General features: G+C 36.5%; 1 pseudogene; it reads left to right on the top strand.

Annotated features, from left to right (window-relative positions):
* The first annotated feature begins 26,301 nt into the window (after positions 1-26,301).
* LOC102190387 lies at positions 26,302-67,545 on the top strand (annotated as a pseudogene).
* The last annotated feature ends 4,544 nt before the right edge of the window (positions 67,546-72,089 follow it).

Here is a 72,089-nt window from a genome sequence, read left to right as displayed (position 1 = left end):
AGATTTACATCTATATTTTAGGTTTTTTTCCTCTTCTTTACAGTTTTTAAAAATTTTAATTATATTTCTGTTTTCCTCCTTTTAATTTGAAAATGGTACTACTTCTATTGTTTAATAGTTACCCTAGGACTATCAGTAATATTTTATTATTTTATTACTTTTATTTTTATTTTATTTATTTATTTTAATTGGAGTCTAATTACTTTACAATATTGTATTGGTTTTGCCATACATCAACATGAATCGGAATTGGTGAACACGTATTCCCCATCCTGAAACTCCCCCCACTTCCCTCACCATATCATCCCTCTGCGTCATCCCAGTGCACCAGCTCTGAGCACCCTGTGTCATGCAGTGAACCTACACTGACGATTCATTCACATATGATATTATACACGTTTCAATGCCATTCTCCCAAATCACCCAACCTAGCCCTCTCCCACAGAGTCCAAAAAACTGTTTTATACATCTGTGTCTCTTTTGCTGTCTCACATACAGGGTTATTTTTACCATCTTTCTAAATTCCATATATATGCTTTGGCATACTCTACTGGTGTTTTTCTTTCTGGCTTGCTTCACTCTGTATAATAGGGTCCAGTTTCATCCACCTCATTAGAACTGATGCAAATGTATTCTTTTTTATGGCTGAGTAATACTCCATTATGTATATGTACCAAAGCTTTCTTGTCCATTCATCTGCTGTTGGACATCTAGGTTGCTTCGATGCCCTGGCTATTATAAACAGTGCTGAGATGAACATTGGGGTACATGTGTCTGTTCCAACTCAGATTTCCTCTGTGTGTATGCCCAGCAGTGGGATTGCTGGGTCATATGGCAGCTCTATTTCTAGTTTTTTAAGGACTCTCCACACTGTTCTCCATAGTGGCTGTACTAGTTTGCATTCCCATCAACAGTATAAGAAGGTTCTCTTTTCTCCACACCGTCTGCAGCATTTATTGCTTGTAGACTTTTGGATAGCAGCCATTCTGACTGGTGTGAAGTGGTACCTCATTGTGGTTTTGATTTGCATTTCCCTGTTAATGGGTGATGTTGAACAACTTTTCATGTGTTTGTTAGCCATCTGTATGTATTCTTTGAAGAAATGTCTGTTTAGGTCTTTGGCCTATTTTTTTATTGGGTCGTTTATTTTTCTGGAATTGAGCTGCAGGAGCTGCTTGTATTTTTTTAGATTAATTCTTTGTCAGTTGCTTCATTTGTTGTTGTTTTCTCCAATTCTGAAGGCTGTCTTTTCACCTTGTTTATAGTTTCCTTTGTTGTGCAGAAGCTTTTAATTTTAATGAGGTTCCATTTGTTTATTTTTGCTTTTATTTCCAATATTCTGGGAGGTGGGTCATAGAGAATCCTGCTGTGATTTATGTAGGAAACTGTTTTGTTAATGTTTTTCTCTAGGAGTTTTATAGTTTCTGGTCTTACGTTTAGATCTTTAATCCATTTTGAGTTTATTTTTGTGTATGGTGTTAGAAAGTGTTCTAGTTTCATTCTTTTACAAGTGGTTGACCAGTTTTCCCAGCACCACTTGTTAAAGAGATTGTCTTTTGTCCAATGTATGTTCTTGCCTCCTTTGTCAAAGATAAGGTGTCCATAGGTGCGTGGATTTATCTCTGGGCTTTCTATTTTATTGCATTGATCTATATTTCTGTCTTTGTGCCAGTATCATACTGTCTTGATGATTGTGGCTTTGTAGTAGAGCCTGAAGTCAGGCAGGTGGATTCCGCCAGTTCCATTCTTCTTTCTCAAGATTGCTTTAGCTATTCGAGGTTTTTTGTATTTCCATACAAATTGTGAAATTATTTGTTCTAGCTCTCTGAAAAATACTGTTGGTAGCTTGATAGGGATGGCATTGAATCTATAGATTGCTTTGGGTAGTATGCTCATTTTCACTATATCGATTCTTCCAATCCATGAACATGGTATATTTCTCCATCTATTAGTGTCCTCTTTGATTTCTTTCACCAGTGTTTTATAGTTTTCTATATATATATAGGTCTTTTGTTTCTTAGGTAGATATATTCCTAAGAATGTTATTCTTTTCGTTGCAATGGTGAATGGAATTGTTTCCTTAATTTCTCTTTCTGTTTTCTCATTATTAGTGTATAAGAATGCAAGAGATTTCTGTGTGTTGATTTTATATCCTGCAACTTCACTGTATTCATTGATTAGCTCTAGCAATTTTCTGGTGGAGTTTTTAGGTTTTCTATGAAGAGGATGATGTCATCTGCAAACAGTGAGAGTTTTACTACTTCTTTTCCAATTTGGATTGTTTTATTTATTTTTATGCTCTGATTGCTATGGCCAAAATTTCCAAAACTATGTTGAATAGTAGTGGTAAGAGTGGGCACCCTTGTCTTGTTCCTGACTTTAGGGGAAATGCTTTAAATTTTTCACCATTGAGGATAATGTGGGTTTGTCATATATAGCTTTTATTATGTTGAGGTATGTTCCTTCTATTCCTGCTTTCTGGAGGGTTTTTATCACAAATGCATGTTGAATTTTGTCAAAGGCTTTCTCTGCATCTACTGAAGTAATCATGTGGTTTTTATCTTTCAGTTGGTTAATGTAGTGTATCACATTAACTGATTTGAAAATGTTGAAGAATACTTACATCCCTGGTATAAAGCCCACTTGGTCATGATGTTTCATCTTTTTAATATATTGTTGGATTTTGTTTACTAGAATTTTGTTAAGGATTTTTGCATCTATGTTCATCAGTGATATTGGCCTGTGGTTTTCTTTTTCTGTGGCATCTCTGTTTGGTTTTCGTATTAGGGTGATGGCAGCCTAGTAGAATGAATTTGAAACTTTACCTTCCTGTGTAATTTTCTGGAAGAGTTTGAGTAGGATAGGTGTTAGCTCTTCTCTAAATTTTTGGTAGAATTCAGCTGTGCAGCCATCTAGTTCTTGGCTTTTGTTTGTTAGAAGAATTCTGATTATGGTTTCGGTTTCTGTGCTTGTGATGGGTCTGTTAAGATTTTCTATTTCTTCCTGGTTCAGTTTTTGAAAGTTATATTTTTCTAAACATTTGTCCATTTATTCCAAGTTGTCCATTTTATTGGAATATAGTTGCTGATAGTAGTCTCTTATGATCCTTTGTATTCATTCCTGTGTTGTTTCTTGTGATTTCTCCATTTTCATTTCTAATTTTGTTCATATGATTCTTCTTTCTTTGTTTATTGATGAGTCTGGCTAATGATTTGTCTATTTTAGGTATCTTCTTGAGGAACCAGCTTTCAGCTTTGTTGATTTTTGCTATGGTCTCTTTTGTTTCTTTTTCATTTATTTCTGCCCTAAATTTTGTGATTTATTTCTTTCTACTCACCCTGGAGTTATTTATTTATTCCTTTTTTATTTGCCATAGGTGTAGAGTTAGGTTATTTATTTGATTTATCTCCTGTTTCTTGAGCTAGGCTTGTATTGTTATGACTTTTCCCCTTAGCACTACTTTTACTGAATCCCATATAATTTGGGTTATTTTGTTTTCATTTTCATTTGTTTCTATGCATATTTTGATTTCTTTTTTTCTTTTTTCTGTGATTTTTTAGCTATTCAGAAGTAAGTTGTTTAACCTCCATATGCTTTTATTTTAATAGTTTTATTTTTTCCTGTAGTTTATTTCTAATCTTACCTCAATGTGATCAGAAAAGATGCTCTAGATGATTTCATTTTTTTTTTTAATTTACCAAGGCTAGATTTATGGCACAGGGTGTGACCTATCCTGGAGAAGTTTCCATGTGCACTTGCAAAAGAGTTAAAATTCATTTCTTTGGGGTGATATGTCCATAGATATCAATTAGGTCTAACTGGTCCATTGTATCATTTAAAGTTTGTGTTTCCTTGCTAATTTTCTGTTTAGTTGATCTATCCATAGGTGAGAGTGGGGTATTAAAGTTTCCCACTATTATTGTGTTACTGTTAATTTCCCCTTTCATATTTGTAAGCATTTTCCTTACATATCACAGTGCTCCTATGATGGTTGCATATATATATTTATAATTGTTATATTTTCTTCACGGATTGATCCTTTGATCATTATGTAGTGTCCTTTGTCTCTTTTCATGGCCTTTATTTCAAAGTCTATTTTACCTTCCATAAGTATTACCCCTCCTGCTTTCTTTTGGTCTCCATTTGCATGAAATAGCTTTTTCTAGCCCTTCACTTTCAGGCTGTATGTGTCCCTAATTTTGAGGTGGGTCTCTTGTAGACAACATATATAGGGGTCTTGTCTTTGTATTCATTCAGCCAATCTTTGTCTTTTGGTTGGGGCATTCAACCTATTTACATTTAAGGTAATTATTGATAAGTATGATCCTGTTGTCATTTACTTTGTTGTTTTGGGTTCGAGTTAATAAACCATTTCTGTGTTTCCTGTCTAGAGAAGATCCTTTATCATTTGTTGAAGAGCTGGTTTGGTGGTGCTGAATTCTCTCAGCTTTTGCTTGTCTGTATAGCTTTTGATTTCTCCTTCATTTTTGAATGTGATCCTTGCTGAGTACAGTAATCTAGGCTGTAGGTTTTCCTCTTTTATCACTTTAAATATGTCCTTCCATTCCCTCCTGGCCTGAAGAGTTTCTGTTGAAAGATCAGCTGTTACCATTATGGGGATCCCCTTGTGCGTTGTTTGTTGTTTTTCCCCTTGCTGCTTTTAATATTTCTTCTTTGTGTTTGATCTTAGTTAATTTGATTAATATGTGTTTTGGGGTGTTTCACCTTGGGTTTATGCTACTTGGAACTCTCTGGGTTTCTTGCACTTGGGTGGCTATTTCGTTCCCCATCTAAGGGAAGGTTTCAACTATTATATCCTCAAGTATTTTCTCATGGCCTTTCTTTTTGTCTTCTTCTTCTGGGACCCCTATGATTCGAATGTTGTGGCGTTTTTCATTGTCACAGAGGTCTCTGATGTTGTCCTCATTTATTTTAATTCTTTTTTTCCTCTCTGCTTCATTCATTTCCACAATTCTATCTTCCTCCTCACTTATTCTATCTTCTGCCTCAGTTATTCTAGTGTTGGTTCCTTCCAGAGTGTTTTTTATTTCATTTATTGCATTATTCATTATTGATTTACCCTTCTTTATTTCTTCTAGGTCTTGTTTAAAGTTTTCTTGCATTTTCTCAATCCTTGTCTCCAGACTATTATCTGTAACTCCATTTTTTTTTTAATTTTGGATCATTTTTACTATCATTATTCTGAATTCTTTTTCAGGTAGATTCCCTATTTCCTCCTCTTGTTTGATTTGGTGGGCTTTTATCATGTTCCTTTCAGTTCAATTCAGTTCAGTTCAGTCGATCAGTCATGTCTGACTCTTTGCAACCTCATGATTCACAGCACACCAGGCCTCCCTGTCCATCACCAACTCCCGGAGTTTACCCAAACTCATGTCCATCGAGTCAGGGATGCCATCCAACCATCTCCTCTGTCGTCCCCTTCTCCTCCTGCCCCCCAATCCCTCCCAGCATCAGGGTCTTTTCCAATGAGTCAACTCTTCACATGACAAAGTATTGGAGTTTCAGCTTCAGCATCAGTCTTTCCAATGAACACCCAGGACTGATCTCCTTTAGGATGGACTGATTGGATCTCCTTGCAGTACAACGGACTCTCAAGAGTCTTCTCCAACACCACAGTTCAAAAGCATCAATTCTTCGGCGCTCAGCTTTCTTCACAGTCTGACTCTCAGATCCGTACACGACCACTGGAAAAACCATAGTCTTGACTAGACAGACCCTTGTTGGCAAACTGATGTCTCTGTTTTTTTTAATATGCTATCTAGGTTGGTCGTAAATTTCCCTCCAAAGAGTAAGCATCTTTTAATTTTGTGGCTGCAATCTCCATCTGCAGTGATTTTGGAGCCCACAAAAATAAAGTCTGACACTGTTTCCACTGTTTCCCAATCTATTTCCCATGAAGTGATGGGACCAGATGCCATGATCTTCATTTTCTGAATGTTGAGCTTTAAGCCAACTTTTTCACTCTTCTCTTTACCTGCTTAATATTTCTCTGTCTTTTCATCTTGTTTAGGTTTCTGTGTTTGGGGTGGCCTTTCTGTATGCTGGAAATTTTTATTTTTATTTTTGGTTCCTCTTTACTGTGTAGCTTCCTCCTTGTGGGTAGGGTTGGACAAGTGCCTTGTCAAGGTTTCCTGGTAAGGGAAGCTTGCATCAATGTTCTGGTGGGTGGAGCTCGATCTCTTCTCTCTGGAGTGCAATGAAGTGTCCAATAGTGAGTTTTGAGGTGTCTATTAGTTTGGTGTGACTTTTGGCTGCCTGTAATTTTGTGCTCAGGGTTATGTACCTGCATTGTTGGAGAATTAGCTTGGTATGTCTTGCTCTTAAACATTTTGGCCCTTGGGTGGAGCTTGGTTTCAGTGTAGGTATGGAGGCTTTGGGATGAGCTTTTGTCAATTAATGGTCCCTGGAGTCAGAGTTTTCTGGTGTTCTCAAGTTTTGGATTTAGGCCTCCTGCCTCTGGCTTTCAGTCTTATTCATATAGTATCCTCAATACTTCTCCATCCATACAACACCGATGATAAAACATCTAGGTTAATGGTGGAAAGATTCTCCACAGTGAGTGACACCCAGAGAGGTTCACAGAGTTATATGAAGAAGAGAAGAGAGAGGAGGGAGATAGAAGTGACCAGGAAGAGAAGGGGGGAATCAAAAGGGAAGAGAACAGTCAAGCCAGAAATCACACTCTTAAGTAAAAATGGATACTGAAGATTGGATTCTTAAAGATACCAAATTCATAAAAATACCAAAAGCAAAGATTAAAAATCTAGAGTAGAGGTTATACTCTCAAAAATTCAACATTTAAAAAAAATGAAACAAAATTGCAAAAGTCATATAAAAAATGAAATTTTCTGTAAAAATAATGTCCTTTTTTCAAGGAAATAGTATGTTTTAAAAATGAAATTAAAGCAATAATAAAGAATTTAAAAATTTAAAAATTAAAGAATTATAATAGTAAAGTATATTTACGAATTTCTGTGGAGATGTTGAGGGAAGTGTGTGGTCAATTCAGTTTCAGATAGTTCCTTGTTCCTCCTTATACTTCTTCTCATGTTCTATAGGTCCATTCCAATGTAGCCAGTGCTAACTACAGGGTTTTAATCTGTTGCACCTGTCACTTCCAAAGCCATTCCCTCTTCTTTGTTTATTTTAGCTTCCTCTTTTTGGAAGTCTCTTCAGTATCTAACTTCTGCCCTGACACAAGGGGGAAAAGGTGATCACTTATTTAGGTTCACTTGTTCAATTGTGCTGTGGGGAGGGATGAACACTGCAAACAAATATCACTGGTGAGTGTGGGAAGTGCTCACTGTGTCTGGGCCACACTGGTTTGCCCCACTCATGGTGTGTGTGCTTTCTCGGTTTACATTGCTCAGGCTCCAGGTTGCTATGCTGGGGAATTGTCTAAGGTGGGCCCTGGGTTGCGTGCACTTCCCAGATCTATGCCACTCAGGTTCAGGTTCTCAGTTACTCCACCAAGGCACAGACTTAGTTGGGCCTGCGAAAAATATTTCATTTTAAAACTTTCCTCCATGTCAGTACTAGAATCTTAGAGAACTTTAATTGTGATAATACCCTGATTTATATTATTTGATCTCTTGTACTTAAATTATACATTGTTCTCCCTTCTCTTTTTAAAAATCATAGATGATATTTTCATTTTATGCCATCAGTTTTCAGATTCACATTGATTACCTTCATATTTCATAATATATTTGGGATCATTCTTTTTTTTTTTTTTTTGCCTAATTGAATCCCTTAGCATTTCCAATAGAGACTCTTTTTTGAAAAAAAAAAAAAAAAAACAACTTCTGTAAATATCTTTAATTTACCCCTTGCTTCTGAAAGATTTTCACTTAACATGTACATTTAATTTATAATTATTTTCTCTTGGCATTTTGATGATATTACTCTTCAATATTCTGGCTTTCATATTTGCTCTTGAGAAGTCAGCTGTACGGGAGGTGGGAGGGGGGTTCATGTTTGGGAACGCATGTAAGAATTAAAGATTTTAAAATTTAAAAAAAATAAAAAATAAAAAAAATAAATAAATAAATAAAATAAAAAAATAAAAAAATGGTATTTTATGTTTTTTTCTGACTGCCTTTAAGATTCCTTTTTCTTCAGTTTCATTCTCCTATGTCCAGTTTTACAATTATGCTTAAATTTTTTTATTTTGCACAATTTCCTAACATAAGAAAAGCAGAGAAAATGGTTTAATTAACTTCTATGTATAAACGTCATTCCCCTTCAATATATCTCAACTTATGTCTAACCTTGCTTCACCTAGACCTGTAACAACCACCATCATCATTCAACCTTATTATTTTGAAGCAAGTTCGAATGATCATTTTATAAAATAAAGTTAGCATATGTAGGTAAGTGCTTTTATAAAATCATAGTAACTTTTTCACACATGCAAATTTTTATAATATTTTCTCAGTATTTTCTCAGTGAGTTCAAGAGCTTGGAGTTTCTCAGGTTGTCTTTAAAATGTGTTTTTCTTCTCTTAAGCAATTTGAATCAGCATCAAACAACAACCATATATATAACTGGTTGATAACGTTTCTTAAGTCCATTTTAATATGTAGGTCCTTCTATCCTTTTTCTTACAATTTGCTTGTTGAATTAACCAGGTTCTTTGTACTTACATTTTTTTTTTTAAGACTGAATTGTATATTTCTTTTAATTATCATCTTTGGGACTCATTAGGCTGTCTGAATCTGTAGATGATTGTCTCTTAACAGTTTAGTGGATGTATCAGTCATATTCCCTTTAAGAATTTCCTTTGCCGTATCCTCTCTTTTCTCACCTTCTAAAACTCTGACATTTTTATAATAATCTTTATGTCTTTTAGCCTCTCATTCTTCCAAAGAGGATTTGGACTTGATTCTGTCAGGCACAAGAATGAAAATATTTCCCAGTCAGAAAAAGAAAAATAATTAAATTCCAAAATTGATATTTTTTGAACCACCAAGGTAGTTCAAAATTTAGGCTGCAAGGCCATATGATGACGGGCTTGCTGTTATAAATCATTAGAAGAAGCATAAGTTTTCATTTCAGTTAGCATGCTGGTTCAAGACATGCACATTTCTTTTGTATTCCCTGGCAGGTAGAGGTTTATTTCTAATATATATTTTATAATAAGGATGGAACATTTGGGAATCTTAATTTATTTAGAGTGGGAAGAATTACCGTGTCAAACTCCAATTTCTGGTGGTTCTAAGCTTTATTCCTGTACCTTTTTTTCCTTAAAAGTTGGTAAAAATAGAAGTACAATTTCCTCTGGTATGGCAAATATTCTGATGGCAAGCTTATTTCTCTGATTTTAATTATTTTCTAGACTTTGAATATTCCTGGTTTCTTATCAGCTTATGGATTATTTTAGTTATTTTTTTATAAGCGTATTTCATCTAGTCTATTTAGTTCTTTTCAAGGAAAGGTAGGTCAGGTTGCACGCATGTACAAAATGAATAGTGAATGGTGAATGGTAGTCTTGCATACCAGCCTTGGCTTTGAATGCCTTTTTTTTTTTTTTCCCCCCCAAGGGATTGACGTTTTCTTCTGCTTTCAGTTGCTGGCTTGTCCTTTAATAGAAATCTTGGATACAAAATGTCACACAACTTTACAGGGTTTTGTAAAATGCTTTGCAAGAAAAATGTTTAAGTGTATTATCCCACTGGAAAAAAGAAAGTCACTTCACTAATGTCAATTTGCTCCCTACTGCTCTACTTTTGTGCCTTGCTTCATCAATAATGTATCTGCTTTAATGCTGAATCATAAATATATATATATATGTATATGTATATTTTTTCTTTGGTGATGGCTTTTAAAATCATACAGGTACAAAACCTAGCTCTCCAATTCTTCATGCTTTCTTGCTATCATCCTTAGTCATTGTTCATTTGATTTGTCTATATTATCAAATCTGTACAAAGGGCAGTATAACTCTTTAAAATAATATGTATTTTATTTTTTTTTAATTTTTATTTTTACTTTATTTTACTTTACAATACTGTTTTAAAATTCCCACATTGGCTTATTAAACATCTCATATGTGACCTTGGGTAAGTAACATAACCACTGTGCTTTATTTTTCTTTTGTGAAAAAGCGGAAACATTAATCTTTTTTTTTTTTTTTTGGAAACATTAATCTTAGCAGACAGCAGCACACCAGGCTTCCCTGTCCTTCACCATCTCCTGGAGCTTGCTCAGACTCATGTCCTTTGAGTCATTGGTGCCATCCAACCATCTCATTCTCTGTCATCCCCTTCTCCTCCTGATGTCAATATTTCCCAGCATCAGGGTCTTTTCTAATGAGTCAGCTCTTCGCATCAGTTGCCAAAGTATTGGAGCTTCTGCTTCAGCATCCGTCCTTCCAATGAATATTCACAACCGATTTCTTTTAGGACTGACTGGTTTGACCTCCTTGCAGTCCAAGGGACTCTCAAGAGTCTTCTCCAACGTCACAGTTCAAAAGCATCCATCCTTTGGTACTTAGACTTCTTTATGGTCCAACTCTCTCATCCATACATGACTATTGGAAAAACCATAGCTTTGACTAGGTGGACCTTTGTCAGCAAAGTAATACCTCTGCTTTTTAATATGGTGTCTAGGTTTGTCATAGCTTTTCTTCCAAGGAGCAAGCATCTTTTAATTTAGTGGCTGAAGTCACCATCTGAAGTGATTTTGGAACCCAGGAAAGTAAAGTCTGTCACTGTTTGCATTGTTTTCTAATCTATTTGTCGTGAAGTGATGGAACTGGAAACCATGATCTTCTTTTTTTTAATGCTGAGTTTTAAGCCAGCTTTTACACTCTCCTCTTTCACCCTCATTAAGAGGCTCTTTATAAAGGAATATCTCTAAGTCATGAAAGGTTAAAATGAATACAACAATAGGGATACAAAATGCCATGGGAGTATGGTGGAAAGAAAAACCAGTTCTGATTGAAATTAACTAGTTCTTACTGATATCAGCAGGGACTAATAATGTTACTTGTAAGCAATATAAATATTCTTAATAAAACAATAACAATATAATAGTTCCAACTGAAGATACATTTAACACCCTTGCAAATTATTTTTTCATATATAGTTGCTACATATATGTTATAAATATTTCACATTATCTATAATACTTGTATATATCTCTGTGGGTGAAAAAGTATAAAATAATGCTTGATCCCAGTAGTGAAATGCTAGATAAGAGCAACAAATATTTTTTTTAAACCATAGAAATTCAAGCATGTTTTCATTTCAAAGAATATTCATATTTCTAGAAAATTAGGCATTGAAGGACACTTAGAGGTCATTATTACATGAGAAACCGAGACCCAAAAAAGTGTACTGATTTAGTCAAAGTCTCACAATGGGTTATTTGGCAAGAATTAGATTTAATATTACCATCTGAGTGCTGTCCACCTAGCTGTTTTACATGAGGAAGGCAAGTTTGGTTAATGAACCATATTTCACAGCTAATGTTAAAAATTGATTATAAAATTTAAAAAGTTATTTTATATAAATGGATTGTCAACATTTAACTCATAATAAGGTTTATGGAACTCAACGCTGAAACTCTGAGACAGTATCAAAAAATTATCTGAATGTTCTTATGACAACTTATTTGTTAGAAAGCATTTTCGAAAAAAAAATTAGTAGCATTTTGTAATATGTGCTGAGAGTTTTCTGATTAAACTGTCAAAGTTGGTCAGGTGAAGAAGGTGTATAGAACTTGAGTTTTGAAAAACTTCAAAAGAATCCACACCTTTATTATTATTATTATTATTTTTTACTTTACAATACTGTATTGGTTTTGCCATACATTGACACCTTTAAATTCATTTATCTTCACATTATCTCTGCAGTTTAAAAATATATATTGATTTAAAAATCTAGACATTCATAGTTTCTAAATAAGATTAGCCACTGCTTAGTAAAGCAGAAGAAAGTATCATGTCTAAGGTCAAATTTTCAAAAGAAGATGCTCTTGTGACTAGATTACTCAGAAGTAGTTATCAAAATAGCTAAGATCCATTTTCTTTGTGTATACATAGAATTAAAGCCGGTTGGTTAAGAGTGTGGGTATGTTACCTAGACGGTCAGAAAATTTCTTTACGAGTACTATTTGTATTGAGTTTTTAATGACAAGAAGGATATATATTGGCAAAAAATAAAGAAAAAATAAATAGCAAAGATAGAGGATATAGTTTTAGGAATCTTCTTGCTAGGCTTCAGATAGAAAATGAATACAAATAGTGCAATATGGCTACAAATATAAATCTTAATATACACTATCTAATAATATGCTCTTTCTCTTCAAGCAGAGTGTAATATAATGAGTCAACTGATGAATATTTGTAAAGTGACATCATTGGTCAACATGCCTTTTTGACTAAAAAATTATAATTTATGAAATAACATTTAGTGGAAATAAGTGAGATTATTTGAAACTGGGAATTAGTATTTTCAGAAAAAGTTTTAAAATATTTACTATGCATATTTCTATATGTATTCTATTTTTCATCCATTTTTATAATGGAAAATAATTATATATAGAGAAAATGCAATTTTCTTGTCCCAAATTTCTCCATATTGAATTCACATTGGTTTATATGTGTGCTAAAAATATTAAAACACTCATGGATAAAAGTGAGATTGTTTTAAAAAACGAAGGACTGTTCAGAATCTTTTGTTATGATAGAGTTTTGCTAAATTTATTTGACCATTAGACACATATGGGTCTTCCTTGGTGACTCAGTGGTAAAGAATATGCCTACAATTCAGGAGATACAAAAGATGCTGGTTTGATCCCTGCGTCAGGCAGATCCCCTACAGGAGGACACGGCAACCCACTCTGGTATTCTTGCCTGGAGAATCTCATGGACAGAGAAGCCTGGCGGACACAGTTCATAGAGTCACAAAATACATGACTGAAGTGTCTGAGCATGCATGCACAAACGCATATATTTTCAAATTTGAGGCATTAACATCTCCCAGAATATTATTTCATGAAACGCCTGATTAGCTGATAAAAATATAGTCCAAGTATTTCACCTAACAGAAGTGGAAATGGAGATCCACAGACCTTAACTCACTTCACCTCTCAGCAGCTATATTAGCTTTCTTCTGTAGCTATAACAAATGTATAAGCTTAAAATAGCACCCATTTATCATATCACAGTTTCTGTATATCAGAAATCCAGGTGGGTTCAATTGGACTCTCTCCTTAGGGTCTTACAAGACTGAAATCAATATGCAGGCAGGTATAGTCTCCTATTTAAAGCCTCGGGGTGGCGGGGGGGGGGGGGGGAATACACTTCCAAGTTTATTCAGGTCAATAGTAGAATTCATTCTCTGTGGTTGTAGAACTGAGGTCCTTGTTTCCTTCCTGATTGCCAACTGGGACTGGCTCTCCACTCAACAGGCTACACACCTTCGTTCTAACATCTTCTCTATCTTCAAAGCAGAAGAAGAACATCAAGTTCTGTTTTTTTCAACCTCTTCTTCTGTTAAAGAAAACTGTTTTTAAGGATGCATGTGATTACATTGGGCCTACCTAAACAATTAAGGATATTCCCCCTATCTTCAGGTCAACTGTGCCATGAATTCATGCCTGTTGCTTCAGTCATGTCCAACACTTTGTGACCCTATAGACTATAGCTCACTAGGCTCCTCTGTCCATGGGATTCTCCAAGCAAGAATACTGGAGTGAGTGGCTGTGCCCTCCTCCAGGGGATCTTCCTGATACAGGGAATGAACCCATATCTCTTATGTCTCCTGCATTGGCAGGCAGCTTCTTTACCACTAGCACCACCTGGAAAACCCAGCTGTGCCATATAGCAAAATAATTACAAGGTTGAGCTCTCATAATATCAAAATGCTTCAGGGATTAGGGAGAGGAAAAATTAGGCCATTTTAGAACCCTGCCTATCTAGAGCTAAAACTAGAACCAAAATCTCTTTACTGTGAACCCACTATTTTCTCTTATCTTGTTTGAAATCAGTAAATGGATTTTATAAATATTTGATTCAGTGAATTAAATTATAGTTTATGTTATACTTAAGATTTGCATGTTTAATCTGAAGAAGGATTGTGATCAACATTTTCTCTCAGAATCTTGCTCTTTTATTATAAATAGATTTCTAAACAGGTTATCAGTTTGTTATTTTTAATAATCATATTTTGTTTTCTTTCTCATTTCAAAGAAAATGAAGTGGTATATTATTTGCATTACTGTAAGGAAAATCAATTTCAATAATAGCCACAATGCATTTCATTCATTTGTAGGCATGAAAATTTAAAGTAATTAGTTTCTTTAACTGCTCCAGTAGAATGACTAATGAATTAACTATTGTAAAAAAAGAAGTAACATAAGTGTTAATTAAGCACCCAAATGCTGTTTCTATGATCATTTGCCAGACCACAGTAATTTTTATATTTTTTTAATTGCCAGTATCATTTTTGGATATAGTATTTCATTTGTGACTTATTTCTTCTATTAAAATAATAATAATAAAGTTTTTATTATAAGTGTACCAATTTTCTAAAGTGGAAAATGTCTTCTACAAAGGAAACTGAAGGATAATTTTGCTAACACACAAGCATAATTCTCAATCTTAAAACAAGAAATAGTGAACGTCTCATAATTTTTAATCTGTTCAGCATTTCTTCCACTTTTTCTAGTAACCTCAACTTCATTCTGTGGAGAACTATCCCTTACTCATGCTGTGGTTTTAACTGTGTTGACAAAAGAAAACCTAATATCCTGATCATAATGATGATCATCTGAGTTACTCAGTCCTGGTAATTTATAATAACCTATTTCCTTTGCCTCAATGATTTTCCCAAAGAAAGGCACCCAGGACAACCCTCCTCAAATTTGTATGTAAATACAGGAAAATATTATTTTCTACTTTCTCTGGTATTGCAGGCTAGAAACACATAATCCTGGATCTATGCACAGATATATTATCTCCCAACTTCCATTACCACACAGATAAACCTTGTTTTAATAAAAGAAGTGGGTCAACAAAAAATGTAGAGCTATGAGATAGAAATAAAAAATGAGCAAGTGGTAGACTGAGAAACTTGACAGCATGGTTTTATACTTGAAAATTTTATTATTTGACTTCTCAGTTGCATGAGCCAAGGAATTACTTTTTGTTGCTCTTACACATTTACAGTGTGTAACCAAGAGATTGCTGACTATTACCATTGGGGGCATTTCTCTTAGCAAATTGAATTGGATGACCAGTTTGACTTGAAACCAAGAAGGACAATACCAATACTGTCGCGTCTTTTGTCCAATCCACCATCATTTCTAACTTTGATTACTACAGTAGGTTCCACATTGGTCTCTTTTTTTCTACACTTCCCCCTACAGATTATTTTCAACTTGGAGACCGTAAACCTTATTATGTCATTCCTCTGCTCAATCCTTGTTGATCAATGGTCATCACTACTGAAATCTAAATTAAGTGTATTAAGGAAATGTAGGTAAGTGTTGTTTCTTAAACTTTAGTGTGTGTCAGAATCTTGAGAATTATTAGAATGCATATTCCTGGACCCTTACCAAGAAATTTTAAATCAAGAGATTTGACATGCTTTCCACATTCCATCCTTTGTGTAACACTGAGCTATATGGATGGAGAGGCTAAAAAGTATTCTATCAGCAAAAGTGTGGTGACTTTTTACAAAAGCATTTGCTAGGTTTTGGAAATGATTTATTCCTTTCTAATAATTTATTCTTCATAGCTCAATCTTTGTTGTGCACAAAAGAATATAACCCATTTTTAATTTTTATTTGTGATAGGTAACCTAATATTCAAAGGCCTTCCTAGATGGCTCAGTGGTAAAGAATCCACCTGCAATGCAAAAGACACAGGTTTGATTCCTGGGTTGGGAAGATACCCTGGAGGAAGAAATGGCAATCCACTCCAGTATTCTTGCCAGGATAATCCCATGGATAGAGGAGTCTGGAATGCTACAGTCCATGGGGTTGCAAAGACTCAGACACAACTGAGTAACTAAGCATGCATGCATGCACCTTATATATACTGATATTCTTTAATCCTCACCTTCACTATTTTTCAGTTTTATATGTAACTCTGCTATGTGTCCTTTTAGCTTATCCTCATTAACTTGATCTTCTAAGTTAACTACATTTCTAATTAGTTTTGTCTTTAACTCTATCATGATTTTGTATGCTCAAGACTGAATTGAACCAATTTGTTGACCAATCTTACAAGACTTTGTTTAAGGTATTCAGCTTCTACATTTGGGTTTCTTAGTCACACTGCTTACTTTTTAACTTATCTACTTATTTACCTAATTTTCTTGGCTTTTGACCCACTGATGCTCCATTTGTATTTAGATTCTGCACTAATAATTCTTCTTTTATTCTTTACTCTAAAAAAGCAATGCTGAAAAGTTAGGTTCTTTGGTCTATTAATAAAACACACACAAAAAAGTGACTTCTCTGGTGGCCCAGTAATTAAGACTTTGTGCTTCCACTTGGGGCATGATTTCAATCTCCGGTAATGGATCTAAGATCCCACATGCTGTATGGCCCAAAGAAAAAAACCCACAAAAATAATTGCTAATTTGCATCTTTAGATTTATTTCATTGTTGGTTTTATATAATTTTAAAACACAAATCTAACTTTTTAGTGAATTTTAACTCATTTTCAGCTGAGTCATTTGAACAACTTGTTTGTTGGTTGTAACCAAGATCATTCTGTTTTAGAATGTAAATAGCACACATAATTTTATTTAAACAATTTTTTAATTACTGTATTTAAAAATATAAAATTACACACCCCATGACTTTTGTGCAGTTTAGCCTCCAGTACACAAATAGGATATAAACCATTATACAACTAAATCATGTCTATATGATGAAATTTACTAAAAGTGAAGCTACGTCTTAATTATTTATTCTTATTCCCCAAAAGTCATTCCAACAATTTCTGCTGAAGTAGATTATAAGATAGAATCCTTAATATAAAATACTGAAAAGACAACTTGGTATATATAAACATAGTTCTGAGGAGATGTTTTCCAAATACCTTCTTACCTGGGCATTGTATGGAAAGTTGCTAAAGGTGAGGGAATATGAGAATAAGACTTATTGAAAACAAGTAAGGAGACAATCTGTGAGTAGATACATACAAGGCATATGTCATTATCAGTTTATTCTAATTCAGAAAAATGTCCAGATATTAAAAACAGATCCAATCAAAGCCTGAAGATGTTGCTTTTCCAGGCTAACCAAAGAATTATATTTTGGGCAGAACTCTATTTAGAGGAAGGGATACTGTAAAATGAGTGTTTGTTTCTTTATAAACATTTAAACAATGTAAATTTTAACATCTTTCACTGCTGAAGATAGTTTAGAGAAACAGAGGCAAGTCAGAGCAAAGAAATTAGAACATGACCCAATACTGTGTAGTAGATATAAGCATAAGTTCATAGATCACTGATGCTATGAATGTGACCCCAATTTCTGTACTTTCATATTACACATTTCCACTTAGAGGATAGACCCATCAAACTGTAGAATCTCATTTTTGAGTGGTGGAAACAATGATACTGATAAGTTATTGCCAGTGACCATACTAACTGCTTGCATTAGCTCTGAGTGAACCATAAAAGTCTTGAAATATTTTTATTTCCTACCTTTAAAATGGAGATTTTTCTGAGTTTTGTGTTTAATGATGGGCATAGAACAAGATGGGACTGATCAAGACCGTTCCAAAGAAAAGCAAATACAAAAAGGCAAAATGGTTGTCTGAGGAGGCCTTTCAAATAGCTGAGAAAAGAAGAGAAGTTAAGGCAAAGGAGAAAAGAAAAGATATACCCATCTGGATGCAGAGTTCCAAAGAATAGTAAGGAGAGATAAGAAAGCCTTCCTCAGGGATCAATGCAAAGAGATAGAGGAAAACAATAAATGGGAAAGACTACAGATCTCTTCAAGAAAACTAGAGATACCAAGGGAACATTTCATGCAAAGATGGGCACAGTAAAGAACAGAAATGGCAAGGACCTAACAAATGCAGAAGATATTTTAAAAAGGTGGCAAGAATACACAGAAGAACTATACCAAAAAAAAAAAAGAAAAAGAAAGAAAGAAAGAAAAGATCTTAATGACCCAGATAACTACAACTGTATGATCATTCACCTAGAGCCAGACATCCTGGAGTCTGAAGTCAAGTGGGCTTGAGGAAGGATGACTAGAGACAAAGTTAGTGGAGTTGATGGAATTACAGCTGAGTTATTTTGAGTTCTGAAAGATGATGCTATTAAAGTGTTGTACTCGATATGCCAGCAAATTTGGAAAACTCATCAGTGGCCACAGGACAGGAAAAGGTCAGTTTCATTCTAACATCAAAGAAAGGCCATGCCAAACTATGTTCATAGTACTGCATTCATCTCACACACTAACAAACTAATGCTCTAAATTCTCCAAGAGTGTCTTCAACAGTATATGAACTGAAAACATCCAAATGTTCAAGCTGGTTTTAGAAAAGGCCGAGGAACCAGAGATTAAATTGCCAGCATCTGTTGGATCATGGAAAAAGCAAGAGAGTTCCAGAAAAACATCTACTTCTGCTTTATTGACTATGTCAGATAGCTCAGTTGGAAAAGAACCAGCCCGCATTGCAGGACACCCTGGCTAGATTCCTGGGTCAGGAAGATATGCTGGACGACGGATAGGCTGCCCACTCCAGTATTCTTGGGCTTCCCTTTTGGCTTAGCTAGTAAAGAATCCACCTGCAATGTGGGAGCCTGGGTTTGATCCTGGGTTGGGAAGATCCTCTGGAGAAGGGAAACGCTACCCACTCCAGTATTATGTCCTTTAGAATTCCATGGACTGTATGGGGTTGCAAACAGTCGGACACGACTGAGCGACTTTCACTTTCACTTTGCTTTCAATGCCATTGTCTGTGTGGATCACAAGAAACGGTGGAAAATTCTCCATGAGATGGAAATACCAGACCACTTGACCTGCCTCCTGAGCAATCTGTTTGTAGGTCAAAAAGCAACAGTTAGAACTAGCAATGGAACAATAGACTGGTTCCAAACTGTGAAAGGAGTACATCAAAGCTGTATATTGTCACCATGCTTATTTAACTTCTATGCAGAGTACATCATGAGAAAGGCTGGACTGGAAGAAACACAAGCTGGAATCAAGATTGCTGGGAGAAATATCAATAACCTCAGATATGCAGATGGCACCACCCTTATGGCAGAAAGTGAAGAGGAGCTAAAATGTCTCTTGATGAAAGTGAAAGAGGAGAGTGAAAAAGTTGGCTTAGGCTCAGCATTCAGAAAACGAAGATCATGGCATCTGGTCCCATCACTTCATGGGAAATAGATGGGGAAACAGGGGAAAGAGTGGCTGAATTTATTTTCTGGGCTCCAAAATCACTGCAGATGGTGATTGCAGCCATGAAATTAAAAGACACTTACTCCTTGGAAGAAAAGTTATGACCAACCTAGACAGCATATTCAAAAGCAGAGACATTACTTTGTCAACAAAAGTCTGTCTAGTCAAGGCTATGATTTTTCCAGTGGTTATGTATGGATGTGAGAGTTGGACTATAAATAAAGCTGAGCACCTAAGAATTGATGCTTTTGAACTGTGGTGTTGGAGATAACTCTTGAGAGTCCCTTGCACTGCAAGGAGATCCAACCAGTCCATCCTAAAGGAGATCAGTCCTGGGTATTCATTAAAAGGACTGATGTTGAAGCTGACCAATACTTTGGCCACCTGATGTGAAGAGCTGACTCACTGAAAAAACCCTGATGCTGGGAAAGATTGAGGGCAGAAGGAGAAGGGGATGACAGAGGATGAGATGGTTGGATGGCATCACCAAGTCAATGGACATGGGTTTGGATGGACTCTGGGATTTGGTGATGGACAGGGAGGTTCATGGGGTCACAAAGTTGGACATGACTGAGCAACTGAACTCAACATTGTTAATATTTACTATTAATTACCTAACTTTAATTGTGCCAGAAAGTGTATCTTGTATACATATGTGAACTAAATTCTTGTACTTATTTATCAATTAAAATACATATTGCAAAACTTACAATGTCAATTATGCCAGTAATTATAGCAATCCTCATCCTTTTTGGCACCAGAAATCTGTTTCATGAAAGACAACCACTCACCTCCTGCTGTGCGTCCTGGTTCTTAACAGGCCATGGACTGATCCTGGTCTATGGCCGGGGGTTGGTGATCTCTGAATTATGGTATCTCTGATTTTAAAGTCATGATAAATGTGGAAATGTTAGTTAACATATATCTTAAAGAAAAGCAATCCATGGAGAAAAGCATTATCCTTTTTATAGCTAAATACTCGTTAGATAAGAATGTCAGAATAGACAAGTCACCTAGTTAATGCTTAAATTTTGTTTGGTTTCTTTCTGTTTTAGAAATTCTGTAGCATATTTAATAAATGTTTTTATTACATGCTTCCAAGGAAACTCTTATGCTTTTAATTTTTTCATTGCTGTAGTCTTCTGACCTCATTACAATCAGTTCTTATTTCAGAGTCGTAATCCACTTCATAATAATACGCTGTTCATAATGCTTTGCCTGTTATACTCATTTTACTATCTATTTTGTTTATAACAAGCAGTATGCAAATTATATTATCATTGCGCTATTATATACTATCTTCTTCCATTTAGAGAAGAGTTAATTGTGTGGTTATTAATGGATCTCAGACTCTGGCATAGTATTTTATTAAATTCTGCTATACTGAGAAACCCCAATTCTTGTCCATGTGATAGTCATTCTTTCAGAAATCAGTTATATAAGCCACATTAAATAAAATTATTTTATTCATTAATCTATGAATTAATTAATTTGACAATATTTTTTACCAATTACTATATACTTAAGACCAAGTACTACTTATGAAAGATAAGGTAAATGAAGCCTTTGCTTTTATCAGCTTTACATTCCAATTACCACTGTCCTGTCCCATTATTAACATACATAATTCTGAAAGTTTTATTTCATGTGAAATAAAGGCACATCATTTTTAGTTTATTTAATATGCAAACAAGCACTGGGCTTATGCATTTTCTTCTTCATACACCTCTAATTTTTCTCTACAAATCAACAAAAGTAATCTTTATACCATGTAAATAAAATTATATCATTCATCCTCTTCAAACTCAACACATCATTTAATGCACTTAGAATAAAGTTTAGTGGCCTACAGGACCCCCTAAGCTTTTAGCCACTGCTGCTTTTTGAACCTCATATGATGTCATTCTCTTTTTTAGTTTTATGTGCCAGAACCACGGCAGTTTTTCTGCTTCTTGAATATATACATGTTGGTTCTTCTGGATGGAATGTTCATTCATAGTCTTTTAATATGGTTAATTTCTTTTAGAAATCATCTCCTATAAGAAGCCTTCTCTGGGGCAGTCTATCTTGTTTCCATTGTTTTTGTCTCTTTCAGCTCTTTTTGTTAAATAACAAATAGCAATTGACAATTCTACATTAATTTGTTTGCTTAATGTCTGCCTGTCCAACTAGACTAAGCTCCATGTGGGCAGGAACAAGGTCTGTTTCATTCATTACTCTATGTTTAGCACTTAGCATGGCACTGACATGGAGGAGATTGTTTAATAAGCAAATGACTGAATGATTGAATGAATGTGAACCCATGATTGGGGATGCAACCCTTCATTATAATATTTTTCCTTCCTATGAAACAATTTTAGAATGATATCATTTCATCACCTTTTTCAGGAACCCAATTCAAAGTTCAAAAACAATACCTACTTCAAAATATACATTTTTTTAATAAATGGTATATGAGCTTAAATCCAAAATTTATGCTGATACAATGAAAAATATTTTAAGTATGTAGATATTTTTCATATATGCTGAAAAATACAGAGTATGTCTTCAACAAAAAGACTAAAATGAATCAGTAGTATTTAAAAAACTATTTTTATGCATACAATCATTATAGTACCCATGAAGTTTCCAGAAATAACTTGTTCTATGTGATTTAAATTTCTTTGGATGTTATGGGACATAAGGATTGCCTGTGGAAAGACTAATATTAAACAGTCTTTGAGGAGAACTCCACTCCTATATATCTAAAGATGTAACCAAGGTCTAAAGTAAATGTCTCCCAGAGTTTTGACCTTAAGACACATATCTTCCATGTAACAGTTCCTAACTTGCCACACTTTAAATCATATCCCTTTTGTCAAAAATTTATAATCTACTCTGTGCATGATTGAGCACATAATTATGAGCTAGTTTACATTTTTATGTGTTGATTTCTTTGTGTATGCTAGTCTGATCTCTGCAACCAGTTTTCACTCTCTTTGGTAGAAAACTATGTCCTATTTCTTTTGCAATCTCCAAAGCTCTGGCATGGCACTGAGTACACAAAGAGTGCAAAACACTCTTAATTAATGTATGTGTTGGTTGTGAATCTTAATATTTTATGTGTAAATTAATATATGTACAAAGACCTGCACACTCTTTAACATCTAAAGAATCTTCTACAGGAAGAAAAGTTACACACAGACATATAATATACATTTTTATTTGTGTCAAATATAAGTTGTCTGTATTATTTAAATAAAACCCTAATAGATGGCCCTTATTGGAATTTTAAACCCGTCAATCCTAAAGGAAATCAACCCTGAATACTGATTGGAAGAATTGATGCTGAAGCTGAAGCTCCAATACTTTGGCCACCTGCTGTGAACAGCTGACTGATTGGAAAAGACCCAGATGCTGGGAAAGATCGAAGGCAGAAGGAAAAGTGGTGACAGGGTATGATATTGTTGGATGACATCACCGATGCAATGGACATGAACAAGGGTATACTCTGGGAGATGATGAGGGACAGGGAAGCCTGGTGTGCTGTAGTCCATGGGATCATGGAGAGTTGGACACAACTTGGCAACTGAACAACAATTGGAATTTCAAGCTCGGGCCTTTACAGGAAATTTTTTTTTCCCAGTCATCTGATAATTTCAATTTCTTTGTTATATCAGGAATCCTATAGGTTTGTTTCTATAGGAAGAGGTCAGGGAAGTGAGTAGAAAAGTACATTGAGTGTCCTAGCAATGTTGACCTCATATTTTCAAGTCTTCTTGTCCAACAGAAAGGAATACAGTTAACACTATGTGCCTAAAAGAAGGAGTTTGAAAAGTCAGACTATTTATTTCATGTGCTACTGTCAGGGATCAGACTGCAGAGACTATCAGCATTAAATCTTATGCTATTTCTGGTCAACAGACCCCCTGGAACAGTGTAGCCAATATTTCACTTTGGTTCTTGATTAAATGCAAATTTTGTTGTTTCTTCACATATGCTATTTAATTTAGTCTTCGCATAAGCTCATGATTATCTCTACTTTAAAAAAAAATGAAATTGCAGCTCAGAGAGCTTGAATAACTTGCTTCAGGTAATGCAGTAATCAAGCTTTTGGGGACCTATATTTGCCCTTATTTTTTTCCAAGACATGAGAGGTACATAAGAAGAAGCAGCATTTTATAAAAGTATGTCCCAAATCAGCAAGATGTGGAAGAGAATCACACCACTGATGAGAAAACTTCATCTAATCCTATTCTAAACACACAAAAGCAGGCCATGAATGGCTTTAGACAAAATTTTTAAGCATTACAAGGATCGTCAATACTGTTGGGCACTTAAAATGTCAGTAGTTAATGCCAACATTGGGGAGGAAATTGATTGGTTTAATAGTTTCCCAAGGTGACAACAGTCATCTGCAATCCAATAGTGAGCTCTAATGTGAACTGCCTGGAAGAGAAAGGAAACAACATAATAGAGGTCATTTGTTAATTGCTTCCTAACTTAAAGTGACAGAAAAACCAAGCCCAACGTAAAGCATTTCTAAATCTCTTGCAACATAAACAGTCCTTTGAACTATTTAAGTTAATGTAGGATAATAAGATATGTCAATTAGAAAGATATTGTGGAATTCAGAATTGTAAATAGTCACTTCTTCATATGCATTTTTAAGTGCAAAGCATAGCATATTAATCAGATGATGTCTAAGCGTAATCAATTAAATATTTGTTAGGACACTTGAAAGACGTTTTCAGTAAGGAACTTATAGAAATTTCATTTCTAAATGCTTGAGGGAATATGTAGTTTTTCAGGAACTGAATGCTATTTCTGTATTATTCCATCAGAAATGATTACCAAGTTTCAGTGTTACATTTAAACTGACTTTAACCTGGGAATTCCTTTGTCGTCCAGTAGTTAGGACTCTATGCTTTCATTGCTAAGGCCAGGGTTCAGTCCCTGGTCAGGGAATTAAAATCCTACAAGTTTATCTTGGAATAACATGGTGCTTGACATTTGTAGCAAGTGTTGTTAGTGCCTTGACCCAAATCCTTGAAAACAATTTCTAGACACATTACGGTCTTCCTGTAACTCTGTTTGAGGTGTTTTCTAACCATGGATGCCATTCAGGGGGCAGCAGTCATATCACATTTATAAATTATGTGGATTATGATCAATGTGAAGAAAGAAAAGATTCTCTGCCGGGGTCCAGCCCCGGTGGATCCAGGGTGATTCGAAGGTGGGGACGGAGTCGGCGTCTTTGGAAAAATACATATTTAATCACAGATATAGAGAGATTAGAAATGGATAGTGTAGTAGGAAAATTAGTGGAGAAAAAGAGGCTGAATAACTTGGATTATGTGGAATAGCATCCATGCTCCAGGTGGGAATTCAGCCAGAAAAACGGGAGCAAGAAAGAAGCAACATGGGGGAATCAGTCTTTCCAGAAACTGATCCGATTTCTTTATTTTTGGGTTTGCTTATATACCTTTTGTTGCACATAGGGATGAATACAGAGTCACGTGGGAGTCAGCAGTCCTGACCTTTGTCAAAATCAGGTGCTTCACATAAACGTATAAAAAAAAGGTCTTAGGAATATTACATCATCTTCTGGCCATGAGTGAGACCTGCTGACATTTTATGATCCTTTCTTTCTGATAACCAAAAAACTTATTTCTTCCAAGGGTGTTTTTTCTTAAACCAGGCACCACCCTCCAAATAAAGTTACATTCCTATAGGGTGAGGGTGTAGTGAGTTACAATCAAGAAAGGAATTTATTTAACCCAAGGTTAACAAGATTAATCTTAAAGGTTAATACTTATTTCTCCTATATGCTTAAGGGTTAATACTTATTTCTCCTATATGTTAGTTATATTCATTATAAGAGTAGGGAACATGGAGATTTAGCAGCAAACATCAGCCCAACAAATGAAAATCCTTTCACCAATGCTCCCCTTAAGATCTATTTAGTCTTAAGATATGATAAAGTTACATTTTTACATAGCAAGGACACAGTGATTTATAACAAAGTACAGTGATCTATTACAAAAGAGAAAATTCATTAACTCAAAAAGTCTAGTATTGCTAACATCAAAAACTACTATATTTCCTTTGCTATATTCCAAATACATTGATTAATATATTCCCAAGTGCCTAAGGATATGGAGGCCTGGCGGCAATCATTGACTCAACAAGAAGAAAAAGCCCTATGCTAATGAAGACTCTCCAAATACTCCAAAACTCTCTGTGCTGTTTATGGTTGAGAGGTAGTAAACAATCATGTGGCAGGAGTATGGATAATCCTGTCACACAAGCTAGTCTGTCAGCAGAGAGGTTTGACCTGAGACATCCTTGTCCCACCCAGAGCAGGGAATTAGCAGCAATTATTGACACAACAAATGAAAAACCCTTCACCAATATAATTCCTAACCAACACACTATACTAATAATTTCCAACTCCCCAAAATATTTTGCCTTTAGTAAGTCTAAAACATCTCATGCCTCTCAGATTGGGAGGCTATAAACAATCACATGTGGCCGGACGAACCTATACAGGTGGGCTAGATAACCTTCAAAGGAATCCGTAAGCTGAAACACTCTTGTCACACCCAGGAATTTTTATTGCCTTGGAGCTGCATCTCTGAGAGAAACGGTTATGGGGGAGAGCCCCCCATAAAGTCAGAGGTGTAGGTGAGAGCATAAAACAGACTCTGGTTTTGGGGTTAGATGCTCAGGAACGGGGTTTCCTGAGGCTTGATCACGCCTTTGCGTATGCCAAGCCTCTTTCCTCATGACCTTTGCCATGGGTGGAATTCCTCATGCTGGCCCCCGGCAATTCTCCACTGAAAATGAGGTATATATGTCTGAACTGCCTTGCCAAGGCATCAGTGAAGGAGTTAGAAGCCAAAAAATGGTGGATTAACTATGGGAGACCATGAAACTTATGATCTGAACGTCTTCCTCAGCAGGCTCCAGAGGGCACTCTCTCCACCAAAGTAAGGAGGAATAATTTGGCTGATCACTGGAAGTCTGGAATGAGCAAGATTTGAAGACTGAAGATCATGAAGTTGGAGAGAGAAAATGTGACTGAGACTATAGGAGTAGGAACAAAGTGTGCAGATCATTGCCTCAAGTCAATGCTCACCTGAGACCACTGTACAGGAGGCATTAAGCAACCGAGTGGATTGAATGACTGTTTTAGTGGGTTTCTTCTAGTTTATCTTCTCTGCCACCCAATGGCTTAGAGAATGAAATTATGAATACAGTAATCATAGTATAGGTTTTTTAGGCCAGCCTTAAAAAATCACCTCAAATTTGGTGGCTAAAAACAATGAAAATTTATTTATTTATCTCACAATTAAGGAGCTGTCCAAAATCAAGATATCAACCAGGTTGTACTCTCTCCCAAAGCTTTGGAGAAGAATTGATTTTATACCTCTTTCATGGCCTTTGGTGACTGCTGGCAAACTTTGGCCTTCATTGGTGTGTTGCTGCATTACTTCCATCTCTGCCTCCTTCACATTACCTCCTCCTTTCCTGTCTATGTCTCTACTGGGCGTCTCTTACAACACACTTGTCAGTGAATTCAGAACCAACCCAGATAATTCACACTGATCCCAAGTTTCTTATCTTAATTGCATATGCAAAGATCATTTTTCCAAATAATGCAACATTTACAGGTTCTAGGAATTTGATGTGGGCATATATTTTGGGGAGGGGTTACTACACAACCATGACACATGGTAACAAAAGTGGCAATTGTGCATAGGCTCAAAAGCATAGACTCAATCTCATCAAGGCTAATTTACCTATTTCCACTGCTAAATATTTGATCTGTAAACAGCAAAGACTGAGACTGGGCTCTTAATATAGTAAGCCCGTCAAAAAGAACAACAACCAGACACATGGTAGGAAGTTGATTACATACAACTCTTTCCACAAGAGAGGATGGTCCTTACTAAGAGTGACATTAATTCTTAGCGTGGATGTGTTTTGTCTGTTCATACTGTTTCTGTTAGCAGTACTACTCAGGGACTCACAGTGTCAAATTTACTCACCCTGAGCTCCACATAATACAACCTTGGAACAAGGGGACAGTTTTGTTGTTGTTTGTTTGTTTATTTGTTTTTAGCAAAAATGCCACCACAATTAGCATAAGATCACAGAATTCATCGCTTATACCATATATTGTATCACCCAGAATCTGCCAGCCTTATGGAACATTGAAACAGTCTCTTGATGGTGCTACTAAGGTACCGGCTTGGAAATATTCTCAGATGTTATACTCTTCTTCAGGATATAATTTATCCCTTAAGCTAATGTAAATTTTATTGTGCTGTTCCCCTAAAGATAGAACACAATGATTTAGGAACAAAGTGGTAGGAGTAGAAATGGCACACTCGCCAGCATTGAGGAATTTATGATTTCTTTTCCAGCAACTTTAGGTTCCATGGTTCCTGCTTCCCACAGAAGCAGCTTCCATTAGTGAACACAAGAAGAGGCCTATAAAATCAAAATCTATGGCTGAAATGGGTCTCTTTGGGTTTCTTCTACAAGTAGAACAGTAGCAAAAGAAAGTCTTACATACCAGTAGTGGTAATTGAAAATAATTTCACAAAGAGCTATGATTACTGCCCCATAACGGGGATAGTCATTCAGATTCCATTTTGTGCTTCCATACTGGATATTAATAAGAAGAGAAAAATTGTAGCAATGACAGACTGATAAGAACAGGTATACAGAAGGCTTAAATCTTTTAGAGATGAAGGTTTAGGTATCTCAACTTGGCAGACAACTCAGACCAGGATTGCATTCTGAAGATAGAGAAAGAAAATTTAGAATTTATGGTAAAGCAAAAGAACAATATCAGGAAAAGTATAGCATCAGGTACTAATGGTTATCCCATTTACCCTTCTGTTGTATTCCTTTCTTCCTCAAGGAATTACAACTGGGAACTACCATAAAGGATCAGTGATAAGACAGAGTGTACATTAAGTGAGATATAAGTTTATATGAGTGGTGTAAGGGTAGGACTGCAGCAAATGCTATCTTTCTCTTATTCAGACAATTCTGGAGACTGTCTGAAGACAAAAGATGACTTCCTTCATTTCTATGACTGAAGATATTTTTTGGCACCACTCCAGGATTGTTGCCTGGAGAATTCCATGGAGAGAGGAGCCTGGTAGGCTACAGTCCGTGGGATCACAAAGAGTCGGACATGACTGAATGGTTATCACTTATTCACACTAGTTTTCTTGCTATTTCCACTACATCTGCCGTTACTTCCTCCACTGATGTCTTGAATCCCTCAAAGTCATCCATGAGGGTTAGAATCAATTTCCAAATTCCTTTGAATGTAGACATTTGAACCTCTTTGTGGAATAAAGTTAGGTGCTTGCTCGGGATTAGACTTTGGCTCAAGGGAAGGTTGTGACTGATTTGTTCTTCTAACTAGACTACTAAAACTTTCTCCTTGTCAAGAATAAGTATATTCTGCTTTCTTATCCTTCATGTATTCACTGGAATGTCATTTTTAGTTAGCTTCAAGAACTTTTCCTTTGCATTCACAGCTAGCTGAACTGGCTAGCTATTTGGTTCAAGAGGTTTAGGTTTCAACCTACACTGGCTTTTTACATGCCTTTTTCACGAAGCATATTTCTAGCTCTTGATTTAAAGTGAGAGATGTACAACTCTTCTTTTCATTGTGAACATTTTGAAGTCATTGAGAAGCTCTATACAGCCAGCAAAAATAAGACCTTAAGTTGATTGTGGCTCAGATCATGAGCTCTTTACTGCAAAATTCAGGTTTAAATTGAAGAAAATTGGTGTAAACACTAGACCATTCATGTATGACCTAAATTAAATCCCTTAGAATTATACAGTAAAGGTGACAAATAGATTCAAGGGGCTACATCTAATAGACAGTGTGCTTAAAGAACTATGGACAGAGGTTTGTAACATAATAAAAGAGGTGGTGACCAAAACCATCCCAAAGAAAAAGAAATATGATAATGCAAAATGATTGCCTGAAGAAGTCTTATAAATAACTGAAAAAAGAAAAGTGAAAGGCAAAGGAGAAAGTTAAATATATACCCAAATGAATGCAGAGTTCTAGAGAATAGCAAGGAGAGCTAAGAAAGCCTTTTTAAGTAAGCAATGCAAAAAAGAAAAAAAAAAAAGATGAAAACAATAAAATGGGAAAGATTAGAGATCTCTTAAAGAAAATTGGAGGTATCAATATAATATTACATTCAGAAATGGGCACAATAAACACAGAAATGGCAAAGACCTAACAGAAGGATAAGTGATTAAGAGGAAATGGCAAGAATACACAGAAAAACTGTAGAAAAAAATGTCTTAGTGACCCAGATAACCACAATAGTGTGATCACTCTTGGAAAACTCAGTGATAGTTACAGGACTGGAAAAGGTCAAGTTTTGCTTACAATTTCAAAGAAATGGCAATGCCAAAGAATGTTCAAACTGCCAGAAAATTGTGGGCATTTCACATGCTATCAAGGTAATGCTCAAAAATCTTGAAGTTAGGTTTCAAGAGTATGTGAACCAAGAACTTCCAGTTGTGCAAGCTGGATTTAGAAAATGAACCAGAGATCAAGTTGACAACATCAATTGAATCATAGAAAAAACAAGTGAGTTCCAAAAAATCTACTTCTACTTCATTGACTACATGAAGACTGTTGACTGTGGATCACAACAAACCATGAAAAATTCTTAGTGATGAGAATACCAGACCACCTTAGCTTTCTATTGAGAAACCTGTGTGCAGATCAAGAAGCAACAGCTAGAACCAGACATGAAACAATGGATTGGTTCAAAATCGGGAAAGGAGTACTGCAAGTTTGTATATTGCAACTCTGCTTATATAACCTGTATGTAGAGTGTATGTGTGCTCAGTCGCTTCAGTTGTGTCTGACTCTTTGCAACCCTATTGACTGTAGCCTGCCTGGTTCCTCTATCCATGGGATTCTCCAGGCAAGAATACTGGAGTGGGTTTCCATGTCCTCCTCCAGGGGATCTTCCAGACCCAGGAATCAAACCTGCATCCCCTGGAACTACTGCATTGCAGGTGGATTCTTTACCTACTGAGCCACATGGGAAACCCCTATATGTAGAGTACATCATGGGAAATGCTGCCAGGATGGATGAATCTGAAGCTGGAATTAATATAGCTGAGAGAAATAACAACCTCAAATATACAGAAGATACCACTCTAATGGCAGAAAGTGAAGAGGGACTGAAGAGCCTCTTGATGAGGGTGAAAGATGGGAGTGAAAAAGCTGGTTGAAAATTCAGCATTCAAAAAACTAAGATCATGGCATTTAGGCCCATCACTTCAAGGCAAATAGATGGGGAAAATGTGAAAACAATGGAAGATTTTATTTCCTTGGGCTCCAAAATAACTGTGGATGGTAACTGAAGCTATGAAATTAAAAGACCCTTGCTCCTTGGAAGAAAGGCTATGACAAACCCAGACAGTGTATTAAAAAGCAGAGACATCACTTTGCCAACAAAGGTCTGTCTAGCCAAAGGTATTTTTTTTTCCCAGTAGTCAGGTATGGATGTAAGAGTTGGACCATAAACAAAGCTGAACACCAAAGAATTGATGTCTTTGAACTGTCGTGTTGGAGAAGACTCTTGAGAGTCCCTTGGACTGAAAGGAGATCAAAGCAGTCAATCCTAAAGAAAATCAACACTGAATATTCATTGGAAAGACTGATGCTGAAGCTGAAGTTCCAATACTTTGGCCACCTGATGCGAAGAACTGACTCATTAAAAAAGACCCTGATGCTGGGAAGGATTGAGAATAGGAGGGTTCAAAGGTAACAGGGGATGAGATAGTTGGATGGCATCATCAACTCAATGGATATTAATCTGAGCAAACTCAGGGAGTTAGTGAAGGACAGCAAAACCTGAAGTGCTATAGTCCATGGGATTGCAAAGAGTTGGGCAGGACTTAGTGACTGAACAACAACAACATTGGGCTACTAACTGGTCTATTTTCAATATTGCTGTGCTTCAGGGAATATGGAGGCCGAGGAAAATGAGAGAGATGAGAGAATAGTCAGAACACACACATTTATTAAGTTAGCTATCTTATGTGGGCACATTTTCTGACACCCTAAAATAATTAAAATAGTAACATCAAAGATCACTGATCATACAATACCATTAAAATATAATAATAATGAAAAATGCATATGTTGCAAAAATTACCACAATGTGACACAGAGGCACAAAGTGAATAAATCTTGTTAGAAAAATGATATCAATAAGATTGTTTAATGCAGGCTTGCCACAAGTCTTTAATTTGTAAAAACTATGATATCTGTGAAGTTCAATAAAAAGAAGTACAGTAAAATGAGGTATGCATGTACCACATAAACATTCATCAAAATAAAGCAGGAATGGCTATATTAGCATCAGATAAAGTAGACATTAGAATGAAAAAAATATTACAGTCAAAGAACAACATTACATAATGATAAAATGATCAATATACCAGAGAGGTACAATGATCTTAAATGTCTGTGCAACAAACAATGAAGGTTCAAAATAGATCAGTAAAAACTGACAGAACTGAAAGCAGAAATAGACATTCACAGTTGTAGATTATGACTTCAACACCCCATTCTCTGCAATTAATAGGACTACTAAAGAGAAAAATCAGCAAAAATATAAAATGACTCAGAAACACATCAAATAATAGAATCTTACTGGTGTTCAAAGAACAGTCTACTCAACAACAGCAGAATACACTTTTGTATATTATTTCTTTGTCCATAATGGTATCAAACTAGAAATCAATAGCAGGAAAAAAGAGGAAATTTTCCAAAAACAACATAATCCTAAACAGTACATGGAAATACTCTGTATTTCCTAAATATATGTTGGAAAATTCTTGAAGAATTAAGGAAACAATAGAGAAAACAAGAGATATCAGTGAAATTGAAAATAGGAAAATAGTAGAGGAAATCAATGCAACAAAAATTGACTTAAAAAATTGACAAACCTCTAACAACAAGTGGTACATGAAAAGATACTCAACATCTCTAATCATCAAGGAGATGCAAATCAAAATCACAATTAGATAAAACCTTATACTTGTCAGAATATTGATTATCAAAAGGACAGGGAATAATGTGTTGATAAAGACATAGAAAAAAGGAAACCCTTGTACACTCTTGATGCAAAGGTAATTAGTACAGCCATTATGGAAAACAATATGCAGGTGCCTCAAAAAATTAAAATAGAGCCACTATATGCTCTGGCAATTCCATTTCTGGGTATATATATGAAAATAACAGGAATACCCACTTGAACAGAAATATGCAATCCCAAATTCAGTGCAGCATTATTTACAACAGCCAAGGTAAGTGTCCACTGATAGATGAATGGATGAAGAAAATGTGATACACATATATACATACACATGCACAGAGGAATATTATTCAGCTTTTAAAAAGAATGAAATCTTGCCACTTGCAACAACATAGAAGGGCCCTGAGAGTGTTATGCTGAGTGAAATAAGTCAAAACAAGAACAATAAGATCTCAACTATATGTGGAATCAAAACAAAACAGAACAATAAGCTCATATTTAAGGAAAACAAACTGTTGGTTGTCAGAAATGAGAGGATAGGTGGATGGCCAAAATGGTTGAAGGGGGTAAAAAGTACAAATTTCTGGTTATAAATTAAGTAAATCATGGTGATGCAATGCACAGGATGTCAACTATAGTTAGTAATACTGTATTGCTTGTTTGAAAGTTGTTATAAGAATAAATCTTAAAATTGTCAGTACAAGAAAAGATTCTGTAATTATGCACAATAATAGATGTTAACTCGACTTATTATGGTACAATATATACAAATATTAAATCATTATGTTGCATATCTGTAACTATTATAGTGTTGTATATCAATTATAAACTCAACACTAAACCAACTAAGATCATGGCATCCCGTCCCATCACTTCATGGCAAATAGAAGGGGCACAAGTGGAAACTGGCATATTTTATTTTCTCAGGCTCCACAATCACTTCTGATGATGACTTCAGCCAGTAAATGAAAATACACTTGTTCCTTGGAATGAAAACTATGACAAACCTAGACAATGTGTTAAAAAGCAGAGACATCATTTTGCCGACAAAGGTCCATATAGTCAAAGCTATGGGTTTTCCAGTAGTCATGTATGGATATGAGACTTGGACCATAAAAAACACTGAGCCCTGAAAAATTGATGCTTTAGGACTATGGTGCTGGAGAAAGCTCTTGAGCATCTCTTGGACAGCAAGATCCAACCAGTCAATCCTAAAGGAAATCAACCCTGAATATTAATTGGAAGGATTGATGCTGATGCCGAATTTCAAATGCTTTGGCCACCTGATGCCGAGTCAACTCACTGGAAAAGACCTGAACAGCAGGAAAGATTGAAGGAAAAAGGACAAAGGAGTCATAGAGAATAATGCTTAGATAGCATCAGAAATGGACATAAATTTGAGGAAACTCTGAGAGATAGTGGAAGAGAGAGGAGACTGGGGTGCTGCAGTTCACAGGGTCACAAAAAGTCAGACTCGACTTAATGGCTGAACAACATATCAATTATATCTCAATAAAAATTTCACCACGTTTTTCCCTAATTTATCATTAAAAATATGTCCATAATAAAGCACTACAGATGTGATATTATTTATGTGGTATTTAACAAAAAATGCAAATGAATCTATATATACAAACCAGAAACAGACTCACTAAATGACTTAGAAAACATTCTTATCAATGGGTAGAGGGAGGAAAAGAGGGACAGATTAGGAGTATGGGATTAACATAGTATTATACATATAACAGAAAAAAATTATTGTTTACTGTATAGCACAGGGAATTATATTCAGTACATTGTAATGACCTATAATGGAATACAGTCTGAAAAAATATAACTGAATCACTTTGCTTTATACCTGAAACTAATACAATATTCAGTTCAGTTCAGTCGCTCAGTCATGTCCGACTCTTTGCGGCCCCATGAATCAGAGCACGCCAGGCCTCCCTATCCATCACCATCTCCCAGAGTTTACCCAAACTCATGACCATCGAGTCGGTGATGCCATCTAGCCATCTAATCCTCTGTCATCTCCTTATCGTCCTGCCCCAAACCCTCTTAGCATCAGGGACTTTTCCAAAGAGTCAACTCATCGCATGAGGTGGCCAAAGTATTGGAGTTTCAGCTTCAAAATCACTCCTTCCAATAAACACCCAGGACTGATCTCCTTTAGGATGGACTGGTTGGATCTCATTGCAATCCAAGGGACTCTCAAGAGTCTTCTCCAACACCACAGTTCAAAAGCATCAATTCTTTGGCACTCAGCTTTCTTCACAATCCAACTCTCAAATCCATACATGACCATTGGAAAAACCATAGTCTTGACAAAACAGACCTTTGTTGGCAAAGCAATATCTCTGCTTTTTAATATGCTATCTAGGTTGGTCATAACTTTTCTTCCAAGGAGTGTCTTTTAATTTCATGGCTGCAGTCACCATCTGCAGTGATTTTGTAGCCCCCCGAAATAAATTCTGACACTGTTTCCACTGTTTCCCAATCTATTTCCCATGAAGTGATGGGACCAGATGCCATGATCTTAGTTTTCTGAATGTTGAACTTTAAGCCAACTTTTTCACTCTCCTCTTTCACTTTCATCAAGAGGCTTTTTAGTTCCTCTTCACTTTCTGCCATAAGGGTGGTGTCATCTGCATATCTGAGGTTATTGATATTTCTCCCAGCAATCTTGATTCCAACTTGTGTTTCTTCCAGCCCAGCATTTCTCATGATGTACTCTACATAGAAGTTAAATAAGCAGGGTGACAATATATAGCCTTGATGTACTCTTTTTCGTATTTGGAACCAGTCTGTTCCATGTCCAGTTCTAACTGTTGCTTCCTGACCTGCATACAGGTTTCTCAAGAGGCAGGTCAGGTGGTCTTGTATTCCCATCTCTTTCAGAATTTTCCACAGTTTATTGTGATCCACACAGTTAAAGGCTTTGGCATAGTCAAGAAAGCAGAAATGGATGTTTTTTTCTGGAACTCTCTTGCTTTTTCCATGATCCACCGGATGTTGGCAATTTGATCTCTGGTTCCTCTGCCTTTTCTAAAACCAGCTTGAACATCAGGGATTTCACGGTTCACGTATTGCTGAAGCCTGGCTTGGAGAATTTAGAGCATTACTTTACTACCATGTGAGATACGTGCAATTGTGTGGTAGGTTGACCATTCTTTGGCAACCTGCTATAATTCAATTTTTAAAAGATGTATTGCACCTCTTTATTCATTTTATTTTCATTATCACTCTACCTAATTTCTGAATAAACAGGTAACATAGTTTAATGGAAAAAAATAATTACAAAATGCCACAAGCAACATCATTTTCATAAATTTGACACCAAATTCCTCAAAAACCACAAAACTACAAATTTCACAAAGATAAAATAGTCAACATAAGTAGCTTTTAACCATTGATAAAATTGGAAGTATAATTTAAATTTTCTCAAAAAAGAAATTTCTACGTTGTGATGATTTACTGGGGAATTCTATCAAGCATTTAAAGAAATATCATATATTAATTAAACACTGAAAATGCTGAAGATGATAGATATAGATGACAAAAATCAAAGAAGGCCTAAATAAATTGAGAGACGTGTGTTGGAAACTTTAACACTGTAAAGATGCCATTTCTACCCATATCTATCTCTGCATTTATTCATTTCCTATCACAATAAGAAATTTTTTATATTTATACACAAGCTTATTATTATATTTGTATGTAAAATTGCTAAAATTTTATTGACAAGGAAGAAGAAAGTAGGTAAAAGCATTTAACTTGATATTAAATTCTATTATATAGCTACAATACTTGAAATAGTGTGATATAATGAAGGGAAAGATTCATAGATCAACAGAAAATAATGGAATATCCAGAAGTACATCCACACAAATATGCTCAACCCAGTGTTCTTTAAAATAATAATAATAATAATAATGTTGCAAGAGCAGTTCAATGGAAGAAGGGTAGCCTTGCCAACAGATAGTACATAGAAACTGGACATCACTGAGGTTACTGATATATCTCCCAGCAATCTTAATTCCAGCTTTTGCTTCTTCCAGCCCAGCGTTTCTCATGATGTACTCTGCAAATAAATTAAATAAGCAGGGTGACATTATACAGCCTTGATATAGTCCTTTTGCTATTAGGAACCAGTCTGTTGTTCCATGTCTTGTTCTAACTGTTGCTTCCTGACCTGCATACAGGTTTCTCAAGGGGCAGGTCAGGTGTTCTGGCATTCCGATCTCTTTCAATATTTTCCACAGTTTATAGTGATCAACACAGTCAAAGGCTTAGGCATAGTCAATAAAGCAGAAATCAATGTTTTTCTGGAACTATCTTGCTTTTTCAATGATCCAGAGGATGTTGGCAATTTGATCTCTGGTTCCTCTGCCTTTTTTAAATCCAGCTTGAACATCTGGGACTTCACAGTTCACGTATTGCTGAAGCCTGGCTTGGAGAATTTTGAGCATTACTTTACTAGCGTCTGAGATGAGTGCAATTGTGCGGTAGTTTGAGCATTCATTGGCATTGCCTTTCTTTGGAATTGGAATGAAAATTGACCATTTGCAGTCCTGTGACCACTGCTGAGCTTTCCAATTTGTTGGCATATTGAGTGCAGCAATTTCACAGCATCATCTTCTAGGATTTGGAATAGCTCAACTGGAATTTCATCATTTCCACTAGCTCTGTTCATAGTGATGCTTCCTAAGGCCCACTTGATTTCACATTCCAGGTGTCTCGTTCTAGGTGAGTGATCACACCATCGTGATTATCTTGGTCTTGAAGATCTTTTTTTGTACCGTTCTTCCACGTATTCTTGCCACATCTTCTTAATATCTTCTGCTTCTGTTAGGTCCCTACCATTTCTGTCCTTTATTGAGCCCATCTTTGAATGATTGTTCCCTTGGTATCTCTAATTTTCTTGAAGAAATCTCCAGTCTTTCCCATTTTTGCTTTCTTCTATTTATTTGCATTGATCTCTGAGGAAGTCTTTCTTATCTCTTCTTGCTATTCTTGGAAACTCTGCATTCAAATGGGTATATTTTTCCTTTTCTTCTTTACTTTTTGCTTCATTTCTTTTCACAGCTATTTGTAAGGCCTCCTCAGGCAACCATCTTGCCTTTTTGCTTTTCTTGGAATGGTCTGGATCACTGCCTCCTATACAATGTCAGGAACCTCCCTCCATATTTCTTCAGGCAGTCTGTCTATCAGATCTAATCCAATAATCTATTTGTCACTTCCACTGTATAATTGAAAGGTACTTTTTTTAGATCATTCCTGAATGGTCTAGTGGTTTCCCTACTTTCTTCAATTTGAGTTTGAATCTGGCAATAAGGAGTTCATGATCTGAGCCACAGTCAGCTCCCATTCTTTTTGCTTACTGTATAGAGCTTCTCCGTCTTTGGCTGCAAATAATATAATCAATCTGATTTCGGTGTTGACCATCTGGTGATGTCCATGTGTAGAGTCTTCTCGTGTTGTTGGAAGAGGGTTTTTGCTATGACCAGTGCATTCTCTTGGCAGAACTCTATTAGCCTTTGTCCTGCTTCATTCTGTACTCCAAGGCCAAATTTTCCTGTTACTCCAGGTGTTTCTTGACTTTCTACTTTTGCATTCCAGTCCCCTATAATGAAAAGTACATCTTTTGGGGGTGTTAATTCTATAAGATCTTGTAGATCTTCTTAGAACGGTTCAACTTCAGCTTCTTCAGCTTTACTGGTCGGGGCATAGACTTGGAATATCATGATATTGAATGGTTTGCCTTGGAAATGAACAGAAATCATTCTGTCACTTTTGAGACTGCATTCAAGTACTGCATTTCAGAATCTTTTGTTGACTCTGATGGCTACTCCATTTCTTCTAAGGGATTCTTGCCCACAGTAGTAGATATAATGGTCATCTGAGCTCAATTCACCCATTCTAGTCCTTCAGTTCACTGATTTCTAAAATCTCGACTTTCACTCTTGCCATCACCTGTTTGATGACTTCCAGTTTGCCTTGATTCATGGACTTAACATTCCAGGTTCCTATGCAATATTGCTCTTTACAGCATCGGACCTTGCTTCCACCACCAGTCACACCCACAATTGGGTGTTGTTTCTGCTTTGGCTCTGCCTCTTCATTCTTCCTGTAGTTAATTCCCCACTGATCTCCAGCAGCATAGTGGTCACCTACTGACCTAGGGAGTTCATCTTTCAGTGCCCTATCTTTTTGCCTTTTAATACTGTTCATGGTGTTCTCAGTGGAGAAATACTGAAGTGGTTTGCTATTCCCTTTTCTAGCGACCACGTTTTGTCAGAAGTTTCCACCATGACCCGTCTTCCTTGGGTGGCCCTACACGGCATGGCTTCCAGTTTCATTGAGTTGGACAAGGCTGTGGTCCATGTGATTAGATTGGTTAGTATTTCGGTGATTGTGATTTTAACAATCTTTGAAAAAAATCTGAGGGCAGATTTTCTGTCTGCCCTCTGATGGAAAAGGATAAGAGGCTTATGAAAACTTCCTGATGGCAGAGACAGACTGAGGGGGAAACTGGTTGTTTTTCTAATGGGCGGGGCGATGCTCAGTAAATCTTTAATACAATTTTCTGTTGATGGGTTGAACTGTGTTCCCTTCCTGCCATTTACCTGGGGCCAAACTATGGAGTGGATCACAATAAACTGGAAAATTCTCAAAGAGATGGGAATACCAGACCACCTGACCTGCCTCTTTAGAAACCTATGTGCAGGTCAAGAAGCAACAGTTAGAATTGGACAAGAAACAGACTGGTTCCAAATAGGAAAAGGAGTACGGCAAGGCTGTATATTGTCACCCTGCTTATTTAACTTCTATGCAGAGTACACTATGAGAAAAAATGGGCTGAAAGAAGCACAAGCTGAAATCAAAATTGCCGGGAGAAATATCAATAATCTCAGATATGCAGACGACACCACCCTTATGGCAGAAAGTGAAGAGGAACTAAAAAGTCTCTTGATGAAAGTGAAAGAGAGTGAAAAAGTTGACTTAAAGCTCAACATTCAGAAGACTAAGATCATGGCATCTGGTCCCATCACTTCATGGGAAATAGATGGGGAAACAGTGGAAACAGTGTCAGACTTTATTTTGGGGGGCTACAAAATCACTGCAGATGGTGATTGCAGTCATGAAATTAAAAGACACTCACTCCTTGGAAGGAAAGTTATGAGCAACCTAGATAGCATATTCAAAAGCAGAGACATTACTTTGCCAACAAAGATCCGTCTAGTCAAGGCTATGGTTTTTCCTGTAGTCATGTATGGATGTGAGAGTTGGACTGTGAAGAACGCTGAGCACTGAAGAATTGATGCTTTTGAACTGTGGTGTTGGAGAAGACTCTTGAGAGTCCCTTGGACTGCAAGGAGATCCAACCAGTCCATTCCTAAGGAGATCAGTCCTGTGTGTTCTTTGGAAAGAATGATGCTAAAGCTGAAACTCCAGTACTTTGGCCACCTTATGTGAAGAGTTGACTTACTGGAAAAGGCTCTGATGCTGGGAGGGATTGGGGGCAGGAGGAAAAGGGGACGACAGAGGATGAGATGACTGGATGGCATCACTGACTCGATGGACGTGATTTTGAGTGAACTCTGGGAGTTGGTGATGGACAGGGAGGCCTGTCATGCTGCAGTTCATGTGGTCACAAAGAGTCAGACACGACTGAGTGACTGAACTGAACTGAAACTATGGTAGAGGTAATGAAGATAATGGTGACCTCCTTCAAAATATCCCAAGAATTTACTGAAAGAGGCCATACCCCCAACCCTGCAGCAGGCCACCACCAACCCAATTCTTCGCTGGAAATTCCCAAACACCCACAGGTAAGTCTCCTGTGGGGTCAATGTTCCTTTCTTCTGTTTCCTGGTTCACAAGGCTCTGTTGTTTCCTCCAACAGTTTATTTCCCAGTCTTATGTGAGTTCTGGCAGTTCTATGATGGGGTTAATGGCAACCTCCTCCAAGAAGACTTATGTCATATCCAAGCCCAGAGTCCCTGTCCCTGTGGCAGACCACTGCCAACCAGTACCTCCACAGGAGATGCTCAAACACAGTTCTGTCTCAGTCTCTGTGGAATCCCTTGGTTGTGGTGTGCACAAGGTTTGTTTGAGCTCTCTGAGTGTCTCTGTTGGTAATGGGGTTCTATTCTAAACATGAATTCGCCCCTCCCACCATCTTTCTGGTGCTTTTCCTTTGCCCTTGGACGTAGGGTATCTCCTCACAGCTGCTCCAGTGCCTACCATCTTACTGGGGTTTCTCTGACCTTGGACATGGTGTATCTCCACACGGCTGGTCCAGCGAAGTTCAGCCACTACTCCTGACCTTGGACGTGGGGTATCTCCTCTCCAGCACTCACCGCTCAAGCACTGCACAGCTACCACTTGCCGTGCCAGCACTGCATAGCTGCTGAAATCACATAAAACTATCAAGAGAGATATCAAGCTAGCAGTTGATATAAGGATATTTATTTTAGTGCTGTTCATTGCAGGAATTGCTGGAAATTGCTGATGAATATATAGAGCTCATCTATAGTGATTTCTCACTCATCATCCAAACCTGCTAGTGACTGCATTTTTTCCCATCTTTTATTTCTAGATACCTGAAAATGTCAACAAACATTTACTGAAACACTATCCATGATTACTTAGAACAATTTTGGCAGCATAATCCTGGCATTTCCATTTATTCTTCCTAAGAAACATGAAACTGCTCAGAAATGGAGAAGGGAAATTTACACGCATGAAAATGTTGACGATTGAAGCTTAGGAGCCCATTGTTGAGGAAGGGAAGAAAAAGCCTATGCTGGGTGATTAAAATATAAACTTCAATAGTCTTATGACTATTCAACTTTAATATTCCACAAAAACTTCAATAGTTCGTATTTAATTTATTATCCTCTTTGAAAACAAAATTTAAGACATATCTTAAACTTCACGATCAAGTAGAATTAATAGTTAAAAACACTGAAGAGTCATCCATATTTGCCTCCAATAACACACAATTCTATAATTTGAGAAAGCTAAAAAATATCATGAATAAGGGATATTTCTTTTTTTTAGAGGAATGGAGCCAGTACTGCTAGGAAACCAGTGTTCCCAAGTACATAATGAGGAGTTTTGCAGACAGTAAAGGCTTAATTACACAGTTAAGAATCAAAAGTTAACAATCATCAGAAGATTATAGTATGTACATTTAAAATATAGATGTTTTTAATATGAGTGGGATAAACTAAGTGACAAAATTTGGAGGGAAAAAAATGAAGGAAAAGCCAGAGATGATATACAGGGGTCAAATAACTTTACAAAGGGGGCTCCACATGAGATGTCATTAAGGAATTGAAAGTTAAAACAATGAGATGCCACTATATAGCTGCTGCTACTGCTGCTGCTGCTGTCACTACAGTCATTTCCGACTCTGTGCGACCACATGGACAGCAGCCCACCAGGTTCCTCTGTCCATGGGATTCTCCAGGCAATAATACTGGAGTGGGTTGCCATTTGCTTCTCCACTATATAGTTACTAGAATGGCAAAAAATCCAGAACACTGTAAACCACAAATGAGGGTGAGGATGTGTAACAATAGGAACTCTCATTTATTTCTTACGGGACGACAAAGCTACTTTGGAATTCAGCTGGGCCTTTACCATATGATCCAGCAATTTCACTCCTTGCTATTTACCAAATTAGCTGTAAACATATGTTCACACAAAAACCTCCACTTGGATGCTGACAGAAGCTTTATTTGTAATTTCCAAAACCTGAAAATAATCAAGATGTCCTTCAGTCAGTAAATGTATAAATAAACTGTAATTCATCCAGAAAATTTTGGATGGATAAAACATAGTCTCCCTATTTCATAAAAAACATCACAATGCAGTGGAGTTGGCAAGTGACACTCAATCTCAGTAGCTCTGGAAGAAGGTCTAATGTCTTCTTATTTGTGGGAAGGAGTGTCACTTCCTTTTGTTGTACTAGCAAACAACTTCAAATGTGTCATTAAAATAACTCTTGAAGGTGTTGAAAGCATTTTTGGACTATGTAAGGAGAATCTATTTTAAAGCACAGGATGTATATTAGTGTTACCTACACTTTGGATCATGTACTGTTCTCATATGTAGTGATAGTTTCATGGAATACCACTGTCCTTTGCCCTCTTATTGCCTCAGGGCAACAACACATAAATGCATATATTAGCCTGTCAGAAATCCAGAAATACAAAATTAAAACCACCAAACCAATAAATAGTAAGTTTATTATGCATATTAGAACGTTCACCAACCAGTAGCATTCAAATTTAAAACTGATCTGAAGCTCAGGAACATGATGTTACAGGATGGCTTTTGAAGTGAGAATCAGGAAGTTGTTTAACCTTTACTATGATTGGTTGTTACAGCGAGGGTTTCCAGACAGTAGGGAATTGGTTAAAAATTATCATCTTGGGACTTTCCTCGTAGTCCAGTGGCTAAGACTCCCTGCACCCATGCAAAGAGCTTGGGTTCCATCCCTCATCAGGGAACCAGATCTCACATGCTACAATTAAGAGTTTGCACGTGTGTGTGTATTATTAACCACTCAGTCATGTCTGACTCTTTGCAACCCCATGGACTGTAGCCCACCAGGCTCCTTTGTCCTTGGGACTTCTCAGGCAAGAATATCTGTGTGGGTTGCCATTTCCTTCTCCAGGGGATCTTCTCAACCCAGGGACTGAACTCAGGTATCCCACATTGCTTGTAGATTCTTTACAGTCTGACCCACCAGGGAAGAGTTTGCATACCCCAAGTAAAGATCCTGCATGCTGCAACAGAGTTCAAAGATCCTGTTTGCTGCAACTAAGACCCAGTGCAGCCAAATAAATAAATGATTTTTGAAAAATCAGGCTTCCTTCATAACTCAGTTGTAAAGAATCCACTTGCAGTGCAGGAGACCCTGGTTCAATTCCTGGGTGGGGAAGATCCGCTGGAGAAGGAATAGGTTACCCACTCCAGTATTCTTTGGCTTCCTTTGTGGTTCAGCTGGTAAAGAATCTACCTGCAGTGCAGGAGACCTCGGTTCGATCCTTAGGTTGGGAAGATCCCCTGGGGAAGGGAAAGAGTGCACACTCCAGTATTCTGTCCATGGGAAAATCAATATCTTATACCAGTTTTAGAAAGATGACTTAAGTTCCCTGCCTAAGTTCACTTATATTCATGAAACAGGCTACATTTAGTTTTGCTCATGTGGCTTAAATGGTTTTATCTGCTCAGGAAATTTCCAAGTCTGGCCTTCGTTTTGTATTTAATTTTAACAAGCTCAAACAATTCCATTTTGCTTAATCTTTGACATTGTCATTTTTTTTTTTTTTTTGGTTTGAGAATTTCCAAAGCTTGTTTTTTTAAGAGAACAATTTGCATGTGCAGCAGTAACATAATTATCACCTTAGCAAGAATATAGCTCAGGAATTTAAATATAACTTCTGAGTGATGGAGTTAGACTCTCTCTCCAGCAAAACTACAACCTATTTGGTAAAAATTATAGAAAACATTCCGTTAAAATCTATGGCAACTGCCCTAAGGGCATATAGGAAATGTGAAAACTTCCTTGTGAGAAAATTTACTAAATCTCAGTAAGAAAAAACATGAATCTCTGACATTTGAGCCATGACCTTCTGCTCCATTACTCACCACCCCATGTTTAGCTACCAGATGTTTAGGTGGTCTATTAGGACAAAGAGTCAAACTGAAAGTAATAATCAAGCATTTATTCACTTACTGTAGTAGTGCAGACAAGAGATAAAGGAAAAATGCGCTGCTTCCCTGACATTCAATTTTTCCCCAAGGAAGTATACAGGGTGAACATCAGTCAGATGGCATGCAGTGCAAGTGGTGGGAATGGTGGCAATCATTTCTCTGCCAAAGAGGTCTGAAACAAACATTCCTATTAGTTTATGGACTTTGATAACTATGGCTCAGAAGAAGGGGAAAGTCTAGGAATGAGTCAGATGTCAAAAGTACTGAGTCAGTGAAGGGAAAAAATTTCTAACTCAAAGAAGCCTTACAAGGAGGTCTTAGCAGAAGTGTCTAAAAAGTGCATCAGTGGAGGTCCCCAGATATGAAAGTCTCTGAATGGGGGCACCTTGGCTAGGAAGGCATATATGTATATGAGCATGGCTGACCCAGGGGTCACCTTGGTCCTTGACTGAAACTCTCTCTACACTGTAATCTGTTGACAGTGCACCACATCTCAGGTGGCGAGGGTAGCTTTCCTCCCATGTGGTCTGCCAAGCAAAAGGCTTTACATTGCCTTTAGTTGGGTCTGAAAGAGTACACACTGAGTTTCATATACAGCTGTACTCTTCAACTCCCAGCATTTTATTTGAGCTACAACACTACTCTGGGTGTGTGTGCAGTCAAGAAGACAAGCTCTCTCATTGCCTACTTCCAGTACGGAGCTACAGTTAAACCCTGGGAGATATAAGCAGTATGCACTATTCATTCTCTGTCCCCCAGCCACATATTGTACAAACTTACTTTCAAGTAAGCAACTATAGCAAGCTGAGAATATTGTGGGCTTCTGTGCTAATGTTCTTATAGGGTCAAGTTTCCATGTCAGAAGGGCAAGCCAAGTAGATGAAAAATTGTCATTCACTCCCCATCATACTTAATCATAGAACTGGATTATCATCCCTAGAAGTGAGGGACCCCAATCTCTATTCCTGTGGAGTGGTATAGAATTTATGACTAGGAGGAAAGTGGGTCATATGGACAAGAATCTCTAAGTCTCTGCCAAAAAGGATAGATCTTATTCAAAACATTGAGAACTCTCTGTCTAAGGGTGGTGTTTGGGAATGTGAATTGGTATAGTAACTGTGGAGAACAGTATGGATGTTCCCTAAAAACAGAGCCACCAGATGATCCTGCAATCCCACTCCTGGGCATATATCTGGAGAAAATCATAATTTGAAAGGATATATGCATCTGATGTACATTGTCGCAGTGTTTACAATAGCCAAGACATGGAATCAATCTAAATATTCATCAATAGATGAATGGATAAAGAAGATGTGGTACATATATACAATGGAATATCACTTTGCCATAAAAAGAATGAAATAACACCATTTGCAGCAAAATGGATAGAACTAGAGATTATTATCCTAAGTGAGATAAGTCGGATGAAGACAAATATCATATGATAACACTCATTTGTGGAATTGAATTCACAAAAAGAAAAGAAACACATGAACTTATTTACAAAACAGAAACAGACTTACAGATGTTGAAAGCAAATTTAAGGTAACCAAACAGGAAACGTGGGGGAAGGGATAAATCAGAAGCTTCAGATAAACATACACACTACTGTATATAAGATAGATAACCAAAAGAGACCTAGTCTATAGCACAAGGAATTCTTCTCAATATTCTGTGGTAATCTATATGAGAAAAAGAATCTAAAATGAGTAAATTACATGTATATATATAGCTGAATCACTTTTCTGTATACCTGAAACTAACACAACACTGTAAATCAGATATATTACACCCCTCCATCCTTTTTATCACTCATTTCACACTCTAACAAAGTAATGCTTAAAATTCTCCAAGCTAGGCTTCAACAGTACGTGAATCAAGAACTTCCAGATGTCCAAGCTGGATTTAGAAAAGGCAGAGGAACCAGAGGTCAAATTGCCAACATCCACTGGATCATGGAAAAAGCAAGGGAATTCCAGAAAAACATCTACTTCTGCTTCATTCACTACACTAAAGCCTTTAACTGTGTGGATCACAACAAACTGTGGAAAACGCTTCAAGAGCTGGGAATACCAGACCACCTACATGCCTCCTGAGAAATCTGTATGCAAGTCAAGAAGCAACAATTAGAATTGGACATGAAACAAAGGACTGGTTCTAAATTGAGAAAGGAGTATGTGAGGTATATATTGTCACCTTGCTTATTTTATTTATATGCAGAGTACATCATGCAAAATGCCAGGCTGGATGAAGCACACACTAGAATCAAGATTGTCAGGAGAAATATAAATAACCTCAGATATGCAGATGACACCACCCTTATGACAGAAAGTGAAGAGGAACTAAAGAGCCTCTTGATGAAAGTGAAAGAGCAGAGTGAAATATTGGATAAAAATCAACATTCCTTAAACTAAGATCACGGGATCCAGTCCCATCATTTCATGGCAAATAGATGGGGAACAATGGAAAGAGTGACAGACTTTATTTCCTTGGGCTCCAAAATCACTGAAGATGGTGACGGCAGTCTTGAAATTAAAAGACACTTACTCCTTAGAAGAAAAGCTACGACAAACCTAGACATCATTTTAAAAAGCAGAGACATTACTTTGCCAGCAAATGTCAGTCTAGTCAAAGCTATAGTTTTTCCAGTAGTCACATATGAATGTGAGAATTGAACGATAAAGAAAGCTGAGCACCGAAGAATTGATGCTCTTGAGCTGTGGTGTTAGAGAACACTCTTGAGAGTCCCTTGGACTGCAAGCAGATCAAATCAGTCAATCCTAAAGGAAATCAACCTTGAGTATTCATTGGAAGGACTGATGCTGAAGCTGAACCTCCAATACTTTGGCCACCTGAGGCGAAGAACTGACTCATTGGAAAAGACCCTGATAGAGGGAAAGACTGAAGGCAGGAGGAGAACGGGATGAGGATGAGATGGTTGGATGGTATCACCGAGTCAATGGACAGCAAGCTCTAGGAGTTGATGATGGACAAGGAAACCTCGTGGGCTATAGTTCATGGGGTTGCAAAGAATCAGATAAGACTGAGCAGCAGAACTGAACTGAACTGAACTGATTTTTTTTTTAATTATAAAAATGAAACAGAGGTGGTTTCGGTGGAGAATCACCACTAACGTAGAGGTCTGTTGCTCCACTTTATGAGCCAAATGATAGACAAGTCAAAACTTTAATGTTTAATATACCCTCTATTACTCTTAAATATGTCAAATTTTGGGAAATAAAGTATATGTTAACCTTATTTTAAAGGCTAATAATTGTTTTATATACATGTTCCCTGGTGGCTCAGATGGTAAAGAATCTGCCTGCAATTCAGGAGACCCAGGCTCGATCCATGGGTTGAGAAGATCCCCTGGAGAAGGGAATGGTTATCCACTTCAATATTCTTGTCTGGAGAATTCCATGGACAGAGGAGCCTGGTAAGCTACAGTTCACAGGGTTGCAAAGAATCAGACATGACAACAAATAACACTCTACAGGTTTCTGTCTTGTCTATTGTTATATCTCTGTATAAAGGTAGGTATTACAGGTTCAATACAGAAAACCTGGGTAGAATGGAAACATCTAGACCTTGAACTTCCCTTAACCAAGGCTAATGCAGTCACATGAGATATGGAGTCTGCCATATTTATCAAGGAGGATGATAAAAGATTAGAGGCAATAGTTCTACAAAAATTGTCCTTGGAGTCTGTGATAAACTTAAATTCATAAAATCTAATAGTTGAAAGAACTACTGAGCTTTATATTAAGGCTTATGAAAATAAAATATTTCATCACTGGCTAATGCATTTAAAATTTAGTGCTATGTCAATATCAAGCAAAATTTTCCTGAAAATAACTTTGGCAGAGTTTTGTTTCAAAAATCTAGCTATACTATCATGACTTTTTCGTATATTACTGAATATTCCAGGCAATGCTGATTGCAAAGTAGGTAGATGAGAAGTATTTTATTTATTTTGGATCATTCTAGCCGGCATTAAAAAACAAATAACAACATCAAAAAATTGCTATGATGTAGAAAATCTTTATCTGTGTAAGTATGATGATGTAGAAGCTATTTAAAGAGGGTTTCTTTAGTTGCAGGACTTCTCGGTGTATTAACATGCTAATTTTACATATTATGAATCTCCAAGAGAAGGGTTTAAAAGCACCATTTCCCATTTAACAAAATAAACCTTTGCTGTTATATCTCTTTGCCCTGAATAATAATACAACATTCTGTCAGTTACAATTAAAAACTAAATCCCATACATGTATTTCTAATCCAAAATTGGCAAAACTGTGACAAAACCTAATTTCAAGAGTCAATGAAAATATATGACCAAGTAATTATAAACTACATTGCATATTGGGCTGTATTTGTCAAGTTTACCTCCTATGCTTTATCTGGCTCAATCTCACTTTTTAAAACATCTTACTCAACCAGTCATTACAATAATGTTTTAAGCATCTAGATTTTTATAAGATGCATATAATGTGTGCATATCTTATTATGCCTTAGAAGGAGCTGTTAAGGCTTTATGTTGGGGATGATTTTTCCTACTTTAGCCACTCACTAGTACAGTGCAAGTGGGTACTTGGTTTCCTGACATGGGCAAAACATAATGATAAGGAATTTAGGAGAGCAGACTATGATTAGAAATCTAGTCAGGTTAGCAGTTGAATTCAGGAAAGGTTGTCAATCTTCCAGACTAACTTTATTTAAAATCATTACCCTGGATGACCATGACTGCCCTATGTGCTGAATATTGAGTTTCATCAGCAGAGCTGCTAGTTAATGTGACCTAATTTGCAACAGAAAGGAATTGCTTCCCTACACTTTTAGCATTTCTTTTGTCTGTCTTCTTTTCAGCCATCCTACTTCATCCTAACTTTGAATAGAAGCCTGAGGATCATTCACTCTCTTTGAATGTACCTGTGGGAAAGGGTATTGATTCAGTGTTTGCAGGTTGTCCTAGGCTGGATTTTTTTTTTTTAACCTTTCTTGTTTTTAAGCCTCAGGATTTACACCTCCTCCCTGATGATCAAGTCTTATTTGTTAAGATTAAGGAAGGCTCACATGTAATATGGATTGGATTGCTCTTGAGCTTTAGTGGGACATATTTGTAAACCTATGGTCAAATAAGAAAGAAGTCAGAAAACAGGACTGTATACTTGTTTGTTCTGGATGATGATGCAAAATTGCAGCCAACCACTCTCTCCTGAGGAAAGGTCAGGAAAAAAGCTGAGGAACGGTCAAACTCATGTAACTAAATGTTTTAATTACTATTGTAAATTTCCCTAAAGGGCCAATCTGCATGAATTTATTCTCCGTTTCTCCTTGAAAATACAATAAAAACATTATTCTTTCTCCTGCATTTATTATGTACATTTTTACTGTACTTATGTGTGTTTATCTACTCTGTCCTTCACTTTAAGCCTTAAAAAATTGACTTTATAAAAATGTATATTCAATACTTCCACAGAAATTTAAATGGGAAAAAATAAACTGATTTCTCATCGACTGGCATGCCATTACAAAAGTACATGTTTAGAATATGCTGTCTTTCGAAATGCATTGACAGATCTCTAACAGTTTTATTGTTATATGAACTTCATTTTCAGCTCTAACATACTGAATTGTTTCAAATTGTAACCAACAAATGAAATTCAAATACCTCTCAAGAGACATATTTTGAGTTGTTCGTTCATTCTGTACAGCCATTTAGTTTTCTTTGTAAGTTATTTGAATAAAAATTATATGCTGCTGCTGCTAAGTCACTTCAGTCATGTCCAACTCTGTGAAACTCCTTAGATGGTAGCCCACCAGGCTCCTCTGTCCCTGGGATGCTCCAGGCAAGAATAATGGAGTGGGTTGCCATTTCTTTCTCCAACAACTTATATGATTAAGCATTAACTTATTTAGTGTAACAATGATATCAATTTTTAGTGGAGCTATTAATTTGTTTCACAAAAAGTTGCTAATGTGTTCGAACCAATTAAGTGTCCAACCATAAATACCAATTATTAGGTAAAATGACTTTTTAAAGAAGTGCCTTTCAACAGTTCCATAATACTTGACAGAAGGATGCACAAATTGTTGGTTAAAAAGTCATGAAGCTGCAGTCACCTGAAATGAAACTAATGATAAGATAAACTAATAATGAGAAAATAGAGAAATTAAGGAAACAATTCCATTCACCACTGCAACGAAAAGAATAAAACACTTAGGAATATATCTACCTAATGAAACTAAAGACCTATATACAGAAAACTATAAAACACTGGTGAAAGAAATCAAAGAGGACACTAATAGATGGAGAAATATACCATGTTCATGGATCAGAAGAACCAATATAGTGAATGTGAGTATACTACCCAAATCAATCTATAGACTCAATGCAATCCTTATCAAGCTACCAACAGTACTTCTCACAGAGCTAGAACAACTAATTTCACAATTTGTATGGAAATACAAAAAAACTCCAATAGCCAAAGCAATCTTGAGAAGGAAGAACGGAACTGGAGGAATTAACCTGCCTGACTTCAGGCTCTACTACAAAGCCACAATCATCAAGACAGTATGGTCCTGGCATAAAGACAAAAAATATAGATCAATGGAACAAAATAGAAAGCCCAGAGATAAATCCACTCACCTATGGACACCTTATCTTTGACAAAGGAGGCAAGAATGTACAATGGAGAAAAGACAATCTTTAACAAGTGGTGCCGGGAAAACTGGTCAACCATTTGCAAAAGAATGAAACTAGAACACTTTCTAACACCACACACAAAAATAAACTCAAAATGGATTAAAGATCTATATGTAAGACCAGAAACTATAAAACTTCTAGAGGAGAACATAGGCAAAACACTCTCCGACATAAATCACAGAAGGATCCTCTGTGACCTCCCAGAATATTGAAAATTAAAGCAAAAATAAACAAATGGGACCTAATTAAAATTAAAAGCTTCTGCACCACAAAGGAAACTATAAGCAAGGTGAAAAGACAGCCTTCAGAATGGGAGAAAATAATAGTAAATGAAGCAACTGACAAACAACTAATCTCAAGAATATACAAGCAACTCCTGCAGCTCAATTCCAGAAAAATAAATGACCCAATCAAAAAATGGGCCAAAGAACTAAATAGACATTTCTCCAAATAAGACATACGGATGGCTAACAAACACATGAAAAGATGCTCAACATCAGTCATTATCAGAGAACTGCAAATCAAAACCACAATGAGGTAACACTTCACGCCAGTCAGAATGGCTGCGATCCAAAAGTCTACAAGCAATAAACGCTGGGGAGGGTGTGGAGAAAAGGGAATCCTCTTACACTGTTGGTGGGAATGCAAACTAGTACAGCGACTAGGGAGAACAGTGTGGAGATTTCTTAAAAAACTGGAAATAGAACTGCCTTATGACCCAGCAATCCCACTGCTGGGCATACACACTGAGGAAACCAGGATTGAAAGAGACACGTGTACCCCAATGCTCATCGCAGCACTGTTTATAATAGCCAGGACATGGAAGCAACCTAGATGTCCATCAGCAGATGAATGGATAAGAAAGTAGTGGTACATATACACAATGGAGTATTACTCAGCCATTAAAAAGAATACATTTGAATCAGTTCTAGTGAGGTGGATGAAACTGGAGCCTATTATACAGAGTGAAGTAAGCCAGAAAGAAAAATACCAATATTGTATACTAACACATATATATAGAATTTAGAAAGATGGTAATGATAACCCTGTATGCGAGACAGCAAAAGAGACACAGATATATAGAACAGTCTTTTGGACTCTGAGGGAGAGGGAGAGGGTGGGATGATTTGGGAGCATGGCATTGAAACATGTATAATATCATATATGAAACAAATCGCCAGTCCAGGTTCAATGCATGATACTGGATACTTGGGGCTTGTGCACTGGGATGACCCAGAGGGATGGTATGGGGAGGGAGGAAGGAGGGGGGTTCAGGATAGGGAACACATGTATACCTATGGTGGATTCATGGTGATGTATGACAAAACCAATACAATATTGTAAAGTAATTAACCTCCAATTAAAGTAAATAAATTTATATTTAAAAGATATAAAAATAGTACTTATTTTAAAAAGTACTATTTTGTCAAATTATATTTAAGAACACTTTTTTAGAAATGACTGCTCAAGTCTTAAAATGTAAGCAAATTTCTAGCTAATATGGTAAAACATACCCTTATGAAACATTATAATGAATGTACACAAAGTTTCAATTTACAAGGACAAATAAAATAGAAAAGAAGGAAATAGACAACAGCATTTTAGAAGTGTTGACAGAGTTTTGGTGGATGGAATGGTAACTGACTCTGTTGAGGTGGAAAGCTGAGACCTAATGACTACAGGAAAAAAAGTGACCAAAAACACACATACCTGTGCCTTATTGATCAATAATGCTGCTCTCTCACAGAAGCTTTTTCTATATGTCGCCTCTTTCTTTAGTGTATTTAGCCAAAAATACATGTCTACAAAATCATGAATATTATTATTTCAGCATTAAAAGTATTTTTATTATTCACTCAATGAGAAGGGACCTTGCCTATTAAAAACAATCTTTTTAAATTCTGTATTTCCTCAAGCTACCACCCTTTTTTCATCTATTAACAGCTAGTCTCCTCTATTCCTCAATTGAATATAATTGATTTTTGTGCTTATCATTCAATTTAAACTTCTGTTCCTGTGGTCATTAGTGACTTTGTGTCTCTAATAAACTTTTCTCAGTCTTCATCTTTCTTGACTTCTTAGCAGAATTTGATTCTCCTGACTACACTTTACATTATGAAATAGTCTTGTCCCTTGTCTTCCTAACAAAAACCAAACAGAGCAACCCCTCTTTTCTAACTTTAGGGAGTTTTCATTTCCCTAACAGTTCACTTCTTTTCTGTCTTCATTGCAGGCTCATTTTCTCTATCCATTAAGTCAGTATTTCAGTTCATCCACTTTGAATGGCAGGCCCTCTTATTCTCTCATTTTATATTCTCTCAGGCAAACTCTCTAGGTCTGCAACTGTCCTAACCATTTATATGGTGTCCATTCTCAAATTTTTATCTTCATCATAGGACTTTCTTCTGTAATCCATATTTAAGAATGCATTTATCTAACTAGCATATCCTCTAGGTTGTTTCCAAGGAAATTCAAAACACTACAGGACCAAGATGAAACTGGGTGATCCTCCATGCCTGAACATGATGTTCTTTCATCATTCTCTATTTGATTTAATGGATACCGCCATAAACCTAGAAATACAGGAGTTAGCCCTGACAACTCATTTTCTCTCACTGCTCCTTCTTCCACAATGTCATCAAATCCTGTTTACCTCCCAATATCTCTCAGACCCATCCATGTCTCTCATTCTCCATTTACTTTTCTCTTCCTGATTCTAAACTACTAAAAAATTTCTCTTGAGTTAGTACTGCAATCTTCTAACTCCTGACTTCTGTTCAAGACCTTCCTACACTTTTCATAACACTGAAGCCAAAATGATATTAAGAAAATGCAAATCTCCTTAGGTAACCCACTACTGAAAATCCCTAAATAATTTCAAACTGCTATTAGAATGCAGACAAAACCTAACATAGTTTATATGGCTTTATATGGCCTGGATTCTACCTATTCTTCCAGTCTTATCTCAAATCACAGTTTCCCTTGCTCTCCTCATCCCACATTTAAGTTATTTAAATGTGCTTTTACTGTGTCTCAAAATAAGGCATTTGTGTATGCTACTAACTTGTTTCACAGTTTTTCACACATCCATCTGCTCCTAATCATCATTTATAGACATCTTTTCATTCTTCAGAGTCCAGCTCAAACACAACTTTGTCAAAAGTATTTCCCTAGTTAACCTCATTTGTACCCTCAAATCTACACCCCTTAAGTCTTGGTCAGTTTACTTCACTATAGATTCTCATGGTGCTATATTTATTCAGATCTTTTTCCTCTGTTTGTTATTAGAGATCCATAAGTATGACTATTTGATTTTCAGTTTATGTCACTAGATTTTAAGCTCATTAGGGAAGCAACTATGCCTCATTATCTCACTGATGTCTAACACATTGCACCCTGATATACACCTTGCCTGATAGACAGTAGGAGCTTAATAAATATTCGCTAAAAAATCTATTAAATACTGAATTGATGTGTTCGGAGAAAGAGCTTTGTGTCCATATATAAAGATCCTGAGATCAATGAAGAGTCAGTGAACTTGAAAATGGGTTAATATAAATCACCCAATAAAACATAGAAACAGATTGAAAAAGAGAGAAAATAGAGTGTCCAAGAGTTACAGGACAATAATTATCTGAGACATAATTATGAGACAAATCATCTGACATACAGATAATTAGAACACAAGAGGAGAATTGACAGTACATGGGCTGGAAACAAATATTTGGAGATATATTGGTCAAGATTTTTCTAAAATTAATGAAAATATTCAAACCACAGTTCCAGAGATCCCTTCTTCAAGAAGGTATTTGACTGTTATTGCTGAGTTGCTAAGCCATATCTGACTCTGCCATGCGATGGACTGTAGCATGCCAGGCTTCTCTGTCCTCTACTATCTCCAGGAGTTTGCTCTAATTCATGTCCATTGAGTCAGTGATGATATCTAGCCATCTCATCCTCTGTCACCCCTTTCTCCTTCTGCCCTTAATCTTTCCCAGCAATGGGCTCTTTTCCAATGAGTGGGCTCTTCACATCAGTGGCCAAAGTATTAGATCATCAGTCCTTCAGCATCAGTCCTTCCCGTGAATATTCATGGCTGATTTCCTTTAGGATTGGCTAGTTTGATGTCCTTTCAGTCCAAGGGATTACCAAGAGTGTTCTCTAGCACCACAATTCAAAAGCATCAATTCTTTGGCACTCAGCCTTATTTATGGTCCAACTCTCACATCCATACATGACTACTGGAAAAACTGTAGTAGCAATCTGTTGTAGGTTCATGTCTCACATAAGGATAAAATGTGCAACAGTGAAAGCACAAAATATAGGGGGGTAGTGTTAGAAGCATATTGCCAAAGGACCCATAAAGTACATGTAAAACAGTATAATATTTTTGAAAGTATATGTGATTAAAGATATAGATTGCAAACATCAGAATTCTTCAAAATATTAAAAAGCACTACAAATAATGAGTCACTACTGGAGATAAGATGCAATAATAAAAATACTCAGTCCAAAAGCAGGCAGAAAAAGAGGGGAAAAAAAGAAATATAGAACAGATACAATGAAGAGAAAACATATAGGATCCTGTTGCTTTAATGTTAGCCATATTAATAAAAGAAAATAATGACATTAGGTGTAAATTTCTAAATCAGGAATTTGGTAAGCTGCATCCCATAGGGTAAACCTGTTTGCTATCTATTTTGGTAAATAAAATTTTATTGGAACACATCTATGATCACACCTTTAGCTATTTTTGTGAATACTTTCATGGAATAATAGTAGAATTAAGTACTTTGGAAAGAGGTATAAGAACTGCAAACTCTAAATATTTATTGTCTGTCCCTTTATTTAAAAAAATGCTTGCCAAACTATGGTTTAAGCAAATAAATTAATGACATTGGCAAAGAGAATATTGTAAAGAAAAGATACAGCTATATTCTGTCTATAAGGAAACTATTTTAAATATGAGCAGATTTAGAAAAATAAATGTCACACATGCACTGATCAAAAAGAAAATTAACATGTCTATCTTAGACAAGTAAACTTCAGAACAATAAAAATATCAGGGATGAAGAGAGACATTACCTAATGGTAAGTAGATTGATTTACGAAGATGACATAGTAATCCTAAATGTATATGCATCTAGCAAAATTTTAAAATATATGAAGAAAAATTTTATCAAATTAAAAGGGTGAAATAAGACAGTTCACAATTATGTTGGAAACAAATCTTTTTCTTTCAATAATCATGGAACAAGACCAAAAAAATCCCCCAAATCATAATCTACCAATTTGACATTTAGAAACACTACATCTTAGAATATAGAGATTTTTTTCCAAGGTTTAATTTTTAATTTTTAATCAAATGCTTAAAGCATTTTATTTTATTTTAACCATTAATCATTTATTATTATTTTACTTTACAATATTGTATTGGTTTTGCCTAAGATGCATATAGAAGATTCACCAAGATAGAGCAAAGTATGTTCTATAGTACAAAACTCAACAAATTTAGAGAATTGAAATCATATGAAGTGTGTTCCTAACCACAGAGGAATTAAACTAGAAATTGCTTGCAATCATTCTGTATCTGTACAACCATTTTGTTTTTCACTTGCAGTACAACATTCAATAGATTACAAGAGCTATTTAACGATTTATTGTAAAATAGCCTTTGTGCTAAAAGATTTCACCCAACTGTAGGTCAATTTAAGTGCTTTGAGTATGTTTAAGGAAGGCTAGCTTAAACTAATGTTTGGTAGCTTACGTACATTAAATGTATTTCGCACTTTCTACTTACAATGTTTCTAATTTACAATGAGTTTATTGGGATTTAATCCCATCATAAGTCAAGGAAGATCTGTAGTAGAAAATAAGGAATGTTTAAAATCAATTACCTAAACTTCCAACATAAGAAACCAAAGGAAAAAGAGTATTTGAACCTTAAGGAAACAAAGCAAGGTGCCGGGGTCCAGCCCCAGTGGATCCAGGGAATTCGAAGTGTGGACAGAGTTGGCGAGGAAAAACATATTTATTTATTAATATAAGATTAGATTAGGAAGAAATAGTGTAGTAGGAAAATTAAGTGGAGAAAGAAGGCTGAATAACCTGGATTACATGGAAGACCAATAAAATTCCAGACAAGGAATTTGCACCATCTACGTTGGGCCACCGGCGCTCACTTGAATATCTAAGGGTGCGTCACCTTAGGCTCCCTTTCACATGGGTCTTAACAGCCAGGGCAAGTAAGTAGACTTGGTGAGCCTCCGCACCCCAGATGGAAATTCAGCCTGAAATTAAAGTAAAGAGCAGAGGGAGGGAAAGGGAGAAAAGGAGAGAGAGAGAGAGAGAGAGACGGGGGAAACCAGTCCAGCGACTGGCTCTGTCTTCTATTGTTTAGAAGGCCTTTTATACTTTTGATAAAAGATGGAGATCAATGGGTAACACAAAGTTATGTGGCGTTAGCAGTCCAGACTCTTATCAAAACCAGGCTTTTCTCTCTGCAATACCTAACTGTATACACAAGTCTTAGGTGATTTACATCATCATCTGGCCAAAAAGGGCCAATTAACATTTTACAGCCTTTTTTCTGATAAGGGTTTTTCAACCAGAAGACTTATTTGTGTTGATCTTCCCAAAGTCTGGTGCCACTCTCCAAAAGCACTAAATAAAGTTACATTCTTACATAGCAAGGACACAAGAGGAGTGCAGTGATATATAACAAAGAGAAAAGTAATTAACTCAAAAGTCTAGTGTTGTTAACATCAAAACTATTGTATATCTTTTTCCATATCCCGTTTACATTGATTAACATCCTCCCAGATGCCTAAAAGATAAAGAATATGGAGGCCTGGCAGCAGTCATTGAGTCAACAGTGAAAACCCATCACCAATATGATTTTTAACTCTTTAGAAAAGGCTCTGTATCTTTAAGATGCTTTTAAGCTTTGTGTGTCTTGCAGTTGGGGGGCTGTAAACAATTCACAAGCTGTAAGAGGTCCGGGGAACCTGTTAGGCAAGCTAGAGAGCAATCAGAGGGTGTTTAATTGAAACATCCCTTTCAAATGCAGAAGACTAAAGCCCTGAGTTGACTTTTTTCCAGAGAATATCAGAAAAGTGGAAAAACAGAGTACAAAGGCTGGCAGATTCTTATTTGGGGGGGGGGGATGCTCAGGAAATTCCAGAGGGAAAACCTGAGGTCTGATTAGCCTTGCCATCAGAGCTCTTGCCGCATGACCTTGTCATGGGTGGAATTCCTCATGCTGGCTCCCGGCAGCAAGGGAAGTGATAATGATGAGGAGAAATTTATGAAATTGAAAAGAAGAATGAATGGACAGAATAATGAAAACAAAAGTGGACTATTTCACCATATTAATAAAATTGATAATTCTCTACCCAAACAGGTCCACAAAAAAAGACAAATAACATTAACCCGTAAATTTGACAAAATGATAAGAAATGTACAAATTGTTGAAAGATAACTGCCAGATGACAGTCAAGAAGAGACAGATAAATTGATGATTTAAATTTATAGTTAAAAAGATTTCTGCATTAAAAAAAAAACTCATTTCTCATGTGTGTTTCTCATTTATTCCCACACTACTTTCAAACAATGCTTCCGATATCTGATGTGTGGGTTTCATTCCCACAGCGAGCAATTCTCTGTGACATCAGTTGAATATTCTATGATTTAACTACATTCTGATACTATCTACCCAAAGACAGTGTCAGATACCATAGGTTGAGAGTTCAATCCTGTGAGACTGCACACCACTTCAGGTGCCAATGACAAGTAGTAGGTCTCCATGTTATCTATAACTTCTGTCTAATTTGGTTTCAAGTCAGAGGTTCCCTTGATCTCCTTTTATTCAGATTTGATTATTAGCTAGAAAAGCTCACAGAACTCAGGGAAACATTCACTTACATCTAACAGTTCATTATATAATAAACGATAAAAGCACTACTATCACCCAGGGAATTCAAAGGCATTTAGGAACTCTGTGTTAAGAGTGAGAGTCAAAGACCAAAGTATTAGAACAAAAGATGCCCCTAGTGCTTTTATAACTTAGGGTATTACAAGGGTTTTGGCAGTTCTACTTCAGGTACCAGAGGTCTAGACCAATGCATGTATTTATTATTATCTCACATTTTCCAATAAAGAAAACTTTAGACAGAGGAGGCCTCACTAATGAAGTATACCCATCCTTGAAAAGATAGTAGTATCTCCTCTAAAAAAGCTCTGCACCACACAAGAGAGCAAAGATTTAAAACTGCTTTCATGCAGACAACAGTTCAGTTCAGTCCCTCAGTCATGTCTGACAGTTTGCGACCCCGTGGACTACAGCACACCAGGCTTCCTTGTCCAGTGCCAAAGCTTGCTCAAACTCATGTCCATCAGATTGGTGAAGCCATCAACCATCTCATCCTCTGTCGTCCCCTTCTCCTCCTGCCTTCAATCTTTCCCAGCATCAGGGTTTTTGCAAGGAGTCAGTTTTTCACATCAGGTGGCCAAAGTATTGGAGTTTCACCTTCAGCATCAGAACTTCCAATGAGTATTCAGGACTGATTTCCTTTAGAATGGACTGGCTGGATCTCCTTGCAGTCCAAGGGACTCTCAAGAGTCTTCTCCAACACCACAGTTCAAAATTATCAATTCTTTGGCACTCAGCTTTCTTTATGGTCCAACGCTCACATCCATACATGACAAATGGAGAAAACATAGCTTTGACTTTGTTGGCAAAGTAATGTCTCTGCTTTTTAATATGATCTCTAGATTTGTCATAGCTTTTCTTCCAAGGAGCAAGTGTCTTTTAGTTTCATTTTTGCAGTCACCATGGTTACAGTGGTTTTGGAGACAAGAAAATAAATCTGTCACTCTTTCCACTGTTTCCCCATCTACTTGCAAAGAAGTGATGGGACAGGATGCCATGATCTTAGTTAAATAAACAAGGTGGCAATACACAACCTTGCTGTAATCCTTTCCCAATTTTTTTTTTTTCAGGGAGGATACTCTAGTTTTAATAATGTAAGTTTCCAGGTGAAATATACATAAGTATATATACACTTTATATATGTAAATATGTACATATACATTTATGAATAGGTCTGTGTATTTACTTACTACATTTTACTGTAGCATGGACTTCCCCTGTGGTTCAGTGGTAAAGAATCTGCCTATAATGTAGGAGACCCAGGTTTGATCCCTGTGTCTGGAAGATCCCCTAGACGAAGACAGAGCAAGCCACTCCGGTATTCTTGCCTGGAGAATGCCATGGACAGGAGCATGGTGGGTTACAGTCCGTAAGGTTGCAGAGAGTCAGACACGATTGAAGTGACTGACCACACACACACTGTAGTGTATCACAAACATAGAAGATACAAAGATTTTAAGAATACAGCTCAACAGATTATCAAAAAATAACTGGAAGATAACATACCATCTTAGGCAGTAAATTTTACTAGCACCACTGAAATCCTTTCCCAATTTGTAACCAGTCGGTTGTTCCATGTCCGGTTCTAACTGTTGTTTCTTGACCTGCATACAAAGTTATCAGGAGGAAGATAAGGTGGCCCGGTATTCCCATCTCTTTAAGAATTTTCCACAGTTTGTAGTGATCCACACAGTCAAAGGCTTTGACTTATTCAATAAAGCAGACGTTTTTCTGAAATTCTCTTGCTTCATCTATGAACAAACGGATGTTGCCAATTTGATCTCTAGTTCTTCTGTCTTTATAAAATTCAGCTTGAACATCTGGAAGTTCCTCAGCCTATGTACTGTTGAATTCTTGCTTGGGGAGTTTTGAGCATTACTTTGCTAGAATGTGAGATGAGTGCAATTGTGCACTAGTCTGGACATTCTTTGGCATTGCCTTTCTTTGGGATTGAAATGAAAATTGACCTTTTCCAGTCTTGTGGACACTGCTGAGTTTTCCAAATTTTCTGGCATATTGAGTGCAGGACTTTCATAGCATCATATTTCAGGACTCAAAATAGCTCAACTGGAATTCTGTCACCTCCACTAACTTTGTTTGTAGTGATGCTTCATAAGACCCACTTACACTCAAGGATGTCTGACTCTAGGTGAGTGATCACACAACTGTGGTTATCTGGATCATTAAGGTTTTTTGTTTTTTTTTTTTTTTGCATAGATCTTCTGTGTATTCTTGCCACCCTCCACCCTTGCTTAATATTTTATGCTTCTGTTAGGTCCATACAGTTTCTGTCCTTTATTGTGCCCATTTTTGCATGAAATGTTCCCTGGGTATCTCTAATTTTCTTGAAGTGATCTCTAGTCTTTTCCATTTTATTGTTTTCCTATATTTCTTTTCATGATCATTGAGGAAGGCTTTCTTATATCTCCTTGCTATTCTTTGGAACTCTGTATTCATATGGGTATATCATTCCTTTTCTCCTTTGCCTTTAACTTCTCTTCTTTTCTCAGGTATTTGCAAGGCCTCCTCAGACAACCATTTTGCCTTTTTGTATTTGTTTTTCTTGGGGGTGATCTTGATCCCTGCCTCCTGTACAATGTCATAAACCTCCATCCATAGTTCTTCAGGCACTCTATCAGATCTAATCCCTTGAATATATTTATCACTTTCACTGTATAAACTTAAGGCATTTGATTTAGGTCATACCTGAATGGTCTAGTGGTTTTCTGTACTTTCTTCAATTTAACTCTGAATTTTACAATAAGGAGTTCATGATCTGAGCTATAGTCCCCTCCCAGCCTTGTTTTTGCTGAGTGCATAGAGCTTCTCCATCTTTGGCTGCAAAGAATATAATCAATCTGATTTTGATATTGACCATCTGGTGATGTCCATGTGTGGAGTTGTCTCTTGTGTTGTTGGAAGAGGGTGCTTGCTATGACCAGTGTCTTCTCTTGGCAAATCTCTGTCAGCCTTTGCCCTGCCTCGTTTTGTACACCAAGGCAAAACTTGTCTGTTACTCTAGGTAACTCTTGACTTCCCAATTTTGCATTTCAATTCCTTATGATGAAAAGGACATCTTTTTTTGATGTTAGTTCTAGAAGGTCTTGTAGTTCTTCATAGAACCATTCAGCTTCAGCTTCTTTGGCATTTCTGGTTACGGCATAGACTTGGATTACTATGATAGTGAATGTTTTGCTTTTGAAACAAAGAGAAATCATTCTGTCAGTTTTGAGATTGCAGCCAAGTATGCTTTTGTTGACTATGAAGGCTACTCAATTTCTTCTTAGAGATTCTTGCCCACAGAAGTAGATATGATGGTCATCTAAGTTAAATTCACCCATTCCAGTCCATTTTACATCACTGATTCCTAAAATGTTGATGTTCACTCTTGCCATTTCCTGTTTGACCAGTTCCAATTTACCAGTTCATGGACCTAACATTCCTTGTTCCTATGCAGTAATGTTTTTTACATCATTGGACTTTACTTCCATCACCAGTCACATCCACAGCTGGGTGTTGTTTTCACTTTGGCTCCATCCCTTCATTCTTTCTGGAGTTATTTCTCCACTGATCTCCAGTAACATATTGGGCGCCTACTCACCTGGGGAATTCAACTTTCAGTGTCACATCTTTTTGCCTTTTCATACCGTTCATGGCGTTCTCAAGGCAAGAATACTGAAGTGGTTTGTCATTCCTTTCACCAGTGGACCATGTTTTGTCAGAACTCTCCATCATGACTTGTCCGTCTTGGTGGCCCTACACGGCATTGCTCATAGTTTCATTGAGTTAGACAAGGCCGTGGTCCATGTGATCAGTTTGATTAGTTTTCTGTGATTATGGTTTTCATTCTGTCTGCCCTCTAATGAATAAGGTTAAGAGGCTTATGGAAGCTTCCTGATGGGAGACAATGACTGTGGCGGAACTTGGGTCTTGTTTTGATGGGGGGGGGCATGCTCTGTTAATCTTTAATCCAATTTTTTTTGATGGGTTGGGCTGTGTTCCCTCTCTGTTATTTGGCCTGAGGCCAAACTGTGGACCCATGCCTCCACCTGAGACACCTGGACACTCACAGGCAAGCCTGATTCAGTCTCTTGGGACACTGCTCCTTTCTCCTGGCTCCTGGTCTGCACAAGGTTTTATTTGTGCTCTCCAAGACTCTTTTTCCCCAGTCCTGTGGAAGTTCTGTAATCAAATCCCACTGACATCCAAAGTCACATTCACTGGGGGTTCTTAATCCCTTTGCTGTATCCCCAGGTTGGGAAACTGTTGTGGGTCCTAGAACTTTATCTCAGCTCTCTGGTGGGACTCATGGCAACCTCCTCCAAGAGGGCTTATGCCACATGCTGTGTCACCCAGGTCTGCTACAACCAGAGCCCCTGTCCCTGTGGCAGGCCACTGCTGACCCTTGCCTCTTCCCTTAGACTATAACTAAAGCATTAAATCAAAATCACAAGAAAATATCTTTCATTAATACAGACAGAAATACACAACAAATATTATTGTCACATTATTAATGCAGAAATAGGATAATAACTCAAGATGAAGTGAAGTTTATCCCTGGAATACAAAGTTAGTTCAACATTCAAATATCAAACTGTATGAGATATCTCCTGAAAGTGAGAGTAAGGAAGTCTGTATATCCATTCTTCCCTAAAAACAATGAAAATACTAGCATTGTGAAATCAGCTTTTTGAAAATTCTTTAAATTAACCAAATGCAACAGTTGCAAATGTATTGAAGAAAAACTGTTGAACCTTGCTAAGAAAAGCAAGTTCTATAATATTTTTACTTAATCTCTTCTCATCCCCTCATATAGCTCTATCAGTTCAGTTCAGTCTCTAAGTTGTGTCTATTTGTGACTCCATGGACTGCAGCACACCAGGCTTCCCTGTTCATCACCAACTCCCAGAGCTTGCTCAAACTCATGTCCATTGAGTTGATGATGCCATCTAACCATTTCATCCTCTGTTGTCCCCTTCTCTTCCTGCCTTCAATCTTTCCCAGCATTAGGGTCTTTCCCAATGAATCACTTCTTCACATCAGATGCCCAAAGTATTGGAGTTTCAGCTTCAGCATCAGTCCTTCCAATGAATATTTAGGAATTATTTCCTTTAAGATTGACTGGTTTGATCTCCTTGCTGTCCAAGGGACTCTCAAACATCTTCTCCAACACCATAGTTCAGAAGCATCAATTCTTTGGTGTTCAGCTTTCTTTGTAGTCCAGTTCTCACATCCATACATAACTACTGGATAAACCATAGCTTTGACTAGACTGACCTTTGTTGGCAAAGTAATGTCTGCTTTTTAATGTGTTCTCTAGGTTTGTCATAGCTTTCCTTCTAAGGAGCTAGCATTTTTTAATTTCATGGCTGCAGTCATCATCTGCAGTGATTTTGAAACCCAAGGAAATAAAGTCTCTCACTGTTTCCATTGTTTCCCCATCTATTTGCCATGAATGGATAGGACTGGATGCAACTATAGCTCCATAGTTACCTTGAAACTCTTCAGTTTTTACAGTGTTAGCTATGAACGCTAGATATACTTCTCATAAAATAGGAACAACATTTCATCAAATACAGAATATCAATAAAGATATAGAAAATATTAAAAAATTTCGTTCTAGAGTTGAAATGAACAATAATTGTAATGAAAAATTCACTAAAGGAGTTCAACATCAGAAACAACTAGGAATAAGAAAGAATGAGCCTCAGAGAAATGCAAGATAATGTTTATGTGTCAACGTATGTGTAATGAGAGTTCTAGAAGATAAATCAAAGGGACAGGAAAATATTTGAAGAAGTGATATCTGAAAAATTCCTAAATTTGATGAAAAACATTTATATTTATTCACACATCCAGGAAACAAGCTTCAACTAAGATAAACTAAAAGAGAATCACACCTATAAATATCACATTCAAACATACTCAGAAAAAAAAGATTGTGAATCAAATATTTTATATCTAGTATAACTGTATATCAGAAGTGAAAAAAAAAGAATAATGTATGAATAAAAGCTGAGATAATACATTCTTAGCAGATCTGCCCAGCCCACAGGAAAACTAAAGTGAATATCAGAAATTAAAGGACACAGACAGTAATTCCAATTCATGTGAAGAAGTATAGAACACAGCTGAAGGTGGTTATATATTCATAGGTAACTATAAAAATAGCATAAATCAATTTTCATTCATAATTATTTGCTTCTCATGTCTGAATTAAAATACAATCCATAAAGTAATAGTTATGTTAATGCAACTATGTTGAAGGGCTTATAATGTATAAACATGTAACTTGTACTACAAAAATAATAACAATGAGGTTAAAGGAGGAAGCCATAAAGGAATAAAATTTTAAAAACCAAGCCCTCATATTTAAATCCAATTGATTAAAATCAGTTCAGTGGAGGCATGGGGAAGGAATCATCTTTTTCAACAAATGGTGCTGACACTTTATACCTTATACAAAACTTACTTTAAAATAGATCAAAACCTAAATGTAAGACCTGAAAATAGAAAACTGCTAGAACAACCCTATGGGTTGTTGTGACTTTGGAATAGAGCAGTGTACTCTTAGATATGACATCTAAAATACAAGCAACAAAGGAAAAATAAATTTGGCTTAACCAAAATTTAAAACTTTTACATAAATCAACTTCAATAAAAAAAATTTAAAACTTTCATGCTCCAAAGAACACTGTAAAGCAAAAAGACAACTGGAAAAATGAGAGAAAAAATTTGCAAACCACATGTCTAACAAAAGTCTAGTATCTAGAATATGTTTAAAAAAATTCTCAACTAATAAAACACAACTCAGTTTTAAAAAGGACAAAGGATTTGAATAGACATTTCTCAAAAGAAAATAAACAAATTGCCAATAAGCACATGAAAAGACAATGCCATTAATTATTTGGGGAATACTACTACAAATCACAATGAGATACTTCTTCACCACCATTTGGATGGCTACAATCAAAAAGAGAAGCACTAACACATGTAGGCAAAGATGAAACACTCATAAAGTTGTTGTTGGCAATGTAGAGTTGTACAACCCCCTGCAGAAAACAATTTTGCAGTTTCTCAAAAAGCTAAACATATCATAACCATATAACTCAGAAAGCTTGCTCCTAGGTATATAGCCAAGATAAATAAAAAACATGTGCTGGTGAAAAAACTTATATATTAATGTTCATAGCAACATTAATCATAATAGCTAAAAGGTGAAAAAATGTTTACATTTACCAACTGATGAATGAATAAGCAAATGTGTTATATGGGTCCAGTTGAATGTTACACTGTCATGAAAAGAAATGAAGCACTGATTCAAACTGCAACATGGATGAACCTTAGAAACATTATGCTAAGTGAAAGAAGCCAGATACAACAGACCATATGCTTCATGACTACATTAATTTGAATATGCAGACAAGTCAAATTCACAGATGAATGATGGTATGGGGAGGGAGGAGGGAGGGGGGTTCAGGATGGGGAACACATGTATACCTGTGGCGGATTCATGTTGATGTATGGCAAAACCAATACAATATTGTAAAGAAATTAACCTCCAATTAAAATAAATAAATTTATATTAAAAAAAGAAAAAATGAAATTAGGGATTAATTTTAAATGGGCATCTGCAGTAACAAATGAAGTGCACCCTGCAGCACCTCCCAGCTCTTCAGTTTCAGTGCCATTTCCTCACCTGGCCTAAAGGTCAGCCCAATCCCAACACCCATCAGAAGGGCTAAAGCTCCGCTAATTCCAACCTCTTGCCTAGGCTTGGCCCAATCCAAGTGGTGGGCTCCACAGTCTCTCTTCAGAAGATTGGCAAAGTTCAGAAACTACCACTGAACTTCCCCAGTAATAAGTGGAAGAGGAGCTGCAGGAACCAAGACACAATGGAACACACGATCACAAGAATGTGATTCCAGGAATGCCTACATTTATCCCCCCCGTACTTACTTGGGAACGAGAAAAAGCTTAGATTGTGCAACTGCAGATAGAAGCCCTGACTTGTAAACTGCACACAGGAGACCTGAGCATGCCTCCTAACCTGGGGGACACGTCCCGTTCCCCAGAGCCCATCTACAATAATGAGGGGAAAGAGGCTTAACACTCTGACTTCCACACCCACAATAAGCTTCAGGAGGAGGAAAATAACATTGTCACCAAAATGGCTTCCCTCAACCCTGATTTCAAGCCTCTTGCAGGTTATAAACCTCCAGCAACATATGTGTGCAATATAGTAATGACCCCACAATATGAATATCCATAAATCAGCTTTGTGTGGCTCCTAAGTGGGCCCAGAAGGAATACCTTGAAGAACACAAAGAAGGAATATAATGTCAAGATCTTGATTGGGGGGAAAGGCTCTGTGAAAGAAGGGAAAGTAAGGATTAAAGATAGCCAGATGCTGCCAGGAGAAGATGAGTCCCTTCACACCCTGGTGGCTGCCAATACCATGGAGAATGTGAAGATAGCAGTGGAGAAGAAACATCCTGAAGCAAGGTATAGGTACCCCTGAGGACCAGAATGATCTACAGAAGATGCAGCTTCGAGAGTAGGCTTCCTTGAACGGGACCCTTTGGGAAGATGATAACAGAATCTTTAGACCCTGGCAGAGCTTGGAGATCCACAGCATTACCAATATCACAGTGTGTATGAAGGGTGGAGGCTGGTGACCCCTAGTTAGCTCAGGGTAAAATGCAGATGATACCTGGAAAGTACAGTTGTGGACTCTGGGGTCTATTGCCTGCATCAAGGAAATTATATGATGTCACCACTGTTGCTCTCTCTGGTCCTCTTCTCCCATCCTAACACCAGTTGCAGCTTCTGCCACCCCCTCCTTCCAGCAGCAGTATGGCTTTCAGAATCCCTTTGTCAGAGCAGCAAAATACAAGGACTACCACCACCACCACCACCAGCACTGTCCCAGGGTCCATTCTTCCATGGAAACAGCAACAGCCAGCTGCCACAGCTTCTCCAGGAGCCCCTCACATGCAAGGCAACCCCATTGTGGTGCCTCTGTCTCCATGGATCCAGCCACCTCTGTCACATGGTGTCCCTCTGCCTCCACCGCATCCACCACCTGATTACATACATATGTAAGGCATGATATATGGGCATGAAAATGTTTTAAAGCAGATATAGGATGATGGTCACACCACTTGGAAAAATTACTTAAAAATATTAAACTGTACACTAGAAATTAGTAAATTTTGTGATTTGTAAACTATACCTCAATATATTTGTTAAAAATCAATTAATATAAATAAGCATATCAATGGATTAAACATAAAACCAAGAGATCCACACAATTGGTTTAGGAAAATCACTTGAAAGAGTTCAAATGCATTCATGATATAAGTTTCAGGAAGCAAAATACAAAGAAATCTTTAAGGTGATGAAGGAATCTACAAAAACGTGTAACTAACATCAAATTTAATGTTCAAAAATGGAAAGTTTTCCCCTTTTTGGATATAATACAGGAATGTCTATTTTCATCATTCCTACTCAACATTGTACTGGAAGTCTTATCCAGTTCAATAAGGATAAATAAAATAGATGGGAACAGAAGAAATAAATTGTGTTGTCTAACCAAAGTTGTGATTATCTACTTAGACAAGCCCATAGCTAACATTATGCTCAACGGTGAAAAGTTGAAATTTTTTCTCTAATATCAAGAACAATACAAAGATGTTTATATTCATCACTTATATTCAACATAGTATTTGAAAGCCTAGTCAGAGCAATTATGAAAGAAAAAGAAATGAAGGCATCTAAATCAAAAGGGAAGAAGTAAAATCTCTGTAGATTATATGATTAAATATATAGAAATTCTACCAAAAAGCTGTTAAATGTAATCAGCAAGTTAAATGAAGTTGCAGGATACAAAATCAACTTACAAAAATCAGTGACATTTCTATACATTAACACCAAATTATCTGCAAAAAAAATTTAAAAAAAGACCCATTTTGTTTACAATAGCATCAAAAAGAATGAAATATTTAGAAAGAAATTTAAATGAGAAGATAAAGGTCTGTACAGTGAAAACTCTTAAGCATTGAAAAGAAATCTTCGAAGAAACAAATAAATGAAGTGATATCCCATTTTCATGGATTAAAGAATTAATACTTTTAGAATGTGCATATTACCCAGGACCATCTATAAGTTCATTGCAATATTTATCAAGATTCCAATGGGATCTTTTACAGAAGTAGAAAAATATCCTTAAAATGTGTTTGGAATCACAGAAAAACCCTGAATAACCAAAATAATCTTGAGGGATAAGAAAGTTGGAGGCATCCCACTTCCTTATTTAAAACTATATTACAAAGCTATAGCAATCAAAACGGTACAGTACTGCATAAAATCTGATAGATGAATGAACAGAAGAAAATTGGGAACCCAGCAATATATATGCAGTTAACTAATATTTAACAGGGAGCTAAAACTACTCCATGGAGAAAAAAAAAATATAGTGCCTTCGATAAATAGTGTTGGGAAAAGTGGATATTCACATGCAAAAGAATGAAACTAGGCCCCTTTCTTATAACACAAGGGTTAAATTAAAATTTATAGGTAAGTAAGACCTGACACTATAAAACTCTTAGAAGAAAAGTATAAGAAGAAAGGTCCTTGACATTGATCATGGGAACAATGTTTTGGATATGACACAAGCAATAAAAACAGAAATCAACAAGCAAGACTATATTGTATGAAAAACCCTCTATAGAGCAAAAAGCAATCTACAAAAATGTAAAGACAACCTACAAAAATGGAGAAAGTATTTATATTTTCAAATCTCAGGCAAAAAGAACAAAAAAAAAAAAAAGAAAGAAAGAAAGAAAACAAACAAAAATAATCTGCCCAAAGAACCTGGGTAGAAATTGTTCAAAGAAAATATTCAAATAACCAATAGGTATACGAAAAAGTGCTCAAAATCACTAATCATGAGAGAAATATAAATCAAAGTCACAACTCACAATAAGATATTAACTCACAGTTGTTAAGATGTCTATTATCAAAATGACAAGAGGAAACAATTGCCGGAGAGGATGTGGAGAAAAATAAACCCTTGTGTATGGTTGGTAGGAATGTAAATTGATTCAGCCACTATAGAAAATAGTATGGAGGATTTAAAATTTTATAAGTAGATCTATCAATTCTACTTCTGGATGTATGAAGGAAATAAAAGAGCTATATTGAAGAGATATTTGCATTCCCACATTTACTGTAATATTATTTGAAATAGTTAAGACATGAAAACAACCTAAATGTTCATTGAGAAATGAATGGATAAGGAAAATGTGACTATATATATACACATACAAACACACACATATATACATATATATCATGTATGCATATGATACACACACATATATATATACATATACATTCTATGCAGCCAAAGATGGAGAAGCTCTATTCAGTCAACAAAAACAAGACCAGGAGCTGACTGTGGCTCAGATCATGAACTCCTTATTGCCAAATTCAGATTCAAATTGAAGAAAGTCAGGAAAAAACCTCAGATATGCAGATGACACCACCCTTATGGCCAAAAGTGAAGAGGAGCCAAAAAGCCTCTTGATGAAAGTAAAAGAGAAGAGCAAAAAAGTTGGCTTAAAGCTCAACATTCAGAAAACGAAGATCATGGCATCCGGTCCCATCACTTCATGGGAAATAGATGGGGAAACAGGGGAAACAGTGTCAGACTTTATTTTTTGGGGTTTCAAAATCACTGCAGACGGTGACTGCAGCCATGAAATTAAAAGACGCTTACTCCTTGGAAGAAAAGTTGCCTACTTAGTTCCGTCTAGTCAAGGCTACGGTTTTTCCAGTGGTCATGTATGGATGTAAGAGTTGGACTGTGAAGAAGGCTGAGCACCGAAGAATTGATGCTTTGGAACTGTGGTGTTGGAGAAGACTCGTGAGAGTCCGTTGGACTGCAAGGAGATCCAACCAGTCCATTCTGAAGGAGATCAACCCTGGGATTTCTTTGGGAGGAATGATGCTAAAGCTGAAACTCCAGTACTTTGGCCACCTCATGAGAAGGGTTGACTCATTGGAAAAGACTCTGATGCTGGGAAGGATTAGGGGCAGGAGTAGAAGGGGATGCAGAGGATGAGATGGCTGGATGGCATCACTGACTCAATGGATGTGAGTCTGAGTGAACTCCTGGAGATGGTGATGGACAGGGAGGCCTGGTGTGCTGCGATTCACGGGGTCGCAAAGAGTCGGACATGACTGAGGGACTGAACTGAACTGAACTGATACATCATATATACATATGATACAGACACATATATACAAATATATCATGTATATATACGATACACACATATGTATACATATGTATCATGTATACTTATGATACATATATATATACAAAAAAGAAGCAAATTATTTATTTGCAGCAATACAGAAGAAGCTCAAGTGCATTATACTAAGAGAATTAAGCCAAACAGAGGAAGACAAGTACTATATGAGCTCATTTATATGTGTAATCTTAAAAAAACAAACTCACAGAAACAAAAAACATATGAGGCATTTGCCAGAGGCTGGGGTGTAGGAGAAAGCACAAGAATCCCATTATAAGATTAACAAATTCTGAGTATGTACTGTGCATCATATTGACTACAGTTAAGAATACTATACTGCATATTTGAAAATTGACATTACATCTCCTGACAAGAAAAACATATTTATAATGTACAAGATGATGGATATTAAACTAAAATTATTCTGGGAAACACTTCATAATATATACAGGTATCAAATTATATTTTACACTTATACAATATTATATGCTAATTATATCTCAATAAAACTAGAACAAAAGTGCCTTTAAACTAACACCTAAAAACAAACAAACAAAAAATTCTAGATACACATTTTTAAAAATTGTTTGCAAAGTATGTATAGTGAAATCTACAAGACACAGAATTTCAAAAATTTATATAAATACAAATATAGCCATCTTTCTAAATTCCATATATATGTGTTAGTATACTGTATTGGTGTTTTTTCTTTCTGGCTTACGTCACTCTGTATAATCGGTTCCAGTTTCATCCATCTCATCAGAACTGATGGCAATGATGACCCTGTATCCAAGACAGCAAAAAAGACACAGATGTGTATAGCAGACTTTTGGACTCAGAGGGAGAGGGAGAGGGTGGGATGATTTGGGAGAATGACATTGAAACATGTATACTATCATGTC

This window comes from Capra hircus (assembly GCF_001704415.2).
Source record: "Capra hircus breed San Clemente chromosome X unlocalized genomic scaffold, ASM170441v1, whole genome shotgun sequence".
NCBI lineage: Eukaryota > Metazoa > Chordata > Mammalia > Artiodactyla > Bovidae > Capra > Capra hircus.
This window is presented reverse-complemented; position numbering and strand designations above follow the sequence as displayed.